This window comes from Nicotiana sylvestris, chromosome 8, assembly GCF_000393655.2.
Source record: "Nicotiana sylvestris chromosome 8, ASM39365v2, whole genome shotgun sequence".
Taxonomy (NCBI): Eukaryota; Viridiplantae; Streptophyta; class Magnoliopsida; order Solanales; family Solanaceae; genus Nicotiana; species Nicotiana sylvestris.
In genome coordinates, this window is record NC_091064.1 from 5,895,767 (window position 1) to 5,967,855 (window position 72,089).

Sequence of the window (72,089 nt, forward strand, 5' to 3'; positions counted from 1 at the left end):
CTGTGTGTGAACTTCCAGTATATTATACTGGAACTTTTTGCGTGTTGGAGTTCCAACATAATATACTGAAAGTTCACACACAGGTGCACCGATCTCCAGTATATTATGCTGGAACTTTCCGTGTTGCAGCAAAATAGTGGCTATTTTTCAATGACTTTGCAAATGCTGGCTATTTTTAAATAACCAGTCCGAAATATGACTCACCCGTACTATTTTAACATTTATATTAGTAGCAAGGCCCAAAAACTTTGGTTTAGTGGTAAGAACGTAACACATGATGTGTAAATTAGACGTATATCACAGGGTAGTGAAGGATAAAGAGGCACAATATCCGCTGAGTTTTGAACCATATGCCCCTCGCAAATTTGCCAGTTTTCAAGAGAATATATGTTAGCATTAAGGAAGAATTGTCAAACCCCAAATTTATGTGTCTACAAGTAATTCTTTTACTCAATATAAACAGTATTTTCTAACAAGCAAAAGTTTTTTTCATTTTTTATTATGAATTATGATATTTTTTATAGTAAAAGCAGTTAGAACTAAAATAACAGAATATGGGGACGAAATAATTAGGCCTTGTTAGTGTAGTTATTGCCCTTAAGGAATTTAAGCCTTCCAATTTCGTTGCTGCAGAGATTATGATAGAATTCCTCCAGGATTCTACAAAACCTCTGAAATTCGAATACCGACAATTAACTCGAATTTCCACTTGAACAAAAGCAAGCTTAAAACTTCAAACGTCCGTGTGCCAAAAAGTTAAACTGTAAACAAATTGTTATAGTTTGTAAAATTAATACATAACTTTTTTATTGTAAGAATTGGTTCTTTTGGCAAAAAAGGTCAAAAAAAGGCCTAATTTTATTTGACAAACAATTTGGTGGAACTCCATTTATGATACAATAGAGATAGAGATCGTTTCACAATTTCAAACATATTAATACTTTAGCGCTTAGAGCTTTAAATAATAATGTAAGAAATGGAACCACTAGTCCATGCACACCTTAGTTGGTTTTCTACCCGATATTTGATAATTGATACTTACTTTTGAATTGAGACTGCTCCGAATTCGTGTCGTATAAGACTCATTAACGGAGGAATCGCCTCCTATAAAAAATAATTCATTCCTAAAGCTCGAACACAAGACCTCCAATTAAAAAAAAAAATAAATAATACCAATACCCTTTCCCGTCGATTTTATAAGATGTTATTTGATTGGATGTTATGTATTAATTTGATTTATGTATTATATTAATGGGAGGAGAAGAAAGTATTAAAGTAATGAGTGAAAATTTAATTTTGTAGAGAAAACATTATATCAAAAGTTTAAATTTAATTGATTTAATGAATTGGATGATGTCACTGACTATAAATAATGTTACAATTGAATTCCATCCAATTATATATAGAACATCCTAAAATGAAAAGAGTGTTACATATTTTAAAATGAATACAGTAGTTTTCAGGTACATATTGCTTTCCGCGATTCAAATAAAAATTAACGTGGAACAGAAAGTAATTGAGATAATGAATATTTTCTTCGTAGAAGAATTAATTAAATAGTTGTTGCCCTAATCACTTAATTCAAAATAGTTAAACGGATCTAAAAAATAAACAGTAAATTCGGCCGGTTATCTATATTTATATTTATATTTATATTATATTAAAAGCACGAAGGCCCTTAGTGAAATGCCGTTCGTCTTTTTTACCCTTTTAAAATAAAGTTTACAATAGACAAAATAGTCATTTAATTATTTCCCTAATATCAGTTTATAGAAACAATATGCAGGAGGTTTATATGGTCGGGCAATGCTGAATCAACTAAGAAGGCATTGATCACTTGGGATAAATTATGTGCTCCAAAGGCAGCAGGAGGGCTAAACTTCATCAATGTGGAATTGTGGAATAAAGCAGCCATATGCAAGCTTCTTTGGGACATCTGTACAAAGAAAGAAAAACTGTGGGTTCAATGGATACATGCCTACTATATAAAAGGGAACACTATATGGAACACTGAGCCAAAGAGTGCATCATGGGTTATCCAAAAGATCTTCAAGGCCAAAAGACAGTTTGAAGAGCCTGGTTATTCAGAAGAAGAAGTGAATCGAATGGAAAAGTTCTCTATAAAGCACATATACAAAGCATTGCAAGGGAACTTTCAAAAGGTATCACGAAGGAAGATAGTCTGCAACAACAATTGGCTTCCAAAATGGATATTCATCTTAAGGTTGACACTACAAGATAGGTTAACCACCAAAGAAAGGCTAGCAAGATGGGGACTAATAGAAGACACAATATGTTCACTGTGTTAGAGAAAGAATGAAACAATACAACACTTGTTTTTTGAATGTGAATATGGCAGAAGCTTCTACACTGGCAAAGAATCTCGAGAAGGAAGAAAGACTGGTAGGAAGAAATGCAGTGGGCAGAGAAGGTGGCCAAAGTAGCAATATACAGAATATTGTTAGCTACAACAGTCTATCATATATGGCAAGCAAAAAATAGTACCATTTTCCAGAAGAAGAAGAGTAATGCAAATGTTATAGTTAGATTGATTATCCAAGAGATACACATTAGAGCTCAACAAGTTGCTAAACTGGATAGCTATTTGAGTAATATGAATTAGTATCCAGATTGAGCTTAAGTGTTGAGGCAATAGGAAAACATGAAGTAAGTTAGAAAATCTCCTTGCTGGGGCTTCATGTCCAGCAGGAGCTCTGTTAGACGGGTTGAATTTTGTAAAGGTGTAAATATTTTACTTGGTAAATAAAGTCTTTAATTATCAAAAAAAATTATTTCCCTAATATTTTGCATTTTGAAGTCAACTAAAACTTTACTTATTAAAGTTTTCCTTATTTGAACGACTACACAAAAAAATCTAACATTTAGGATATCAAAATCAAGTACATTTACCATATACAATATTATAATATTACAATACTAATAATATAAATGTTTACGTGTTATATTTCCTGAGAGGATGTGCATACAATTAATGGAAGGAAACGGCCAAACTTATAATTGAACAATAGCCCAACCATAATTTGAAAACTAACAAAGGCAGCAAAATTTAGGAGGAGATAACGAGATATATAAATACGATCTTATCATTTTCACTTATTTATATTAAACATATGCTAATTAATTCAAAAATTAAGAAGACAATTAAATAACTTCGATAAGTGGGGACAAAGCGAGAATTCATAATAAAGCATCTAAGAATTTATGTAGGACATGATTTTTTCTTTTAAGTTAGCTAAATAGGATTAACATTCATCATTTTTAGGACCTTGCATTTTTTTTCTATAATTTTTTTAATAACTCATACACATTGGTGAATATGAATATGTAATATTTAAAAGTTATATATTCATGATTATAGAGTACACATTGGTGAATATGAATATGTAATATTTAAAAGTTATATATGATTATAGAGTACACGCGCAAAACGCGTACCCTAAGACCAGTTTAAGTAAAAATTCCTATGTTGTAAGCCGTAAGGTGTCCAATATATGTCCAAATAGATCCCAACTTGTTTTAAACTTTTAATTCTTTTCACTGGTAAATTTTTTCTTTCAAATCAATTATACGCATGAGGATTTCTTTATTCCACTAAATTGCTTGACTTTAAATTAGCATATAGAAATTAGAGCATATGGCAAACCTTACTTCCATAATTGGCGTCAATGCAAATTTTGTCATCAAGTTTGGATACCTTTCGGGAATTTTTAAATTTAATTTGTCTTCTGTATCATATTTTAAAATATTTAGTTAGAGATAATCAAATATAACTCATAGGGGGGCGAAAGTGTAAAATTTTCATAATATAGGATGTGTATGTGTTTAATTTGAAAACGCAATGGATGTATGAGAAGTTAAGTCAAATATAGGGGTATTTAGAGTAATTTAGACAAAAAACGCAATTGAAGACCGTGATTAATAAGTCGTATTAGACAAATGCGATTTAGAAGCTGCATTTGATTATTGCGATTTATCTATTATTGCGATCTATAAGTCGCACATTGAAGTCTCAACTACCACACTACTACTATACCAAACGCACTCCACGAGTGGATTAGTTGAGTGACTAGACTGATACTCTAGGAGACTAATACTATCAAAAAGAAAGTAGAACTATAAATCAGTCGTAAAAATTGCATGGAGCGCCCTATTTGGTCGCCCTTTTTAACTTGTACCCGTTTTGTTTTTCCGTTTGCATCCATACCCATTTTTTGTTAAAAGCATTTTAAAAAGACGATTTTGCTCTTCTTTAATAAAAGACCACTTTCAGCAAAATAGACTGAAGTTTCGGATAAAACTCATGACAAAACTGTAGATTGCAGGACAAAACTTCAACATGTTTTGATATGAAATTTAGCAAATGAACTAAATAACTTCAGCGTGCATTAGCAAAAAATAAAAGTTTAATTTGAAGTTTTAGCAATTGAACTAAAAACTTCAACTTGTTTAGACTGAAGTTTCAAATAAAACTCATGACAAAATTGTAGACTGCAAGACAAAACTTCAGCATGTTTTGGTATGAAGTTTTAGCAAATGAACTAAATAACTTCAACATGCATTAGCAAAAAACTTAAGCATGCTTAGTCTGAAGTTTTAGCAAATGAACTAAAATACTTCAACTTGTTTAGACTGAAGTTTTAGATAAAACTCATGACAAAATTGTAGACTGCAGGACAAAACTTCAGCATGTTTGGTATGAAGTTTAGCAAATGAATTAAATAACTTCAGCATGCGTTAGCAAGAACTCATTAGAAAATTACATACTGCAGGACAAAAACTTAAGCATGTTTAATCTGAAGTTTTAGATAAAATTCATGACAAAATTGTAGACTGCAGGACAAAACTTCAGCATGTTTGGTATGAAGTTTAGCAAATGAATTAAATAACTTCAGCATGCATTAGCAAGAACTCATTAGAAAATTACATACAGCAGGACAAAAACTTAAGTATATTTAATCTGAAGTTTTAGCAAATGAACTAAAAAATTTCAGCATATTCAGACTGAAGTTTCGAATAAAACTCATGACAAAACTGTAGACTTTAGCATGTGTTGGTATGAAGTTTTAACAAATGAACTAAATAACTTAGCATGCATTAGCATGAAGTTTTAGCTTCAATGTGAAACAACTTCATGCTATATTAACATGAAGTTTTAGCTTCAGTGAAACAACTTCATGCTACATTAGCATGAAGTTTTAGCTTCAGTGAAACAACTTCATGCTACATTAGCATGAAGTTTTAACTTCAACGTGAAACAACTTCATGCTACATTAGCATGAAGTTTTAGCTTGTATTTGATTGAAACTTCATACTTCAACGTGAAAACTTCATGCTATATCCGTCAAACAACTCCATGCAAGTGTGATTCTAAAGATGGATCTGGTTCAAGTTTCTGATTTTTTGATAAAGATGCTGAGAGGAGAGAATGAGATCTTTTTTTCACGAATGAGGTAGCAGATCACGCGATTAATGTGTAATGCAGATTTTATATCTTTTGTCAGTGGTATAATTGTCATATTATTATGGATTTTTTATCAACGGGCTTATATTGGGATTATACTGGGTTGTTATTGTTGTTGTTGTTTATCAACGGGCTACTAAATCAATAATTTTTAAAAATAGGATACAAGTTAAAGGGTGGCACAAATATAGGGTACGACTGCAAATCCCCCAATCAGCCCTTACACTTTCAAGGTTGGACCTTTCGTTAATATTACTCAAATAGCCGATCGAATTAATCGCTTATTTTTTTTAGCCGATATATATAAATACACTAGGTATACACAATTATATAGTTATCCATGGATATACGTATATTGTTCATTCGCATGCTATTTTTAGATTAATTGATTGGGTGAGCAACAATTTGGGTTAATGTCACGACCCCATTCTAGGGCCGCGACGGGCAACTGGATCTAATCACCGATTACCACTAACCTACTATCTCATACTCATACATAAGCTACTAAAATCATAAATAAATCTTTAAAGGGGAAACATACAATATGCTGGGAGATTTTGTACAACTTGATGGCCGATAAGAACTACCATGACTGCTATAAAAACTATACCTAAACCACATGATTTATGTCTACCAACCTTCTAAGAATAACTGCTTAACTGAATATAAGAACGGGACAAGGCCCCGCCATACCCATATATAAAACTAAACATACCACTGTACTCGCAACTCCAGAACAAAAGAGTGCCTTCAAATTTGCTACCTGTTGTTCTACTGATGTCTGTCTTTTCTAGAACAACCTATACCTGCGGGCATGAAAGCGCAGCATCCCCCAAGAGAAAGGGACGTCAGTACGACTGACGTATTGAGTATGTAAGGTAGAAATACAATCATAAGGAAACTAAGTAATATCATGAGCAGTAATAATGTTACTCAAATACAAGCACTTATCTGAATTATCTATATGTTAGCTTAGAAAGATAGTACAAGAAAAAAGAAGGTAACTGAAGTACATCAGAAGGGCTGAGAATGCATATGAAACATATGGCATACTCTGGAACTGCCATCCTTACTGAATTGGAGAGTAACATAAAGAAACTCGAAATATAACTGAAGTGCATTGCTTACTTTTGAATATGTTATCATACTGGTAATACCAGATCTATATATGTGGTGTCTCTCATATCTATATATATACTATCATAATCTATATAAGTGTTTGAACGCTATCTCACTTAATGGCGTATGCACGCCCAAACATGTATGTACGTCTGAACGGTCTCGATGAGTCTGAACGCTATGTGTCTGAACATTCATGCGTTTGAACGTTATGTATCTGAATGCGATGCGTCTGAACACTACCGTCTGAATGGTTACTATCTATATTTATATGCATCTAAAAGTTTAAATATCTATCTCATGTACAACTATGGAGTGCAAAACTAATATACGAAACATGCTACATTCACCATCTACATGTGTCTAAATACTTACACATCCATACTATCCATGCACACATATATACATAATTGTCGCTTAACAGAATTATCGTGGACTTGCGAGCTGATATGGTACATAAATAGACCTTTTCGAACCTCAAACTCACTCTTGGCCAGAGAAAATTGCGGACCTCAAAGGCTCCATTACACTCCACAATGGGTTGCACGCCTCAAGCAATGGCCAACACCCACTCAATTGCGAACCGCATAGCTCAAGTACGGGGAGTTTCCAGTGAACTAGGTATAAGGTTACAACAAAGCATAGGCCATCCAAACACAACCAACACATGAAATTGAGTTTCTCAAATCGATTATAATCGAGTTTCAAAGCTCTCAACTCAGCAAGAAACAAGGAAAACTCATAATCAAATTCAGAGTCTCATAGGGATCAATTTTACCGTATTTGGAAAGTTCATGCCTCCAAAGAAGAAAGGTGAAACTTACATACAAGAAAGTCTTGAAATTGAGTTTTTAAATGGATTGTGGCTGAATTTCAAGGTTCACTTCTTACGAAAAACAAGGAAATATTCATACTTGAACAATATTTTCTCAAGAATCATATGAAGCAAATGAATTGTAACTTGACAAAACTCATGCCTATGAAGAGAGACGTTAAACATCACATACCTTAACCTTTCTTTACTTTAAATCCTTATCAAAAGGAATTCTTGAAATATACAACAAGGTTTACTTCAATTAAGGTTGGCATCAACAAGAAAAACTCCTTAAAACTCAAGTAGGAGATACAACATGAATACCCCCACACCTCTCAAGTCTTGCGTGAATTATTCTATCCAAAGTTACTGAAATTTTTGGACAATCTACAAGGAGAGAATGAGAGAATATTTGGGAACTTATTTTATCTCAAGAGGTGTTGGACATGTTCTGAAAAATTGGAGAATAAACGGAATGTAAAAAGCCACCGCCTCACTAAGCTAGTAGGTGACTAAGCTGCTTTTTGGCAGCTTGAATGGCCCTGCTTTGAACCCTTGATTCTCTCTACTCCGATGTCGTATCAATAAACGGTTAGATGTTCTGGAAACTAGATTCAACCAACTCCAACTTTCGTGTTTTATCATCCTCAAATTCCTTATGGATTGGGAGAAAACTTGTATGAAAGTTGGCCTAGTAACCTGCCTACTTTTGTCGTAATACTCTAGTGACGTTGTGGCAGCCTACTTTGGACGCTCAAAACTTTTCACTCCGATGTCGTATTAATGTACGGTCTGTAGCAATTGAAATTACATACATAGGCCTTCGATTTCATATAATTTATCCCCAAAAGGCTCTATATGCTAGGAGAAAATCTGGTAGCAAAATGATCTAGTTACATGCCGTATCTTAACCGAAATTGTGGCAACTCAAGCCAACTTTTCTAATACGACATGTTTGACTTATATACATAATGTATAATTAAAGTACATTATATATGGCATGTAAAATAAATTTCTAAACACATCAAATCCTTTTAAATCATATTTTCCACGTCTTGCGTAGAATAAATTAAGTTGCAAAAAAAACCCTCTACATGTCGGGGTGTAATAGTTAATTGTTTCGCTCAATTATGAATCTTGCTATGGTTTGAGCACAAAACCCTCTACATATCGGGGGATTTGCAGTCGTACCCTATTTTTATGTCACCTTTTAACCTATACTCTATTTTTAAAAATTATTGATTTCGTAACCAACTAACAAAAAATCCGTAATAATATGACCATTATACCCCTTCCAAAACATATAAAATATGCATCAAGCATACCCAGATTCAAATTCCAGATCTTCTCCGTATCTCCTCCATTAGTCTGTCTCTCCTGAGATCGCCTCTCGCAAACCAGATTTGAACCAGATTCAAATTCCAAATTTAAAATTACAAAATACATTCTAAGTATTCAAATTCATTTTCAGAATTCAATATAGTTTTTGAATTACATGTTTTCTGATTGATTGATTGAAGTTGTTTGACGAACTTCACTGATATGCTCAATTTGCATTCTAAATCTGTTTGACGATGAATTCTAACATTCTAATCCGACAAATATGCCGAAACAAGCTGAAGTTATTTAGTTCATATATAAAAAATTCAGCAAAACGAGCTGGCAAATAACACAATGAAGAAAAAATTATATTAAAATATTATATGAGTGTTTTAATATTTAAAACACCTATGCGCAAAAAACTTCGGCATACGTGCCGAAGTTTTTTTGTTAATATTCCTATTACACTGGGTAAAAAAATAAAACATAAATTAAAATTTCATATTGCACAAAAAATTTCGGCATATGTGCTGAAGTTTTTTAGTTAATATTTAAAACCTTCAGCAGGAGGAGCTGAAGTTTTCCTATTACACTGGTAAAAAAAATAAAACATCAATTAAAATTTCATATTGCACAAAAAACTTCGGCATATGTGCTGAAGTTTTTTAGTTAATATTTAAAAATTTCAGTAGGAGGAGCTGAATTTTTCCTCCTACACTGGGTAAAAAATAAAACATAAATTAAAATTTCATATTGCACAAAAAACTTCAGCACAGGTGCTGAAGTTGTTTAGTTAATCTGTAAAAACTTCGGCTAATGGAGCTGAAGTTTTCCTCCCGCACTATGTATTTTATTATTATTTTTTGGAAAAACTTCATAACAAAAAATGCTTATGTTTTCAGGAATATGTAAAACATTTTTCATATAATTTTTTGTATGCTGAAGTTTTTTTAGTTCATCTGCTAAAAATGCTTAATATTTTGTCGTGCAATATGTAATTTTCGGATAAGTTTTTGTTAATTGTTCTGTTCTTTTCTAAGTTTAAAAAGAATTTTTAGTTCATGCTTGAAGTTTTCATCAAGCACTGTGTATTTTATTATGATTTTTTGAAACATACCAAAAAATGTTTAATATTCGGATTAGTTTTTGTTAATTTCTGCTGAAGTTATACAGTTTATTTCCTCTGCTATTTTTTGACTTTGAATAGAATTAATATTAAAAAACACAGAAAAAACTTAAAACAAAAACTGAATATTTCATTAAACATAAAAAAAGATAAATTAAATTACATAAATAACAAAATAAACATAAATAACAAAAAGAAAAACTAATCGTTCATATCATCATCATCATCGTCGTCGTCACTACCATATGGACGAGCATCTTCATCAGCAAGATTATCAAATCTTGCATACCTCACAAACGTATCAAGCTTGTTGTTAATTTCTTCCAGCTCCCTGTCGTACTTGTCTATGAGCTCATCCAGTTTCAACTCAAAAGCCACTATAATGTCTTGCTTGATTTCTTCCACTATTTGCCTGATGACAGCATCCATTTTTCTCCTTTTTGTATTTTATGTCTGCTAAAATATATGTGTTTGGGTGAATAAACTCACAAGGAACGTGCTTATATAGGGGAAAAAAAACTTCTGCATGGTATATGAAAAGGCAAAGAGGAATTTTGAACGTTGTCTAATGAAAATCGTGCATGAATGTGATAGGAATGTAATTATTACACTAACACATACCCCAATGCAATATAATTACTACTTTAATTGTGTAAGTTACTTTTGTATACTATGCAATTAATGTTGAAACATGTTCAAGTTTGTTGAATTCATTTGCTAAAACTTCAGCCCAATGTGCTGAAGTTATTTAGTTCATTTCTAAAATCTTCAGCACCTAACGAGCTGAAGTTTTTTTCCCTGCATTCATGAATCCCTGTCATACAGCTTTTTCAAAGAAACTTCAGCTGATATGCTGAAGTTATTAAGCTTATTTCTAAAAACTTCTGCACTTAATAAGCTGAAGTTTTCTATGCAGCATTCATTAATTATGTTATACATTTTTTTCCAAAAAATTTCAGCAGAAGATGCTTAAGTGATTTAGTTCATTTGTAAAAACTTCAGCACAAACAACCTAAAAATTCTTCTGTTCACTTTCCTAATACTTGCCACTAAACATGAATCTGCAGGATGAGTTCGATTTGCGTTGTTATAACTTTCAATGGGAGTTGGACTCCTGATTTCAAATACTTGGATCATGATACAAAACTTGTTCTACTTAATAAGCACATATCATTCAATACTTTCCTGAAGAAAATTAGTGAAGTTGCAAATATTGATTCAACCAGATATGCACTAAAAGTATGGTTTGATATCAAACTAAATACAAGCAAAGGAATGCTTGTAACTTCAGATGAAGAACTTAGTACCTGTATACATTTGCTTACAACTGATTCACCCTACAAGAATTGTCATTTCATCATCGAAAAAATACAATCTTCAGAATCTGCAGCATTCAAAGAATCTCTTGCATATGCGATAGATTTAGAACCTTTTGTTGATTATCAACATGAAGTAGGATAACCAATAATGGAAGTAGACAACGAGCAACAACCTTCTAACATTACAGCTGCTTCAGAATATATAATGCTGCAACAATTACCCCTTCATCCAATAAATTCATACCAGTTTGTCGATGACCAAGAAGAAGAAGGACAGCTAATAATGCAAATTGACAACCAACACATAATCCAACAAAGCTTTTTGTTACCTTCTGCAATGATAAGTAACAACGAAGATGAAGTAAACATGGAGCTTATACCGATAACATCAGATAGAATTGAAGAAATTGCTGAAAGTTCTTGTACTTCTCAGAAATCAAGAAAAAGAGTGAGGAGAAAGCTGAAAGAATCTCCATTATGCAAAATACTTAGGCACGATGCGTTGCCTGAGGAAGTAAGAGTTGGATCAATTTTTGAGAACAAACAAAACATGACTAAATTTTTCTGCAGCCTGGAGATAAACCAGAAAGTTGAATTCACTGTTGTTAGATCATGTTCAAAGAGATACGAGCTGAAATGCATCATGGACAAATGTGGTTGGAATGTACGTGCTGCCAGAATAAAAAATTCCACACTATTCAGGGTGATAAAGTATCATAACATCCATGAATACTCGGTTGATGTAAGAAAATCAGATCAGAAGCATGCTACATCAAATTTTATAAGTGAACAAATTATAGAACATGTTCGAGACAAAAAGATAGAGGTTATACCAGCCTTTGTAGAAAATGAAATGAAAAAGAAATTTGGAATTGACATTGGTTATCACAAGGCATAAGGGGAACACCTGAAAAGAACTACCAGATTATTCCTTCATACCTACACATGATGGTGGGCAAAAACCCAGGAACGTACACAAGCATAAAAAGAGATGCGCAGAATAGGTAAGCAAAACAATACTAACCATCAGCCTGAAGTTTCAAATGTTCCTATTTGAAAAACTTCATACCTTATGATTTGTTTTTTTTGTGTTTTACTGTACAGATTTGCTTACATGTTCTTTGCTCCTACGACATCAGTAGCTGGTTGGTCCTACTGTAGACCCATTATTGCAGTAGATGCAACGTTTTTAAAGTCAAAATATCATGGTGTTCTATTTGTTGCTGTATCAAAGGATGCAAACAATCAAATCTTTCCTCTATGCTTTGGTGTAGCAGATTCAGAAAACAATGAGGCATACATTTGGTTCTTCGGGGAAATGAGAAAAGCAATTCAAGTCCATCGTGAACTGGTTTTCTTGTCAGATAGAAACCAATCGATTGCAAATGGGATTAGAAAAGTTTTTCTTGAAGCTCACCATGGTATCTGCCTCTATCACTTTGAGAAAAATTTAGAGCAAAGACATGCAAAAGCCATGGTAATAAATCTTTTTCAAAGTGTTGCAAGGTCATACAAACCTGAAGATTTTAATCAGTTAATGTCCCAACTCAAAAGTATTGACAAGAAAACATACAATTACATAATGGAAGAGCCTCCCGAGAGATGGGGTCGATCGTGGTTCCCACGACGACACTATGATATGCTAACAACAAACATGGTAGAATCAATGAATTTCGTTTTACTAAAAGGGAGAGAAATGCCTATTTTAAGAATGTTAGATTTCATCCAAGAAAAGTTGGGAGAGTGGTTTTACGAACGGAGAAAAAAGGCAAATGAAACTTTTCACAAAGTATCAATATGGGTAGAAGAAGAGATGACTAAGAAGATGGACTTGGCTTGCAAAATATTTGTGAGTATATTTATTAACTTCAGCTTTTTATATCTGTTGCAGTGATTTACTGCTTACATTTAAAACATTTCATACTTTTTCTTTTTGAAGCAAAAATACACTAATATAGTTTGTCTTGATTTTTTATTCCTTGTTAGGCGTTCAATCTTGACTCAATGTTGTTTAAAATAAATAGTGAAGGAATTGAATTCATTGTGGACTTAAAGAAGAGAACTTGTGATTGCCTGGAATTCCAACTTGATGAATTGCCTTGTCCACATACAATTGCTGCTATTAATAAGAGATATTTCCAGAAATCCGATTACTGCTCAAATTGGTATTCAAGGGAAACATGGTTGAAAACATATAAAGGACATGTGAATACCGTGGGAGATCAAAAATCATGGGATATACCACAAAATGTACAATCTGAGATCACAAAACCTCCCGATATAGAGATTTTACAAGGAAGAAGATAAAAGAAGAGGTATATACCTGCGACTGAATCAATACCATTCAAGTCTACCAAATGCAGTCGATGTAAACAAGTTGGGCATAACAGAACAACTTGCTTGTCTTCTCCAACACCTTATCCATATTCCAAGAAACACACTGAAAAATACTCCAACCTTCAATAATCCTAGGTCTGAATTTAGACTTTCTTTATTTATGACATAATTGAAATATGATTTTTTTCATAGGAATAAAAAAAAGCTCTTGGACTATTTTATATACTGCTAAAGTACAAATCACTCATTTTTGTTGCGCAGACTCATAGGTTTGGTTGCATTTTAAAAAAGTACGCAATAACTTCTGCGACAAAAAACTTCAGCTTACAGTATGTGAAATACATATCCTTAAACAAATACATACACACATACACACACTCTCACACACACATACGCGTACAGCCCACAAAAAAACGCATGTACAAACAAAAGCTGCAACATCTCTAAGCTGAAGTTATAGAAAAAGAACTTAATAAAAACTAAGAACCATATTGCAACTAACAAATATAAAGCAAATACCAACAAATAACAAGGATAATGCAATAGAAAGCTAAGAACAAAGAGGATGACAATTACATTGATATAAAAAGAAATGAGAACAACAAACAAAGTACAAACAAAACTTCAGCTCTATGGGCTGAAGTTATACAAAATGAACCTAAAAACTTTAGCTCTATGAGCTAAAGTAAACAAAAAAGCATAGCATTAAAACATAAAAAAAGGATTACAAACACTAACAATCACCACCACCACCACCATCATCATCATCATCATCATCATCATCATCATCACAGCACTCTTCAATTTCTCTAAATATCTCATCATCCTCAGTATCGGAGATAACTATAGGGTAGTCGGGCAAAAGACCACTAAATCCAAGAAGATCAATCTTCAACTTGTTGAATTCATCACGTAGCTGACTTTGTTCAACGATTACTCTATCCATAAGAGGAGAAGAGTCTTCAGGTTGTTTTGCAGCTTGAAATAGTCGTTCCAGCTGGACTACGTTCCAGGTTAAGCATGTTCTAGAATGATTCATTGGCAAAGAGCTTTGGTCTGATTCTCTCCCAATCAGCCTTTATTTGATCCCACAAAAGCATAAGATTAGCCATCGGTTTGTTATTGTACCACTCACACTTCAAACTCTCCCACTTCTGCATAATTTCATCCATACTAGGCTTCCTACTTCCGCTTGCACCAGACATTTTTTCTTTAACAAAAGCTGAAAGACTAAGGATGAATATAAATTTAAAGAAATATGACGAAAGTCTATGAATGACTATGAAATTTTCAAGTGAAGAGATTGTTAATATAGACAAAGAGTTCACCTAATCAATTTAATATCTATAAATATAAAAGTAACTTTTCAGCTATTTTTACTGTTTTACGTTCAGAGAAATTGAATGAAACAAGATAAGTAGGTGGTAAAAACAAGTATGTTGTAAATGCAAAAAGAAATGTAACTTCAGCCCAAATAAAGCCCACAGTTTTCTATAGTAAAAAAATAACTTCAGCCTGAAAAATATCTTTTCGGATCATTTACTAGATAGTCAAACAAATTTAAATGAAAGATAAAGTAGGTGACAAAAGACAAAAAGTAGATAGTAAATGCAAAAAAGATAAGTATCAACTTAAAAAAATACCAAAACATGCTGAAATTTTTGTCATAAGCTTTTTCAAAATCTTCAGCCCAATGTGCTGAAGTTATTTAGTTCATTTCTAAAAACTTCAGCACATCATAAGCTGAAGTTTTTCATTGTGGATTCAATAGTTTTGTCGTAAAGCTTTTTCAAAAACTTCAGCCCAAGGTGCTGAAGTTATTTAGTGCATTTCTAAAAACTTAAGCACTTGATAAGCTGAAATTTTTATCCTGAAATCGAAATTTTTTGTTGTAAAGCTTTTTCAAATAACTTACGCAGAAACTGCTGAAGTTATTTAGTGTATTTAGTGATGAGCTGAAGTTTTTGTCGTACATTTCATTTGACACTTTTATTATGACTTTTAACCAAAACTTCAGCTTAAAACGCAAAAGTTATTTACTTCATGCTCAAGTTTAGCATGCTGAATTTCAATAAAAATATACTTGATATTCATGAAAAAAGACACAAACATATTTGAATCTGTGACGACCCAAAGGGTCATCACCGGTTTTCTCCCTTTTTCCGTGCTCTCGAGGCCTTAAAAGCCTCACTTTTAGTTGCCTCAATTTGCGTGCACAGTCCGGGCACGTAGCCGGAAAAGCTTATGTGTTAAATTATGTGAAATTTGATAAATTGTGGCTTTAAAATGGTTAAAGTTGACTTTGGTCAACATTTTGGGTAAACGAACTCTGACCCATGATTTGACTGTCCCGGAGGGTCCGTATAAAAATATGGGACTCGGGCGTATACCCGGAATCGAAATCCGAGGTCCCGAGCTCGAGAAATGAATTTTTAAAAGAAATTGTTTTCTGAAATTTAATATGAAAATTTGAAATAAAAATGAATTAGAAAGCATTGGTACCGGGCCCGTATTTTGGTTTCGGCGCCTGGTACAGGTCTTATATGTGGTTTAAGCGCTTCCTGTGAAATTTGGTTGAAATCGGACGTCATTTGACGAGTTTCGGACCTAAAACTCTAAGTTTGAAAGTTTATGAAGTTTGATAAAAAAAATGATGATTTTGAGGCTTAATCCATTGATTTTGATGTTATTTTGGCGATTTAATCGCATGGTTAAGTTCGTAGGATGTTGTTGAGTTAGTGTATGTGTTTGGTTAGGAGCCCCGAGGGCTCGGGAGTGCTTCAGAAGTGTTTCGGAGTGGTTTTGGCCTTAGAAAAGTTGCAGAAGTTTCAGTTCTGGTGTTCTGGTATCTAGTTCTATGCGATCGCATAGGTAGCATTGCGATCGCATAGGGTAATCCTTCAGGTGCCCCACATTTTCTCTATGTGATCGCATAGATTCATCCGCGATCTCATAGCTTAGCCAGATCCTTCAATGCGAACACAACCTTTAATCCGCGTTTGCGTTTCATTAAGTCCAAACCTGGAATGCACAGCCTTTTCTTCTATGCGTTCGCATCAGCCCTTCCGCGATCGCAATGACCAGCTTCCCCTTACCCTATGCGATCGCATTACCTTCTTCGCGATCGCATAGGGCATTTTTGCCCAGCGATTTTTAAATACCCAAAACAGAACAGTGACGAGGTTTAGTCCATATTTCACACGAGTTCTTCTTCTCCATAGCTCTTGAGCGAATTTTATAGCACTTCTTCATCAAAGTCTTTTGGGTAAGTAATTTCCCACCTATTTCCTTCACTCTTCTTCATTAATTACTGAAATTCTAAACCTAAATCATGAAATCAAAGTAGAAATTAGGGCTTTTGGTTAGAGTTAGGTTTTTGGGAATTTTGAGTGATTCAACCTCAATTTGGGGTCGGATCTTAAAATAAATTATATATTTGAACTCGTGGGGTTATAGGTAATCGGGTTTTGGTCCGAGCCTCGTGTTTGGACCATGTGGGCCCGCGGTCGAATTTTGGTATTTTTGGAAGAATGCTAGGAACTTCATATCTAAGCTATGGAATTTTGTTATCGAGTCTTTATTGATATTATTGAATTAATTATGCCTAGATATCGTTGTTTCGGAGTCGGATTATAAAGGAGAGGCGGTATTTGAGGGTTGATTGCTATTCTTTGGACTGAGGTAAGTGTTTGTTCTAACTTTGGCTTGAGGGAATAGGATTAGAGTGTTGTTTGCTATTTGCTAATTGTTGAGTACGGTGTATAGGCATGGTGACGAGTATCTATACACCGGAGTGTAGCATGACCGTGAGTCTTATTTGTGTTTATTCGGATTTTGTGATACCTCTTCCTTGTTAAATTGATAAATTCCATATAATGTGAAGAGTTTGAGGAAGAATTATGATTTGTACATTCTTGGAGCATTGGTTCGAGTATATTATAAAGCATGAAAGTATATGAAATGATTAAACCCCTTTGGAGCGTTGGCTCAGGTGGTAAAGTGAGATAAGAGGTAAAAATGAAAGAAAAAGAAAGAATTATTGAATTGCTCCCTTGCCGGGATGCTTGTTGCTTTGTTGACTATCTCCCTTGCCGGAATGCTGAGATTATTGATATTGTTCCCTTGCCGGGTTTTTAACTACTTAATTGTGCTCCCTTGCCGAGAGTTAGCTATTTATTTGTATTCCCTTGCCGGGATTTCTATCATTATTTGTCTACTCCCTTGCCCCTTGTTTATGATTGTTGCTTGGGTGAGGAAGAGTGATAAAGCACGAAGGGTGATGTCGTGCATTGTTTGCTATAGTGAGGAAAGAGTGTAAAGCACGAAGGGTGATGTCGTGCCGCACGATGTACCATTCCGTGCCGATTTTATTAATTATATGGTGAGGAAAGAGAGTAAAAACACGAAGGGTGATGCCGTACATATTTCATTTATATGATTGCTTTGGTGAGGATGAGAGCGTAAAACACGAAGGGTGATGCCGTGTATTTGTTGCTTTCTGATTCTTTGTTGATATCCGAGTTATGTTGTTTCTTTCATTACTTGTTCTTATTTGATTTACTTCGAGGTTATAGATGTCCTTACCCTATTTGCCTTGTGATTGTTGTTTGGGTGAGGAAGAGCGTAAAGCACGAAGGGTGATATCGTGTATTATTTTGGTGAGGACGAGAGTAAAAGCACGAAGGGTGATGCCGTGCAAATTGTTGACTTTTGATTCTTGTTGACATTCTGGCTTTGTTACCTCTTTCTGTTATTGAGGATTTCTATTTGAAACTGTTAGCTCCCCATAACATGCTCCCCCCTCTTAGCTGTTTAAATTCTGTATATTTCCTTTTATTGCATATATCTGTACAAGTTGTTTTTGGTAGGTCCTGTCTAGCCTCGTCACTACTTCGCCGGGGTTAGGCCAGACACTTACCAGCACATGGGGTTGGTTGTGCTGATGCTACACTCTGTGCATCTTTTTGTACAGATCCAGGAGCAGCTTTTGGACCTCAGCAGTAGGATTTGATCGGGAGCTGACTTCAGTCCAGAGACACCGAGGTAGCCTTGCTAACGTCCGCAGGCCCGGAGTCTCTCTCTCTTTATTCAGTTTGTTATCTTTTGTACCAAAACAAACAGTTTATAATTTTCTTTCAGACAATTGTATTTAGTAAATCTTAGAAGTTCGTGAGCATTGTGACACCAATCTTGGGTAGAGGATTATGTTAAACTTTCCATATTCCTATTCAGTTTTTATATAAGTTAAGACTTCCGCTTGAATTTTTTAATTATGTTGCCTTTATTACATGTCGATAATTATGGAAAAGAATGTGTGTTAAATGGAAGGTAATTTAAGTTGGTTTGCCTAGCTTCTATTAGTAGGCGCCATCACGACCCCGAGGGTGGGAAATCCGGGTCGTGACAGAATCAATCCAAGTCACATAATTCACACAAAATAATGTATATTCACAAAATGCAATTTTGTTTTCACTTACATCTTTGGAAAAAAAGAAAAAAATAGTTTTTTGTTTACAAGTTATTCTCTATTCAAAAAATTCACAGAGTGTCTTCATATTCTCCATAGTCATGTCCTAGTTGCTCTTCTTGGTTTTCTTAACCACATTCCATGAACCTTCACTATGTCTTCAACTGATTCACAGAAGCGACAATACGAACACCTTACTTTACCACCTTGTATGAACCTCTGAGTTACATTTGTGCATGTGGGAATTCGTGGGAAGCAAAGACAGTGAAGAAGAAGTCCAAAATACTTCATATGTGACGGAGAGTGGCCACATAAAAAACTCGAGCCCTAGGAAATTTGCTCTTTTTCCTAAAAGTTAAATTTATCAACTAGTAAAAAGAGCAAATTGTCTTGGATCTCGGTTTTTGATATGACCACTCTCCTTCACATATGAAGTATTTCGACTTCCCCTTCACTATCTTTGCTTCCCATGAACTCCCTGCTATACCCAATAAGCATGTCTTAGCCAACATTTTCTTGTTTTTCTTTGAATACAAATTTAAAGAAATATGATAGAAGTCTATGGATGACTATGAAATTTTCAAGTGAAGAGATTGTTAATATATCCAAAGAGTGCACCTAATCAATTTAATATCTATAAATGCTGAAGAGATTGTTAACTATTTTTTGTTCACAGAAATTGAATGTAACAAGATAAGTAGTAGGCAAAACAAGTAAGTGGTAAATGCTAGTAGTTGGTAAATGCAACAAAAAAAAAAGTAAAAAATAAGGCCACAAAAAGTAGGTGATATAGGTGATAAATGAGAAAAAGTAGCTAGAAAATGCAAAAAAGATAAATATCAAGTTAAAAAAATACCAAAACATGCTAAAGTTTTTGTCGTAAAGCTTTTTCAAAAACTTCGGCCCAATGTGCTGAAGTTTTTTAGTATATTTCTAAAAACTTCAGCACCTGATAAGCTGAAGTTTTTGTGTTGGATTCAATAGTTTTTGTCGTAAAGCTTTTTCAAAAAACTTCGGCCCAATGTTTTGAATTTTTTAGTATATTTCTAAAAACTTCAGCACCTGATAAGCTGAAGTTTTTGTGTTGGATTCAATAGTTTTTGTCGTAAAGTTTTTTCAAAAAACTTTGGCCCAATGTGCTGAAGTTTTTTAGTATATTTCTAAAACCTTCAGCACCTGATAAGCTGAAGTTTTTGTGTTGGATTCAATAGTTTTTGTCGTAAAGCTTTTTCAAAAAACTTCGGCCCAATGTGCTGAAATTTTTTAGTATATTTCTAAAAACTTTAGCACCCGATAAGCTGAAGTTTTTGTGTTGGATTCAATAGTTTTATTATAACTTTTAACCAAAACTTTAGCTTAAAAAGCAGAAGTCATTTACTTCACGCTTAAGTTTTTTCAAACAAAAATGTACTTAAAATTTATGATAAAAGACACAAACATATTTGTATGACACAAAAGTGAACTAAAAAAATAATTAATGTATATTCACAAAATCCAAATTATGTTCAACGAATCCTCTAATTAAAAAATTCACACAGAGTCTCTTCAAAATCTCCATAATCATGTCCTTCTTGTTCTTCTGGAGTTTCATCCGCTATCTTTTTTCCACTTTCCATGAGCCCAAAGATTGGCAACCAATTCTCTCCTGAATGTCAATGACTGACTTTGATCGAAATTGCAGACATCTTCTTTCTTCAACTGTATATCAATAAACTTAAGAGCAAATGTACCACAATCAACACTACAAAAAACACATGAAAAAGAAATTGAAGAATAGTTAACATAAGGGCAAAAAATAATAAACATAAGATGCATGGTAAAACATATGCGAAACACGTACTTGTTAGTCTGTCGCGGTGTCTTCATCCACATAATTTGAAATTTTTTCACAGGACTTTCCCCATAAAATTTATTGTGTGCCCCAAAATCCAAGCATTTGAGACAGTGTGGGATCAACCGGGCATAAATTCTTACATGTTCAAGCGCACGATCGTATGTTACACTGCCCATGGAATCATACACATATATAATTTTATCTTTAAAGTTCAAAATTCCAAAAAAGTAGTGCGTAGATGTCTGGCCCGTCCTTGGCTTAAGTCGAAATGGAAAAAATACTTTTCTGGCAGATGCCCATGAGATACCACAGGAAAGGTCGAGGCTTTTTACGTAGTTGGCCACCTTTTCATTCGTTGATTCTTCCTCAAACCAACTAAAGTCCGTAAGTGGCTGAATAACCGCTTCTTCTTCTTCTTCTTCTTCTTCTTCTTCTTCTTCTTCTTCTTCTTCTCCTTCTTCTTCTCCTCCTTCTTCTTCTTCTTCTTCTTCTTCTTATTCTTCTTCTTCTTCTCCTTCTCCTTCTCCTTCTCCTTCTCCTTCTCCTTCTTCTTCTTCTTCTTCTTCTTCTTCAGCTTCAGCCTGTTGTTTGGATATCCTCTTTCTCTTTGATTTGCTCTTTCTTTGATCCTCCATTCTCTTTTGCTTCCTTTTGTTAATCATCTTCATCTTTTCTTCTGAATGATGAATACCATCCAGCTTAGTCATATACTGATCGAAAAGTAAATCTATTACTGTACATCTTGATTTTGGATAATGTGGAAGGTGGTAGCAATATTTTTTGCGCAAGTAATATATGCCCACATCAATATGCTGCAAATGAACAACAACAACTGATAACATGTGAAATTACCACTATGAAGTTTAGAAAAAACACATTACAAAAATACAAACAGCATGACAAAAACTTAAGCATATTCAGTTTGAAGTGTTAGGCTGAAGTTTTAGCAAATAAGCTAAAAAACTTCAGCAGTTTACTATGAATAAAGCTGAAGTTTTTCAAATTACAGTGCAAAAACTTTACTATAAAAAATAAGCTGAAGTTTTGGGAAATACAGTTGAAAACCAATTCAAAAAACAAACTTAATAACTTACTTCATCCGCAAGATTAGAGTCAGGATTTATAAGCTCGGTAAAGAATGATTTTGCAATATCAAATCCAGCTAATCTGAATCGATTGGAATCATATTCACTGGCATCCATCTCCAACCACTCTGTAAATCTTTGCATCAATCCACTGTCTTGATTAACATAATGGAATGGACACCTTCTTGTATTCTTTCCTACTTTCCAATCTTGCCCCCTTTGCTTATTGTTTTTTATAAACTACATAAGGAGATCTCAACCAAATACTCTCCATACGAATCCTTTTCCTTTTTTTATCTGGTTTTCCTTTTGCTTGCTCTTCCTGCTGTTCCGTCACAACTAATTGTTGTTGTTCAGCAGCAGGGGAAAAAACTACAACCATCGTGGCAGATGCTTGACCAACTCCCTACTATTCACGACGTTCTTGTGTCTCTTCACGAACAACAACATAATTACCTTCTGAGTCAGTCCCTTGTGTACTACCAAGTGAAAATGAACATAAATTGAAGTTGGAGATATCACTGGTGTCACACATGGGAGAACTGGAAATCTTCCTTCTCTTAGGTTTCGGAAGAAGTTCTGATGCATCAGATGAGATCTGCAAAAGCAAGGAAAATCTAAACATAAATAAAACTGATAAAAAACACACATTAGGCAAAAAAACAACTTGTAATCGAATTGCAGAAAATAACTACCTGGTATAAGTGTTGCGACACAGATGGTGTTTGCATTCCAACAGATCCTGTATCTTCATGCAAAAAAAACTAAATAATACTGACTAAATTTTATAAAATAATGCCAACACACTTCACACCTGTCTGTGAGGCAACAAATATGAATATATGTATTTCTCCTTTTTCATATAGCTACATAGCTCACCAAATTCTTTTTGAGCTGCCTCGAGTCTTTCTGAAAAATCATTCAAAAACATAAAAAAGAAAATAAAGTATGTAAAATTTCAAACTGTAAAAAATATACTTCAATCAAATATAATAAATTCATGATCTATAGAATTCCTTGACGTTTGTCTTCCGCTGTGGTTTTCCCATGCTGCATGCCTTTGTCAATATCAACATTTACAGCTTCATTCAATTATGAACCAACGTCGAGGAGCATTGGAGTATTCTCTGGAAGGTTTTTCTCAACTCTACCTTCATTCAATTCAGCATCATCAGAGAGTTTTTGAGTTGTGTCAATTGAAGCACAATTAGTTTCAACTTTCACTGCATGTTCATAAAGAGGGTGAATAGATCAACTAGTTTTTCTATATATATAACATAGAAAAAATTTATATCCGTAGTGAAAATTTCGGATATTATAAAAAAATAGTTAAAACTTCAACTCTAAGAAGGCTGAAGTTAGACAGTTACAAACAAAAACTTCGACAGTTACAAAAAAAAACTTCAGCTCTAGAGCTGAAGTTCGACAGTTACAAAAACAAAAACTTCAGCTTTCACCAGTTACAAAACAAAACATTCAACAAAAAAATATGCTGTAGTTTTTACAAAAAAACACAAACACATGAAACAAAACTTCAGCTCCTATCTAAGGTATCATTGAAATATTATAAACTTCACACTTTGTACCTGTAGTAACAATTTCCTGTGTATCACCACCTAGAAGTTCTTTGCAAATAGCTAGTAATCCTGCATACTGATTGTCTTTCCTAATAGTACTAGACACATCACTCGCTTTCAGTTCTAAAGTACAAACAGGTGCTTGATCTCCATCGCCAAACAAATTGCCTTTTCCAATATCACTTTCCAAAGCACAACTCGTTGCATGTTTTTCAGTGCCAACAACTTAATCATCTGAACCTTTCTCAGTTGTTAACTCTTCATCATTTCCATCTTTACTTTGTCTACAAACACTGGATTGTTCCTCTCCACCTTGTTGTTGAACATGTTCATCGCCTTCAATAGTCGCTTCCTTATGTGTAGCATTATCATCTGCGACTTTACGCAATGCATCATGAGCATTATGTTCTTCAGTCTCAACAACTTGATTATCTGCACCTTGCTTGCTTCCAATATTCTCAGTTGATAATTGTGCTACATCATTTCCATCTCTGCTCAATGTATCAGCACTGGGACGTTCCTCTTCAAATTGTTCTTGAACATGTTGATCGCCTACAAAAGCCACTTCCTTACATGTAGCGTTTACATCTGCGACTTTATCTGATGCATCATCAACAACATTAATATCCGATGGATGTTCGTAACAGTCGTTCCCCCTATCATATTCTTGATGGTTACTCAAATCAAAATTGCCATCGTCCATTCCATTTGATTTGTTGACAATCTTAAACAACTGTTCAAACTTCTCATCGAAATATTCCTAGAAAAAAATTACTAACAATGATTAATCTGAATAACATCAGCAGAAATAAAAAGACTTCTCTATAAATTAGCTTACCTTCACTTTTACAAAAACCGCATCCACAAAAGCAGATCGCTCCTCCTTTTTAAACTTATCGAAAACTTATTTCACGATTGTGCTTCTTTCTTTTTCTGCATGCCTTTGAACCTCCATAGTTAATCTCTAGAATAGACACACAACAAAAATTCAGATATAGAAAAAAACTTCAGCTCAAAAACATGTTGTACTTTTACAAAATACAGAACCAAAAAACTTCAGATCAAAACTTACAGAACATATTGTGTCGAGTAATTCATTGTCATCAAAGTCACTTATAGAATGGTTAGAACGACTTTGGGTACGAGATAATTCGCCAATAAAAGGAGTTCGATTCGCTTCTTTTGATCGACTCCGACTACGTGGTGATTCACCAATAATAGGAGTTCAATTCGATTCTTTTGATCGACTCAGAGTACGTGGTGATTCACCAGTTGAAGGACCCGCGTTAAGTACCTTTGAACGAATCCGACTATATGGTAATTGACCAATTAAAGGCATTGAATTCAACTCCTCTTCTGTAGGAATTATATCCAATACCCTAAAGCTACGATATTTCTGTTTAATACAAAAAAGTATATTATGAGAAGAAGAAAACTAATACGTCAACATATTAACACAAAGACAAAAAAAAAGTAACTTACTTCATGACTACTGAACATCTCAAAAAGTTCGAGAAATTTAGGCTCTCCCACACATACATAACGTAACATCCTGGGAACCTGAGGGGTATCAAGGTACTCATCCTCTCTTATATACTTCTCCCAAATATCTGGGAAGTGCTCATAGAACCAAGCACATAACGGATATGGAAATCCACCAAGTTTATACTCAGTTGCATGGAATTTGTTTTGGTTGTCCAATGCATGTTTCAGTGAGTAAATGAGCTTCTCATAAGCCACATTACCCCAAGGATATTCAGCACAAACCTTATCATCTTCAACAATAGATGCATACTCCTCCATCACAAATTTTTTTCCCAAACAAAATAGACTCTACAACAAGAATTTCCATAAGCTTCACAGCATCATCATCGCTCTCGCATACGTGTATGTGATTCACAACATTCTTTGAAATTTCATTCCGAGTCATAAAATCTCGAATATCCTTCAAAGTCACACCCTTGGACTTACCAAAATAGCGCTTCAGAATATTGCTCTCTCGATTAATTGGTTTTTCAACATTATGTGTTGTGATCCGCAAACCACACATAATGTGAAAGTCTTCAAGGGTGAAGGAAACATCATGACCAAAAATCTTGAAACTAATCGAGTCTCAATCATTCGTGAATATTCGAGAAAGACACAGACAATGAACCAACTTCATGCTGCATTTGAAATTCTCCATAGCCATAATGTATCGAAATGTACCATTATGAAGCTTATCCCGTTGTGTAGGAGTCAAGAAAGTTGCAATTAATTTCTTCAAATCGTGGTTCCCCTTCCAGTAACCCTTAGAGTTAAACCAATCTCGAAACTCAAAATATCTTTGACCTGGTCTTGTAGGTGGAGGAGCAGGGACATAAGGACCTGGGGATATTACAGGTAGTCTAGGTGCTTTAGGTGCATTAGCTGTTTTGCGTACTTTAGCTGCATTAAGATCTTTAGGTGCTTTAGGTGCCATCTGTTCAAAAAAAGTAAAACAAACAAAAAATAACATCAGGACATTATCAAAAAGATCAGTTAAAACTTCAATCTCTAAGAAGGCTGAAGTTCGACAGTTACAAAACAAAACTTCAGAGCTGAAGTTCGCCAGTTACAAAAACTAAAACTTCAGCTCTGCCAGTTACAAAAACTAAAACTTCAGCTCTAGAGCTAAAGTTCACCAGTAACAAAACACAAAAACTTCAGCTCACCAGTTACAAAACACAAAACATTCAGCCCCATGCTGTAGTTTTTACAAAACACAAATTCAAATCCAAAAATAATGCCAAAACATGAGAAAAAATTTCAGCTCCTATCTAAGGTATCATCACTTTAATAGTATCATCTATTTAACTCTCAAAATTTTTAAAAATTTGGACATCTAATCACTGAAGAATTTATAGAATTTTCATCAATAACATAAAACCTCGTTCAAAAAACCTAAAAACACAATCGTAAAAGAAAAAGTAATGCACTTATCAAACTAAACACTAAGAAACTATTTAATCATAAATACATGATTATCAAAACCAAAACCAGAAAAAAAACCCAGAAAATCGTAAAATAAAACCCAGAAAGTTAAAGTAATGTACCTGTGATTAAATCGTAATGTGGGAACAACGACGAATAACAGTTGAAAAATCAAAACAACGACGAAAACCCTTTGATTTCAGAAAAGAACAAATCAAAAAATGCGAATAACAGGAGAGAGAGACAGAGACAGTAAAGGACTAGCGTATACTTGGAGAGAAAGTAGTCTTTTAATGAAGAAGGGTAAAATAGTCTTTTTAAAAGGCTTTTAACAAAAAAATAGGTACGGGTGCAAACGGAAAGACAAAGCGACTACAGGTTAAAAAGGGGCGTCCAAATAGGGCACCCCGTGCAATTTTTACGACATATCGAGTGAAAAAGAATCAGTTATAGCGTTGAGTCCATCACGTCTCTTAAAAACTGGTGCAAGTCAATTTCTTCACCATCTTAGTGGGCATTAATTGGTTCGGGCATGTAATGAGGAGAAGCCCAGATGCTCCAGTGAGGAGGTGTGAGCGGCTGGTTGTGGAGGGCACGAGAAGAGGTAGAGGGCGGCCTAAGAAGTATTGGGGAGAAGTGATCAGGCAGGATATGGCGAGACTTCAGATTTCCGAGGACATGACACTTGATAGAAATTTGTGGAGGTCGAGTATTACAGTTGTCGGCTAGGAGCTAGTTGAGTCTTGCGTTACTTTGTTCCATTGTGAGCCTAGTCTGGTAAGGTTTTAATCGAAAATTATTAGGGGCATTGTCGTGTCTTAATATTTTCTCTTTTCGGTGCTAGATCTATTTACTAGCCATCTTTTCTGCCTTGTATTTTTCTTATGCATTTTAGGATCCTATTTTTCCTATGATCTCTATGGTGAAACTAATATTCTCCCTTTTTTTTTTCTTCTTGTTTTTCTTATTATCTTGAGCCGAAGGTCTTTCAGAAACAGCCTCTCTACCCCTTTGGGGTAGGGGTAAGGTCTGCGTACATACTACCCTCCCCAGACCCCACTTGTGGGATTTTCCTGGGTTGTCGTTGTTGTTGTTGTTGTTATTTAGTGGGCATTAATGTAACAAACTTTGGCTAATTCTGAAAAATCGAGTTCTAATTGAATCTAACAAACTGCAATTTTGGTGTAGTTTTCCATTGCTTATCATTGTCGCGGAGATTATATTTAATACATTCAAACAAATAAGGAAACAAGTCACATGTAATCACAATATTGATTAGTAGGGGCAGAGCTAATGTGTCTTACTATAAGTTATTAATTTAGTATCAAAATGGTACCGATTCATGTCATTCTCCGTAATATACATAACAAAGCAGGAGGTATAGCCGCAATAACAATTTATATATATATATATATATATATATATATTTTTTTTTTTTTTGCGATAAAAAATAGGTCTAAGGCTAGATAAGTTGAAATCTTCTCTCTTGCGTAGCTCTACTTTATGTATACGAACTCGAGCCTGCTAGAGTTTTTCATTTCCTTTGTATTCTAAGGAATTCTAAAGCACTCTCTCATATTGCATCGGGTGCTGAAAATCATAATAGCTTTGTTATTATTTGATTATTGGTTATCTGATCACATTCGAAATATCATAAATATCCTTTGTCATCTTTCTTTAACAAGACTATAATCTTGAATGCATAAGCTTCAAATTCTGATTATGCCTCAAAATGATTAGGACATGTTTAAAGAGGAATAACGTGAGATTATCATCTTATCGAAGTCGACCATAGTAGATAGTACCTAATTAGGAAATTGATGACTAATTTATTCCTTATTTTTATGTGGTTTACCTCTAATTTATACAACTAGACTTTAGAATATCTTATCTGTCATTTATCAAATAGGAAAAGGTCTTCCAACAATTGTAAAATGATAAATCCATTTTATAATCTTTAAATCTACCACTAAGTCACATGTCAGCTTGTTTTGTCAACTTTCCATAGTCACATAGGACAAAGGAAATTCTTTGTTTACAAATTAGTACATCTATTTATGCAAGCTTCATTTTCAGACTATATTATATGTATATGAAAATCTAAAGAAAGCTTCTAAAAATAGGAAAATATATTAAATGGTGTACTAATAATCTAACCTAAGATATCAATTTAAGTGTTTGGATGAAATCCGTGAAGTAAAAAGACGAAATGTCAAAACAGAACAAATACAAGTATGTATTAGGTTATTCGTCATATTCTAAATTCATAAATGTCGTGAGGTTTAATATAAAAAGTAAAGACATTGTTATTAAACTTATATAATAATAATTTTCTTAACCACATAACCGTCTAATATTACTCTATCATTAGAAAAAGTCTTATTTATGTCCTTAAAATCAATTAGAGTTCCAATTTGAGAGTAGTATTAAATAGTATATAGACAAAAGCTAAGGGATAAACTTTAACTTTCTTTTTTTTTTGGTCAAAGAATTAACCATATAAATGAAGCAAACAGAATCTTTTTTCATGGATAAAATTTCAAGAGAAAAAGAATCCCAAACTCAAATATTCAAAATCCCAAATTCCCAATATGGCATGATTGTGGGGAATCTATAATTGAATGTAGACATTAATACAATCTTTTATATATTACAAATAAAAACACACATGGCCAAGCTGCAGAATACCCCCCTCCCCCCCCCCCCCACAACTCCCAACAACAATAACAAAAAAATATAAACTTTTTTTTCAAAATTTAAATTTTGACATATATAATAATAATAATAATAATAATAATAATAATTTCCAAAATGTATCTTACAACTAGCATCTCGAAAGAAAAAAAAGGAAACTTAGAAAAAATATAGTACATAATATCTTTTTTTAAGATGTGCAATTAGGGGAAATTTTTTCATTAATATGTAGTTTTTATGAGAACTCAAAAAACAAAAGCTTACGCAATGTAGTTTTTTATGAAATATTTACATACCGAGGACATGGTCATAGACAGGAAGGTGTAGAGATCGAGCATTAAGGTTGTAGGTTAGGAGGTAGTTGGGAATATATCTACGACGCTCCAGAGAAAGGCTAGTTTGTTAGGACTTGGTCTTAGACTGTTAGTGGTTAATGTTGAGTTCACATTACTCTTTCATTCCTTCTAGTGCAGGACTTTATCTATTGGTTATTGTTTTGCTTTTAATCTATTTTCTGTTCTGGTGATGTTGTGCTTTGTTCTATGGTTTCTATATATGGTATTGACATATTGCCTTTTTTCGTCTTCTTTTTATCTTTGAGTCGCGGATCTTTCGGAAACAGTCTCTCTACCCTTTCGAATTACACACTAACCTTCCCAGACTCTACTAGTGAGATTTTACTAGTCGTTATTGTGGTTGATGATACATACATACCTTAAATTAATTAAAGTAAAATACAATGCTCATAAGTCGCTCCTTGAAAGTGCGACTTAACAAGAAAATTCTTGTAACCGTCAGATTCCCAATATTCAGATTCCCATTTAACCAGTCCCAATTCGATCCAACTTCCCCATCCAAAGCCGCGTAATTTAAGTTCTTTTCTATATTCTTTCCCTTTTTTTAACCAAATTTCTTAAAACCGCCGGAAATATTTATTTGAGCTCCTTTTCTCCGGCGAGTGATCGGAGATGGCTTCACCGGAAACTACCAACTGGTTATACGATTACAATTTCGAAGATATAACTGTCTCTGTTGATCCCAATTTCTCAAATTCAACAACTGGGTTTTCTTGGTCTATGCAACCCTTTAATGGTTCAACAACTAACATCAGGTACTTATATTTATCAATTTTCTTTTTCCTTTTTGATTATGTAATGTATTCGCTAAAGTTTGGATCTTTTAGCTGATTAATGAGTCTTTGTTACTTTTCAATATATAGAGGATTGATATAGTTGACTTCAACTAAAAGTTGGGATCTTTTAGCTGATTGATGAGTCTTGTGGTGTTGCTTCTGAATGAAGTGGAATCGAAACAATAGAATTCATATAATCGACCCCAACTTGATTGGATTTACACATGGTTTCTATAGTTGACCTACTGACAGAATCATAAAAGCTAATAGTAGTAGAGGAATTTGGTAGTAAAATGCTTTATGACAATGTATCCGACCTACTGAAAGAGGTGTACAGACAGAGCCGGATCCAGAATTGTAAGTTTATGGGTTCCTATATCGACTTTAAATTAATATATTATAATAACCGGACTAAAAAACTGAGTTCCCAACTAAATATTCTTATACATTAAATAATTTTCTTAATACAAATATGGGATCTAGCCAAAAGCTACTGGGTTCCAGAAACCCATACTCATACCTTTAGATCCGCCCCCGTGTACGGATACCGGGATATGCACGAGGGCACCCAGGGAAATAGTTGGAGCTACAATTAAGATAAAGTTGTAAGTTGATAATAGCTAAGAGTGAAATTTAAATGTCCTTCAGCTCAGTAAGAAATAGGGTGAGAATGTTAAGAGGAGATAAAAAGAAGAAAGAAAAAACAGAGATCACTGGCAGAGACCAAGTGTGATACATCATGAGAACTTTTGTTTCCTTATTATTTAAGATCATGAATTCTAGATATTCGATTAACATCATTTTCATTCTTCCATCTGTTGGTTGTTTTTGTTTCTGGTATTTATTCTGATCTCTTTTCTTTCTATGTCTATTTTAGTGTTGATATTGATGGCTCAATTGGTGAATCCGACTGCCTGAAGGAAAGCGGTTCTAAGAAAAGGTAAAAATGTTTGCCATTTAGGGACATTTATTGGCTGTTCACCTAAGCATAGAGATGTGATGTTGCTGTAACTTATCACTATTATCTAGTCAGTTCTTCTTCTTTTTTCTTTTTTTGATAAGGGAAAAAAATAATTCTCCCCTCCCTTTATTTCATTTGTGTGTTTTCATTTTTCCGGTATCATCTCGGAGGTTCGTTGTTGAGAAAATATCAATCACATCATGCATTTAATTAGGAGAGTTTAAAGATTTTGACCATTGCTCTGTCGTCTTGTTTTAACGGCCTGTATGAGGACTTATATGCCCTAAGCAGCCTTCTGAAGGTTTCATACAGATACAGTTCTCTTTGCTCTATTTGAAAGAAGTTATTATCCCACATCAATTCCACAAATTTTGTTTAGATTCTGATTCTTGTGATGTAATAATAGTACACAAAGTCTTCCTCATGTTACTTCTAGTTTCGTAATTCTACTATTACGTTGAAACCAAATAATGAACTAATTTTTTGTAGAGGTATACACACTGAGCATTGTGTCCTCAGTAGTATTGATTTTTGAAGGAAAACCGGTTGCACTATTAAAACATACCTACAGCATGTTGTTTACTCATGTTTTGGAGAATTGTTACAGGGCAAGAGCTGAATCATGCACCTCGTCAAGTTCCAAAGCGTGCAGGGAGAAATTGAGGAGAGAGAAACTGAATGACAAGTGTGCTCATTACTCATTCTTTTTAGAGCCATTTTCCCCTTTATTTCCATTTTATATATGGCTAAATTGATACGGTATCAGGTTCATGGAATTGGGTGCACTTCTTGAGCCTGGAAGAACTCCAAAAACAGACAAGAGCGCCCTTCTGGTTGATGCTGTTCGCATGGTGACCCATTTACGTGGTGAGGCTGAAAAGCTGAAAGACTCAAATTTGAATCTACAAGAGAAGATAAAGGAGTTGAAGGCGAGTATTTGTTACATTCTTCCCATTGTAATCCTTCTGTGCTTATTGTCAACTCCAAAAAACAACCTGATGACAAGAAAAGCTAAAACATCGCCTTACTATACTGTTCCCCGACTCAAGTATGCTTTAACTTGTGTAGGCCGAGAAAAATGAACTTCGAGATGAAAAGCAAAGGCTTAAGGCTGATAAAGAGAAGCTAGAGCAACAACTAAAGACTATGAATGCACAACCTGGCTTCTTTCCTCCTGTCGTACCAGGTGCTTTTGCTGCGCCAGGTCAAGCTGCAGGAAGCAAGCTGGTGCCGATTATAAGTTACCCTGGGGTTGCCATGTGGCAGTTCATGCCTCCTGCTGCAGTAGACACGTCGCAAGACCACGTTCTCCGACCTCCAGTTGCTTAAGTTGTGGCAGCTAAAGCCTATAATAGTTACTCTGATTATGTTGTTTTAGTCAAATGCCCTTTGACTGTGTTAGTTTTTGCCTCGAGTCCTCTTGGTGTATTTTGGTGATGAACAATAGAAGTTTTCTTGCGACCTTTTGAACTTTTAACAGAGTTAATGCTGGTTTTATCAACTGTAAATTTTAGCAGGTTCAACCTGGCATTTACGTGTACATTCTTTCGCCTTCTGGTTAAATTCTCTGCTATTTTTGTTCCTTCTGTCTGGTATGATTATGACACTGTTGGCTAATTAAGTAACAATATCTCGCATTCACACGGCGTCCGGAGGAGGGCCGCACCCCAAGTGTGATGTACACAGCTTATCCTAATGCAAGCATTAATGACTGCTTCCACGGCTGGAACCCGTGACCTATAGGTTACACGACGACAACTTTACCGTTATTCCGAGGTTCCCCCTCTCTGCTATGCTCCAGCTGCTGCAAGGGCCGTACCCAAGGGGTATGATGTACACAACTTATCCTAATACAAGCATTAGTGGCTGCTTCCACGACTGGAACCCGTGACCTATAGGTTACACGGCGATAACTTTACCGTTATTCCGAGGTTCCCCTCTCTACTATCTCCGGCTATTGTGTAATATTGTGTGCGTATACTCTACTAGTATTAATTATTTAGGTTATCTCAACTTATCTAGTATGCAATATATATATATATATATATATATATATATATATATATATATATTATAAACTGTATATCCCACTTTTAGTCCAATGAACCAAACATCTTCCAATAAAAATATGTTCACTAAATAATTCTGTCATTATTTAATTCTCGTATTATATTCCAATCATTATAATTTCGAACGTTGGAAGCATTGCTCGAGGATTTCAATAATGATTTATTCTTCTTTACTTTTTTGTTTGTTTTTATTTTTGACTTATAATAATTAGTCGAGATATTTAAATAAGAAAATCAATATGTACTATGAAGTAAATTTATAAAAAAAAACAATTTTAAATTAAAAAAAAAAGATACTAACAAAAAGCTAAAACAATAGAACGTGATAATTTGATATAAAACAATGACCATATACTAAATTAATCTAATGATGTAAGAAATATGAGAGAAAAGGGGAAAAAGAAAGAAAAGAAAAAGAATAGAAAAATATAAGTCGCATTTTTTAAATACGAAGATATGAGGTTTTAGAAAAAGTCCTAAGTACGTAATAATCTTCATTTCCCCTTCCGACGAACGAAACTTCATTGGCGGGAAAAAAGCCCTAACTGTGCCAATTCGCCCTTCCATTTTTTTTGGTAATCCTTTAACTAATCTAATGATAATCTTTATTATTTTGAGTTATATATATATATATAGGCCGTGAGTATTTGCTGATTTCTACCATTTTATTTTTGTGCATTTTGAATTTTTCGGATTCTCGGACTCCATGTTTGCTTGTATAGTTTTTGCTCAATTTCATCTGAAAGTTTGCCCCTTTTGTTCCTCTCAAAATCTTCTGAATTGCATGCTGTTGCTTTTTTGTGTAGTATTTACTGTTTTTGTTGTGTAAATTAGTGGTGTCGAGTTAGCGTTGTGGTTCAGATTTTATGGGTTTCAGTTTGTACTTAGAAACACAAAAGGAATGAGGATAGTTTTAGTAGCACATAGTTGTTGAGAAATGCCTTGAATCTTCTGAAACCTAACAGAGGCAAGAGCCAGGAATTGGACTTTAAAGGGCAGCCCGGTGCACTAAGCTCCCGCTGTGCGCAGGTCCGGGCAAAGGAATTTATGGGTTCTAAATTCTAGGATAGCAATATCAGGTGTTTGGACAAAAGCTACTAGATTTGGCCGAACCCGGCTTCTAGTTCCGCTAAGTATATATGTGAGTTGTGAGTTTTTTGTACTTATCTCGGACTAATGATGCTTGCTGAAGTCCTCTTTATCTGTTTGTTTGTATTTTTAAATAAAAAGCAGTGACTTTTCCAGATAAAATGCATATTTAGCTGTATTGAGAGCATAAAGTGTTTCACAAAACTAATGTAAGTTTTTTCAAAAACCAAATCTATTGAAGACATTTTGTTAGCGATTAACTTATCAAAAACCAATCAGAAGATAAATGAATTAAATAGTTGGTTTTAGGAGAATTGGTAGCTGTCATGAATTAGGCATCAACATAAATGCTCATATTGCAAGAAGGTGGAAGCTATTTTCTGCACAAGTTCTCTCCTTTTGCCTGTATAGTGATTTCAGTCTCTTTTAGTACCTTCGGTTCCTTGCATACTCAGTCTGCATGATATACCTCAAAAACACACTTAGTATGGTATGTAAGATGATACTTCCTTCGTTCCATTTTATGTGGCACTATTTCTTTATTAGTCCATGCCAAAAAGAACGCACCTTCCTATATTTTGGTTTCAATTTGACCATAAACTTTCTATTTTTCTCTTAACGGCATCTAGTCACAGAAATCTCATGGCATGTTTAATACCACAAGTTCCAAAAGTCCTTTCGTTTTTGTCTTAAACTTCATGCCCAGTCAATCTACGTCACATAAATTGGATGGAAGATTATCTTTTCTTATTATCTCTAAGTATTATTTAGTGAAAGAATTCACCATAAATTGTACAATATCTAACTATAGAGTAAAGTACATCAGGGAAGCAGAAACTATAGTAGCCTTGAAGAGTTCCAGAATGTCAGGCTCGGGGCTGTTGCCATCTCGCGTCACGGAGCGAAAACCTTCTATACATGGTTCACCTCTCTCAAAATTTTGTTTCTTGTTTACAAGCAACATGGTCAACAAATCCTTTCCCCAGGTTCAAGTTTCTCTAATATGACAGCTATTGATAAATTTATCAGAGAAGTTGACATACTTTGTCCACAAGGGTCGAAGTTGAGGGAATGCTATATCCAGCCAAGGTTTTGCTCGACCGTTGAAGTGGATCACACCAGCACTTTGAGCATCCGCAATGCTCGTATTATCTTGGTAGCCGAGTCCTAGCATGTGCCAAAAGGAATCAATGGCATGGACATGACCATGAAATGCAATTAGACCTGGAGGTAATGTTCCTAGCTGCCACAAACTTAGGTCTGACTTCAAGTTCTGCACAACAGAAGGAAAACTAGATCACTAACTTTTTCAGTAAGCGGTTTCGAATAACTGCAAAAGATTTACTAGTTGAAACAAAATTCAAGAATTTTGCATAATGTTTGGAATGCATTTCTTTGAAGCAAAATTTGATGTCACTTGTAGTCATGGGCAGAGCCGAAAATCACACTATATATACTAGGTCAAAATTTTTATGTATATATATTAGATGTTGAATCCCCTTGTATGTTTACTCCTTTGTATTTTGAACCCCCTTACTGAAATTTCTGGCTCTGCCACTGCTTATAGTTACCTGTTCAAGCCAATATTGGTATGCTTGACTTATATTTGTTTCTCTCCATGCTTCTAGATCAAAAATATTCATGCCATAAGCCCATGCGCATTCATTCGGATCAAAGTTGTTTGATATCATAGGATGAGAAAAATTCAAATAGCTTTTGAAGCGCTTTGACATCACAAATTTGTCCTCTCCCCTACATGTCTCCACTGCCCCATTCACCTTTCCATTCATGTCAATGTCCCATAGAGATGAAAGATCAGTTTGAACAACGACGTCGTCATCCAGGAAGACTACCTTATCAAGACTGGGAAACAACTGCAAAAATATTTGTACTTCTCAATATTGAAAATTTTAAGTGCATAAGAAAAAAGATGGGTGTTATATGCAATTTAAGTCAGCTTAAAATTAAACTACCCTTACTTCTGGCAAATATATCCTTATGTGGTTCATTAGGGAATTGTATTTGGGACTGAGGGCTTGCAACTTTGCTGCAATGATATGAGGCTTTTCGGTTGTATTTGCTACGATTGCTGATGATCCTCCCCTGAATTGTGATCTTGCTTTTTGGTCTTTTTCCATTGCTTCCAGAACTGGGACCTTTCCCTTTGTTAACCAATCAAAATGGTGCAACGCTTTAACCTCGATGATTGCAGGTGTCAAAGGATGTAATGAAAACCAAGCTTGCATCGGTGAGAAGGTTTTGCTATCCGTGATTATGTGAAGGACAACTTTTTCAGGGCGGAAAGAGTTCTGGACGAGCGATGATGCAACAACAGAAGCAGCAAGAATATTGTCAGAGGCAAGGACAAAATGGAAATATGAATTATCAACCAGGGCAGGAACAAGTTCCGCTGATGGTAATTGGAGACGGGCATTGGCGTTGATAGAATACTCGTGCGCTAGCTTGAGATCAAGGCAGTGCAGCTGTTTCGGGATGCCACTAGATGCCACATGCCGATAAAGGTACTCTTGAATTTTGGCAGTTCTTGTTGTTTGTTCAAGGAGAGTTACCTGCAATAAATAGGCACTAATTTTTTATGACATAATTCAGTAAAAGTGTACTCTCTCTAATAAGTTAATCTTTTAGATGAGACAGTAATGATTCTTAATGGCATCAGCTTAAGCAGAGGTCCTGAATTCGAGTCTCATTGTCATCCATTATCAAAAAAATAAAAATAAATTCACATCCTATGTGCATAAAAAAGAATAAGGCCCACACAAGAGGAGGTGTGTTGAAGACATAAATAAGTAAATAACAATATGCTCTCTGTTACAGCTTAAACTTTTAGATGAGATGGTCACATAATTCAACACTAATCAGGCCTTTGACTCGCAGCTAGGCAGATTAGGAGTAACTGTTTTCTTCTTCTGGATTGCATACGAGATCTGTTATTTGCCTTGACTGGTTAATGTGATTACACATTGTGGTATCTTAGAATTACTTTATATCTATGTATAACGGAGAAAGCATGATAAGTACACAATACCATAGCTTTAAGCTTGACAGCAAAGGTTTCTGCATCTGGCTTTGTGTCCTTCATTTCTGCCATAAACTCTTCTAATGTTTGAGGAGTTTCGGGACCTGCTTCCATTTCAATCTGGTCTGAAGGTTCCTCCAATACTTGGTATATCACCTCTGGAACCTAACAGAAGTTAGGGGAATAGAGATTTTAGCATGTGATTTCAGAGTTATTAGGTAGGTGCAGGGGACAGTAGTATGCACAAAAGGATAAAAAATACACGGCTCAGAAGCGTACAGTTGATTCGAGCTGTCTTCCCAAAATCCTTGGTCCAATTTTTCTCCCCAAGCAACCTGCGGTAACATGAAATTTGGAGTTTCTTCAGTATGCTGAGAGATCCTCATTAATGCTTCTATATTTCTTATATCCAGTGCTGCTTAATACATCTTCTTAACATGCTTCTTGGTTTGGTGAATTGTAAGCGCGCATGTGTGTGTGAGAAAGAAAGAGAGATAGATGTACCTAGTGTTGAACATTTTTGTTCTCCATCGATAGTGTCTACAGCTGTTAAAACGAAGACAAACCGGAGAAGAAATGTACAAAGCAGGAGTGAATAAAAGACCATGAGATACGATAATCGTCTTGAACCAACTTTTACTTTGATGAAATCCTTGAACCCTTTAGCTGGTAGGACAGTAACATGCCTTAGACTTGGTGATATGAGAAGCTGCATTGTTTGTGTCATCCAATAACAAAGAAAAATAAGAACCAATATTGGTACTCTGGCTTTAACTAGAGTACTATTGGTGTTCTTGGTCAAGTTATTTCAATTTGGAAATCACTCATATGATAAGTTTTTGATGAGTTGAATTGCAAAAGACACCTTGTAGGAGAGATGCTGTAAAAGGAAGGATTTTGCAAAAGGTTGTTGAAGGGAGTTTGATGTTCAAAGTTGCTGTCACTCACCTAACCTTGCTTAGCATGAAGGTTAGACATGCAAGTTTTACAGGTTTTAACATATTTGTATCAATATTTGACAGAGAAGAAGACTGGATTGTGGTAGTTTTTAGTACTATACATACACTTATAGTGTAAAATAATTTTTATTTGAGGTCGCCTAATGATAATTACTAGTAACCGTCCATGAAAAGTGGGACTGGTAACTTGGAAAATAAGGCAGGTTCTTGCTAAAATAGATAAAATACATTGAGGGGTCGTTCAATGGATATTTTGGAAAAAGAAAAATAGTACTCCCTCTAGTCCACAATAAGTGACCAATTTGCTTTAGGCACACCCATTAAGGAAATACTAAATTCTAGACAAAAACAGTTATTGTGACTAAACTACCCTTCATTAAATGTTGCACCATAGTTATAGTAACACTTACTTCTCTTCTCAAATGTGAGGAGTAAATGACTTTTTAGGGATACGTACATAAGGATAATTTGGGAAAAATAAATTGAATTTTTTCTTGATTATATAAATGGACACTTATTTTGGACCAAAATAAAATAGTAAATTGGTCACTTATTGTGGACCGGAGGGAGTAGACAATAGCAGATAAAGTAGCAGGAAATAAAGAAGGATAAGGAGTAAGAACTCAAGTAATCATCCTTTTATCTATTGATTAAATTACACTTAAACTTGGGCTAATCTTTTACTAAAAGGGTTACAAGGATAAGGATAATAATTTCCGGATAAAATGTGAGTTTATTTTATCCCGTGTCTGGATGAATTTTACACTAAATTATAAGCAACACCGGAATTGTTTATACCACAATTGTAATACTATTTTTATACCACTCTATTTAGGACACAATCCCGGGAATATTAGTCCCGGGTTGAAACAACAAAATGTCATATTTGCCTTTCTCTAAAGCTCTTCTTCTCAAGTCTTTTAACAAAGCCAAGTTCAAAACTGAAAATAAATATTTATCCAAGTTTATCTAGTGTAAAACCAAGTCTGTTAGGGTTTGTCTTAGACTGCCAGCGGTTAATGTTGTGTTCACACTATTTTTCTATTTTTCATAGCACTGGGCCTTCTTTACTGGTTATTGTTATTGCGTTTCATCTATTTTCTTGTTCTTATGATGCTGTTATTATTTCTATAGTTTCCGTTGATGGTACTGATATATTGTCTTTTTTTCGTTTTCTTAAGTCGAGGGTATATCGGAAACAACCCCTCTACTCCATCGGGGTAGGGGTAAGATCTGCGTACACACTACCCTCCCCAGACTCTGCACCTGTGGGATTCCCAAACTCCGCACCCATGGGATTTTATTGGGTTGTTGTTGTTGTTGTTGTTGTTGTGTAAAACCAAATACATTTTTTGTACTATACCCTGTATAATCGTGTTTTAAGTTCAATAAATCAAACATTTACCAATAAATTTATAATTCCTATGTAACACCTGATAGTGTAGAATTTTGTGTACGTATATAACTTACATCTTTTCAAGAAAGAGATGGTAGAATGGAAAAAAGCTGCTGCTGATTTGTGGAATTGGTTTGGCTTGTTATAGAAGATGGGACATAGTGAAAAAAGTTTTTACAAGTGTACATGTTAGAGGAAAAGAGAAGACAGTTTGGTGTTGTTTCACTTTGCCTTCACATGAAGTTATGAGTATAGTAAGCTTGAAAAAAACATGAGGGATTTGAACAGAGTTTCTAAATGGACAATGACATACTGTCTTCCTCCTTTCTTGGTCTGTCTTAATACAAAGTTGACCGCAAAATCATGGTGTGGTTGGGCTTTGAGTTGTTGGCTGTTGGAGCAAAAAATAGTCTTGGACAATAATAAACTAATTTAATTAGTATTTAAGTTACTAGAAGGGAAAGCCCGACATATTTGATTTTGATCAAGGTTGACCTGTACAGGGAAACAAATAATGGCTTATGGGAACGCATACCACGTATGGGGAGATTAAGGTGATTAAGCACTTCAAGCGGAGGAATATGTTGTACATTGTTGCAGCATTGTTGTCTTAAAAATATAACCATCTTGAGAAAAATAAGCTAATCATAACTCTCATCTCAAATGAGAATTCAAGAAGAGATGCAGATTGACTTATCTCGTGACTAACACAACATGTAATTAACTGCTTTTTCCATCCTAAACTACATATTTCACCATCTGAGATATAATTGCGTCAAAAGTCTACAAAAGATGTCCCTAAAATATCAAAAGGACAATTGACATTATAGATCATATCTTTATGGTCCTTTTAATGGTGTTACAACTCAACACCAACCCCAAACTCGAAATGGAAAAGGCGGTTGAAAATTGAAATTAGTGCTTCTCTTTAGTCTTCACATTTACAACATGGAAACCTGTTGCAACAAAGCCAAAGCAAGAAATTACTGTGTCAGAAAGAACGTATAAAGAAATAAATATAGAAAAATGACATGTGAAACGACAAGTGTGTAAGAAGCAGCGCAGATAATGAAAAAGGTTATGTGAAAAGATAAGTACGTAAGAAGCAGATTTACTTATAAACTATTCGTTCTACAACAGCTTTCAAGCAGAAACATTTTCCATTTATCAACTAATTGTACAAATCAGGTCCTAAGCAGCTGAAAGGTTTAAATACAAAAAGAACAAATCAATTGCTTTTTCTCCCCCTCCAATTTCTACTATACGTTCCTGTACATGTCACAGAAAGCTTAGCTTTTGAAAATTTTGGCTTCATGGTTTCAGAGGTAGGAAATTTCTTCTTCTTTCAGAGGTAGGAATGATATTGATTGCCTGCCAAAACCATATAGAGTCGTGGAGAAGGAATCTGAGGGGATTTTCTTACAAAATTACCTGATTTGACTTAGGAATGAATCTATGAGAGGCTTCTACAACAGGTCTTTGCAGTTCTATGAGAGAAATGGGGCTTCCCTGTTGGAAAAATTCAAGAAAAAGAGAGATTTATTATGGAACAGTTAAAAAAGAAATGAAGGTACATAATCTTGGACTAATTTCTAGAGGAAGTTCTTTATAGATATATTCAGGTCTTTTTCCGACCTTTTTCATAGATGTTATTGGACTAATTTTTTTGGGAAAACATAGAATAGAATAGGCCAAGATCACCAACTATTGATACTCCTTATGTTCCTCATGCATCAGCTCGCTAAAATAATCTGACCTAATAATTACACAGAGATTTAGTGGAGAATTTAGCACTCTTTTGATTCAATGACTTATTTTCGTCTGATAGGATAGAAATATACTCTAAAAGTTTTGCTCATTTGCAGAGTATACAGAAAGGAATCAATAAATATGGGTGATAACGTAAGACACATATCAAAGCTATATTACTATTACCATGATGCGGTCAACCTTGATTTTTCTTCTTTCTAGTTAGCACTCTCTTTTTCCCTCCCCCATATGTTTTCGTCCTCAAGAAACTTTTGTTAAATGTATTCCCCAAAATATAACTCTAACCAAGACTTGATTTACGATATCTACATACCTTGGCCACAAATTGATTGTATTTTAATTTCCTCTGTTTGATGGAAGCTTCAAGAATGCATCACATGCATATGTTCGTTCGCTAACATTGCTTCTCAGGACTTTAACAGGTATTTAAGCCTTTTTTCTTTCAGTCCTATGTTGTCATTTTTAAACTTAGTAGTATGTTAAGCTAATGGTCTAGAAAAGCATTAGGTGACTTAATTACCTACATGCTGATGCAAAGATAATTGAGAGAAACTATAGCAACTTGAGGAGACATATATAAGGAATAATGGTTCAGAAAATAGAAACCAGTTAAACAAATCCACTGCCGCCAAATATATTCAACTATAAATGCAGAAGTTTTTGTTTTAAATTAGAAGGCAAAAGGAGTTGGTTAACAAGTCTAACACAACTTTCTTTCAGAATATCAGAAAGAATAGGAGCAGGAAACTAAACATCCATAAGATTAAGAGTGAGTAAGAAGGATGGTTAGAAGTGAAGTGAAAATTGAAATGCTATTTTCTTCAAGATAAGTGTTATAGAATGAATCTAGACACATTATAGAATGAATGTAGACTCTTTCTTAGTAGTGTACATAAATAGCAGATTTGTAGGATTCTCTTTTATTTCTTTCCTTAGTTAGGATCTGATGTATATGTATTTATATTGCTCACCTCTTGGAATGAGAACACAAGTTATTCTTTCTATTTCGTGCACATGGTATCAGAGCAGGGTATCCTGCTTTGTCGGACTTAGATTAGAAACTCCCCCGATCTACAAAACCCCAAAATCTGGTGGTCGGAGGAGAAGCACGTGCGTCTCACACGCCGACGAAACTGCCTGAGATACTTCTGTTTAAGCTGCGTGTGGAGGCGCGTTCGTGGACCAATCTTGGTCTAGCTTCCTGTTACGACTTTGCCTCGAAGTTTTGGTTGAATTGTAGTGGTCATGTGGTAGTGGACCACATTTTGGAGAAGAAGAGCCTTGAAACCTGAATCTGTATCTGTGAATATTCTTTTTGGTCAGGTTTGAAAATTTTTATTAGTTGCTGATTGTTATTTTGATTCTGGGAATTGGCAGAGGTTTTCTACAGGTGCAACAATGAATTGGATTGTTGCTCACCAATTTGTGATTTGATATTGTCTCTTGGAGGTTATCTGAAGCTTGGTTAGATTTCAAAAATTGTCTTTTTGAGTGCAACCTTGAGTTTGGCTATTCTCAGGTTTTTGATTGCGCTGGCTACTGTCTTTTTCAAGTATTGTCTAATTTCTGCTTTTGAATATATTCTATTTGGGTCTTTCAGTTGGATTTTCCATCACTTGTTTTGATACAGTGAGTTTTATTAGTTGGAAATAGGATGACTATAAACAGTAAGCAAGGAGGAAAAAGTGATACAACTTCTAGTCCAACAATCCTAGTTTTGGATGAGTTTCTTGAGTTCTTTCAATATCATAAATCAATTAAGAAATCTTCTTCAGTTACTGCTTTTGCCGGGCCAGATAAGACATGTCTTATCACCTCTTCAAATAAATGGGTGATTGACTCAGGTGCCACAAATCACATGACAGGTAATCCAAATATTTTTTCTAGCTTTCGATCACACAAAGCACCCTCTTCAGTTACTGTAGTTGATGGAACAACATGTAGCAGTGTTGGATCTAGGACTGTTAAACCGACTTCCTCTATTACCCTGTCATCTGTATTAAGTCTACCAAACTTGGCCTTTAATTTGATTTCTGTTAGTAAAATCACCAGAGACCTTAATTGTTGTGTAGCATTCTTTCCCAATCATTGTTTGTTTCTTGATCTTACGACGAAGCAAATTATTGGTAAAGGGTATTTATCTGGTGATCTCTATATCTTTGATGAATGAGAGCCACAGTCTATTGCATGCTCTAGTGTCGTGTCTCCTTTTGAAGCACATTGTCGATTGGGGCATCCCTCTTTACCTTTGTTGAAGAAGCTTTGTCCTGAGTTTCTGAATATTTCTTCATTGGATTGTGATTCATGTCGATTTGCAAAACATCATCGCATCTCGTTAGGTCCAATGGTTAACAAGCGAGCTGAGTCAGCTTTTGAATTAGTTCATTCTAATGTTTGGGGACCATGTCCTATTGTTTCTAAAACTGGAAATAAGTATTTTGTCACTTTTGTAGATGATTTTTCCCGAATGACTTGGATTTACTTTATGAAGAGTCGCTCTGAAGTGTTTACTCACTTTTTTGCCTTTTGTGCTGAAGTCAAAACTCAATTCAATGCTTCGGTGCGTATTCTAAGGAGTGATAATGCTAAAGAATACATGTCAGAGTTATTTCTGTCCTACATGAGACAACATGGTGTACTACATCAGTCTTTATGTATTGATACACCCTCTCAAAGAGTTGCTGAAAGGAAGAATAGGCATCTACTTGAGACAGCTCGGGCACTTCTGTTCCAAATGAAAGTTCCTAAACAGTTCTAGGCTGCTGCGGTCTCCACGGCTTGCTTTTTGATTAATCGCATGCCATCTACTGTGCTTGGAGGTAATATGCCTTACAATATTCTTTTTCCAAATAAGTCATTATTTCCTGTGGAACCTAAGGTGTTTGGGAGCACATGTTATGTTCGAGATGTTCGACCATCTGTTACCAAGTTGGATCCCAAGGCATTGAATTGTGTTTTTCTTGGTTATTCTCGCCTTCAGAAGGGGTATCAGTGTTATTCTATTGAACTTGACAAATATCTGGTGTCAATTGAAGTGGTGTTTTCAGAGACTATACCATTCTTCTATGCACCTCCCATCTCTACAAGTCAGGGGAGGAAGAACAATCAGATGATGTTCCTTTATCTCTTAGCTCTTCTATCGAGCATCAATTGACTATTGTGCCTTCAATACCTGCTCCAATTATGTTAGCAAGACCACCAATTGTTCAAGTTTACTCGCACAGGCAAGAGACAAATGATACGTCTCCTGCACCAATTCCTTCGTTATCTGTTCCTCTTCTTCCGCCTGATCCTGTAGAAGGCCTTGACCTTCCCATTGCTTTACGCAAAGGTACACGTACTTGCAAATCCACATATTCTATTGCTAATTTTGGTTCCTACGACCACTTATCCCCCGTGTCTAGATCTTTGATTGCATCTCTAGACTCCATTTCTATACCCAAAACGGTGAAAGCGGCTTTGAATTGTCCTGGATGGTCTGAAGCAATACTTGAGGAAATACATGGATTAGAGGAAAACCATACTTGGGATTTAGTGAATTTACCTAATGGAAAGAAAGCAGTGGGATGCAAATGGGTCTTCACGGTCAAAGTTAATCCAGATGGCTCTGTGGCAAGACTTACGGCCAGACTTGTGGCCAAAAGGTATGCTCAGACTTATGGAGTGGATTATCCGGTTGCCAAACTTACTTCTGTCCGCTTGTTCGTTTCTCTTGCAGCTTCTGAGAATTGGCCTTTGCATCAATTGGATATTAAGAATGCATTTCTTCATAATGATCTTCATGAAGAGGTGTATATGGAGCAACCACCTGGTTTTGTTGCTCATGGGGAGTATGGAAAGGTCTGTCATTTAAAGAAGTCCTTATATGGCTTGAAGCAGAGTCCCCAGGCTTGATTTCGTAAATTTAGTAAGGTAGTTCAAGAATTTGGGCTAAAAAAGAGTAAATGTGATCATTCAGTCTTCTACAGGCAATCAACAGCTGGATCTATTTTCCTTGTTGTATATGTTGATGACATTGTGATTACAGGAAGTGACTATGCAGAAATCTCTTCTCTCAAGTCTTCTTGCATACTAAGTTTCATACAAAAGACTTGGGACAACTGAAATATTTCTTGGGAGTAGAAGTAACTAGAAGCAAGAAGGGGATTTTTCTATCTCAGCGAAAGTATATTCTTGACTTACTGACAGAAACTGGTAAAGTTGGCTGCCAAGCCTTGCAGTACTCCAGTGGTTCCTAATTTGTATCTTATGAAAGATGATGGCGAGCCATTTAATGATCCAGATAGATACAGTAGGTTAGTTGGGAGATTAAACTATCTCACTGTGACTCGTCCAGATATTGCTTTTGCAGTAAGTATGGTTAGCCAATTCATGTCCGCGCCCACAATCAAACATTGGGAGGCTTTGGAGCAGATCCTATGTTACTTAAAAGGAGCTCGTGGACTTGACATATTATATAGCAAATCACGGGCATTCCCGCATTGATTGTTTTGCAGATGCAGATTGGGCTGGATCCAAGATTGACAGAAGATTTACTACTGGTTACTGTGTATTTGTTGGTGGAAACTTGATATCATGGAGAAGTAAGAAACAAAATGTTGTATCTCGGTCCATTGCAGAATCAGACTATAGAGCTATGGCACAATCAACATGTGAGATAATGTGGATACACCAGCCTTTTCTCTCTGGCATCTTTTTATGCTTATGCAATGCAGCCTTTTTTGAAAGTATTCGATAGCAAATCTTTTAGAGTTAGCAGCCTGCATCTTTTAACTAAATAGGGTTGAAGCATCCTACTCCATCAAAGCTCTGGTGTGACAATCAAGATGCGCTCCATATTGCCTCAAATCCAGTGTATCATGAAAGAACCAAGCATATTGAAGTTGACCGTCATTTTATTCGTGAGAAAATTCAAGAGAACTTGATTTCCACTGGCTACGTAAAGACAGGAGAGCAACTAACTGATTTGTTCACTAAAGCATTGAATGGTACTCGAATTGGTTACCTTTGTAACAAGTTGGGCATGTTCAACATATATGCTCCAGCTTGAGGGGGAGTGTATGAATCTAGACACTTATTATAGAATGAATGTAGACTCTTTCTTAGTAGTGTACATAAATAACAGATTTGTAGGAATCTCTTTTATTTCTTTCCTTAGTTAGCATCTGATGTACATGTATTTATATTGCTCACCTCTTGGAATGAGAAGACAAGTTATTCTTTCTATTTCGTGCACAGAACAGGAAGCTGGAGATTTGACTACCTTAGATGTTATTACTAATGTTATAACTCGAGAATTGAAATGGTAATCAAGATGAAACTTCAGCTGTTTGTATGGAATTAACCTATGTTCGACAAGAGCTTATCCTCATATCGTTCTTGAATCGGACTTATTAATATCTGGAAAGTGCTTTGGAAGTTGCATGCTACTTTACAACGAATTAGAAGGAAGCTGAATTTGTCTCAAGACAAAAGGTTATGCAAGACAAAATCAAAAGCGCCAGAGACAGAAAGCATATATAATTGCTTTAAAGGAAAATGTGTCACCAAAACATCATTTTATTCTCAATTTGTCTAGGGTTTAGAATTCAGATTGGCCCATTTTTGGTTTGTAATTTCCTGGACAAATTGGTGGTTCTCTGCATGGAGATACAGAGGGGAGAAGGCGAATAGAAAGAGGTACAAGGAAAGAGCGCCGATACAGAGAAGTGAGATCCAAATAGTGTTGTTTTGCATATAAAGTGACAGACGTCGTTTCCTTAACACATAGTAGTACACGTGTTGATAGAAGAAAGACAAAAAATTCAATAATCAATGAAATGGGTCCAAGTCTATAGTACAAGTAACACAACTTCTTGTACAACTGATTAAAGCTGTGTTCGTACATCCCTTCCCATTTATATATAGTAGTAGTAGTAGTAATGTATACTGACTAGGGGCTGGCATAGTTTGGGCAAACCCGAAATTCGAATTAGATTTTTTATTTGGATTTTCGGATTGCGGATTGGGTTTCGAAATTAATTTTAAATCTTTTTTTTGGATATTGGATTTGATACTTGGATTTTTGGGTATATTCGAAATTTTTATACCTTATATTTAGTCATATCCCTTTGACATTAGTTCATTACTGATATGCCAATACTAATAAGTCCAATATCGTACTCATTAGACATTAGTTCATATATCCAATATTAATTACTAAGTGACTATCAGAATACTTTCTATTTGACATGATTTTACTATGGTTAATTCTTATGAGTTTATTAATGTTTCTATTGCATTTCCTTTTCATTACTAGCATGAATACTTTTTATTTGGATGATCATGATGAGAATGAGGAACTATTAAGATAATATAACATGAATGCTTGATTTGAATGTTCATTTTTGTAAGAAGAAGTTCAACTTATAGGCTCAAAATCGAAAATTTGGAATATCCAAGTCGATTAATCCGAAATCAAACTTAAAACATCCAATCCAAGCCAAGCTTATTTGGATTGGATTGGATTTGGATAATAATCTCTTTATTCCAAAAATAAAAAATCCAAGCTGAAATTTTCATATCTAATCTGAATTGCCCGAATGTCCACCCCCGTTGATCGGGTATATTTTTTTTTCCACAATATTCAATTAACCTATTATAGGGTTATAACAGTTAACCTATTATATAGAGTTGAGACAAGATCACCTTTAACCTGCGATCGAAACTATTTACATTTAGTACTTGAAAAGATGTGTGTATATATATAAAATTTCGGTTCCCTATAGAGTTGTTCCTCTAGGGTAGGCATGCCCATGCGGGCCTTGGAATTTTATGAACTGGGGTGAGTCCACCAATTTGATGGACCATTAAAATGTTCAGCCCCGCCCTGAGTGGGCTGCAGGCTAGGCCGAGTCGGGCCATCATTTTAAAAATATTTTACATAATATTTTTTTAAATTTAAATTCTAACCTAGAATGGAAAAACATAAATATTTACATGACATATTACATAGTGTTGCTAACCATAATCAAGTCTCAAGTCCACAATTAAACTAGTACTTATTAAGTAATATTAATAATCGCATGCTTCCGATGGTTAGTGATGCCCATTATCTAGGGAACTTTTCCTAGGTATACTATAGTAAGGACTTCATTATCAATTTTCTTTAGGTTTATTAGTTTTCAACAAATACCCTATATTTTTTTAACAATTTATATGCAATTAGTGTATTGCCTTTCAAGCCCGTAGAATTTTCCTTTAATACTACCGTGATATGAGCGATATGTTATAATCGAAAAATCGGAAATTCATCTACCTCAAAATCGCTTGATCCCCTTTCTTCTCTTTCTTACCATTAACAATAGCTTTGTAAAATCTAAATAGCATCGATTAAATCGATATTTTGCTACAATTGAAGAATAAAATTCGATTTGAGGGAAAAAATCATGGTCACTGTGATACAATTTTGAAGTTCGATATCGAGTAGGATTCTAATTCAAAGCCCGATAGAGATTCAAATGGCGACTATGACAATCATGCTTCAACACTGAGGCTGATGAGGTATTATTGGCCGATATGTCGATTTCAATGTCGACAGAGTTGTAATCAACATAGAGGCAAGCTATGATGAGTTCATTTCAGTCATTGCTCGACAATTAGCTATAAATACCTCTGTTAAAATAATGCAGATCAAATATAGAGTCAATGACAAGTGCTCTCCCATGAAATTCACAATAATATGGGGCTACGAGTGTATATAGAGGAACTATAAGGAGTTCGGAATGTATCCATTATGTATAATACTGAAGGAATTCGCACTGGATTGGAATACGATAGACGAGAATAATATTGCAGGGTCTTACGAAAATACACAATATAACCTGCTACAATTACCATACAACGTTAATACATTCAACGTTGTTCCCGAGAAAGTAAAGTTGCTTGAGGTTGATGCATGTGATGACATTGGTGGTTGTGAGTATTTAATAATATCAGACACATTACCTAAAAGTATTGAGGTCGGTCATACTTACCAAGACAAAGATACGATCGTTAATGCGATGAAGCATTATGCAGTATAAATTCTAATTCAGGGTAAAATGGTCATGTAAAAACATGTAATTACTTTTGACAAATATACAAATATAATACCATCTTGACTTTGTATTAACATGCAAAGAAATGTGTTTAATGTTCTATTGTGTTTCTTATAATTTTAATGAATGAATCCTATAGCATTGGTTTTGTTGTTTAAGCATTATATGTATGGCTACTGTATGTAATTTGTGTATGGTAAGTGTATCAATTTCGCATGATGGTTGAGTAAATATATTTTTGCCAATTAAGCAGTGCATTAAAGGAATTTTACTTTTGTATTACAATTTTATGATTTTTGTATGTTATTTGAATTGCATCAATTTTATTGTTTGATTTCTTAGCTACTGCCTGGAGTGCCTCAACGAACATTGTGCATGGAAATTTAAATCTACAAGCCTGCATAAATCGACCATGTTCAAGGTAAGGGAATTCAATAATGTACACACATGCTCGTTGGTGGATAATACTTATACATGTCGGCAAGCAATTGCCAAGGTTGTTGGGAGTACTATCATGACCAAATATGCAGATCCTAAAACTATATACACACCGAAGGACATACAACTCGACATGCTGAAGGAACATGGTGTGAACTTAACATATATGCAGGCTTGGAGAGCACAACAAAATGCTTTCCAAATGTTGAGAGGTGATCCAGGTGAGTCCTACAACCGGCTACCTAGATATTTATATATGTTGAAGAAGACTTACCCCGGATCAGTTGTGAGGTTGGAAAAACAAATGAGGGGTGCTTTGTGTATGCATTTGTAGCACAATAGTATTGTAGGCCTATTATAGTTGTGGATGGAAGCTTTCTCAAATCTACATATAGTGGGACTATACTAACTGCAAGCACAATAATCGTTCAACTCCCTTTTCATCAATACATTAATCATCTGATGTGTGCACATATATTAGGCGGCAAATCGAGGTAGTATCCAAAACATGATTCCCTAAACAATTTAAACTATTTACTTGTCAAATCTTTCTTGATGTGTTCTAGTACTTTAATATTTGTGTATGATTGCCAATGAGTTGTGAACCCTCCTTGACAAAGAACTTTGGTCTCTGAATTAACCAGCCAAATAGTAGGATAAATCTTAAAAATTGACATGCAGTGACGCACATGTCAAAAATATAAAATCAAGACACAAGTATATACAAAAAGATGTATTGTTAAACGATAGTATTAAAAGTAAAATTGCATAAATATATGAACTTGATAAAATAAATTCATTTGTAATACATTATGTCACACCCCTTTTCTACCCCAGAAAGATATACATGTATGAATTTGGATTGTTGTGGGTTAAAGAATTTTTCCAATTAAAGTGAAAACTTTAAAATAGGGATTATTTTATTGTTCAGAGTCGCCACTTGGAATTGATTTTTGGGTGTTCCAAGTCACCTTTTATTTGAATTCCTTATTCAAAAAAATTTGACTTTTTTATTATTGGTCTGCGAAAATAAAGTCCAGGTAAGGAATTCTGTTGACCGGGGAGAAAGTGCAAGGCATTCCCCGAGTCCCGTGGCTCTAGCACGGTCGCTTTATTGACTTAAAACTTGGCTTAAATTAATTTTGGACAAACTGTGATTTATATGATTTTCATGTTTTACGTATTCATTTTATCTCTTGATTATTAGAAAAATTAAACAATATTTTGAATAATAAGATTCATAACTACACTATGCAAGCGAATGTGTGATCGACGAAATTTATTATTTAGTCATAATAGCGCTACGCAAGCGAATCCGCATTCATGGCAAACGATTATTAGCATGTTATTTACTTTTGAAAAATTACTATAGTTATGCTTTGAGGAAAAATTAACTTTTTGGAAATTTATTAAATGTCACTACCGCGCTACGCAAGCAAATCCGCGATTTTTAGCAAAGGATTAACTAAATTAAAAAAATTGACTAAAACTAAAAGATATGGCATGAGATTGTTGAATTAATTTATTAAATGTTAAACATCACGCTACGCAAGCGATTCCATAAGTTTAGCAAAGAGTTCATTAAATTAAAAATTAACTAAGACTAACGAATATGGTATGACATTATTGAATTAATTTATTGAATGTTAAACATCACGATACACAAGCGATTCCGTGAAATTAAAGCGCACCTACTAATTGTCTAGTAGAAAACTAAACTTTCATCGCAAAATCTTTTCTTTTCTGTTAGTTTGTAAACTCACTGCCCGATCCTATTTGTATCCATTTGCATACTAATAATAGAGCATAATACTACAAGCCATTAAAAGAAAAGAAAAGAAATACAAATAAAGTAAAACAAAATTAATGCATCATATTCCTTTTAATTCCAAATAAATGACCCCATAACTCAATAAAATCATCCACTCTTAGACATGTAAAATCTATTCACCTTGACCAAATAACAATGGTTTCTAATAAATCTATTGCTTTATATACGGCTAAGCAAACAATTTAATACGAAAATGCAGCAACGAGACTAGACTAAACACTGAACGGATTCAACCTAAAAGACGAAACATTAGTTTAAATGAAACCAAGGATTAATTAATCTAAACTAATTATAGACTATACTTTCTGATTTTTAAAGAAAAACAAGAGTAACATATACTAATCTAATGTACTTACACGTAACGACACTTAGGACGATTAAACAAAGTTTAAGCCAAACAACCTAAGGATAGACGACTAATTAATATAGCTAATACAGAAATACATATACGATCAAGCGAATCAGTAACGACAAAGAAGAACGAGCGGCAAAATTAAATGAAACCTAAACCTAATGACAAATAAAAACAGAAAAAGAAAAGAAGATGGAAGTAGAGCTATACCACACGAGAGGAACGAACGCCGATTCGAGTAGTCATGAGATGCCAAGGATGACGCCGTGACTGCCCGACCTTGAACGGGCGTTTCTTTCTAGCACACGCCAAAAACAAATGAGTTCTAGCGTTGTGCTAAAGAGAAACGAGCGTTTTTGGTCGGGAATAGTCTAAAAATGAAGGGCCACTTGTCTTGGGTGGTCGAGGCAGTGGCGAGTAGTGGTGTGGCGGGCAGCGGGGTGTTCGGGTCGGCAGTGATGGAGATTTTGGGGACATGAGTCGGAGATATGGCGTGAGGAGGAGAAGAGGAGGAAATTGTGCTATTTCGGCGGAGATTGGAGGTGGCGAACGGCGGAGGGTGGCGGCTAGGGTTACGCTTAGGTTTAGATTTGGTGAGATTGAGATGTTTTTGGGAATTTTGAGTGGTATAGGTAGAAAGAGGAGGAAGAGGGAGGAGATGGTGAAAATTTTGTGGTCTTTGGACGACATCCGCCGCCGACGGCGATTTCCGGACTGCGGAGCCACCGTGGGGAGCGGCAGAGAGACAGAGAGATGAGAGAGTGATGAGACTCATGAGAGGGTGAGGAGAGAGGAAGGAGAAAAGAGAATATCGAATAAATGGGGGCATTTTTCGGCCTTTTTAGGCTTTAAATATAGTAAAGATTAAATTAGGGCCGTTGGATCAAATGGCTATGGATGGATGAGATTTAATCTCTGATTCTTTAGCTAAAATGACATAATTTCGTCCCGAAACTACGCCGTTTTGCTTGCCTCCTTGGCCAGCCTTATCCGGACCGGGTCAATGTAAATGGGCCACTGATTAGATCCAAATTTTTAGCCCATTTCAGTTTAAAATGAAACTAGCCCAAGCTCATGTTCCATTCTTAATTAAATCTATATATAAATATAATTGTGGGAATAGACAAGGTTATTTGGCACCTCTATTTGGCCAAGGATCCTATTTATCCTTTTTCTCTTTTTTTTTTGCCTTTTCCTAATTATAAAATGTCAAAAAGTATATCTAATTCCTTTTTTTTTCCACTTCCCATATATTAAAGTCTTTACAAGAAGTAATTACTTATTAGTTATTGTGCATTATAGTGAAGAATTGTTATTTCTTCAACTATTTTAAATCATATTAGAAAATTTACGTTACACGTTATCACGTCTAAAAACGTTTCATAGTCTGCTCTTCTTCTTCGTAAATGCAGCCTTCCTAAATTCCATATATTCCCTTCTTTTGGGTTCCTCTTCTGCGTGCAATTGTATTTTCCTTTTGTTTAATATTTCTTCTATCCTTGAAACTATTCTTTTTTAACCGGTGAAGATACCTAATGGAGCAGAACAAATTAAATAAGAAAGCTTTGAGAAAGAGAATGAGGACTTCTATGTTCTGGACAAAGATGTTTGATCAGAATAATTTAGTTGGTAAATCAGATGTATGTTTAGTTGCTAATTAACAGCTCTTCTCCCTCTTGTCCTACAACGACTTCTCAGCTTCTTTTTCTCTAAAAAGTGTGTTTCTGCTTTTATGTATATCCCTTTCGTCATTGATCAACAAATAAAATTACCGGGATGAACTTTTAAACTTCTTTGAATTTTACATTAATATTATCATATAGTATAACTTTTTCTCTTCCTTGGTATCCAGATCCCAAACCAAAGGAGATTTTTTTTGCCTTATTTTGTTTATTGAATTTTGTATCAAATAGTTGTCATCTATCATTTTTTAATTTCTTAGGATGTAGCAGTAGTTTATTTTCAATATCGTGGATGGAGTACTTTGGATTCTTTATTTTTGTCATATGCCTCCACTGTTCCTAGCTTTATTAAAAATTTATCCCCTTTTTTCCCCAATAATTTTTAATAGTGTAACACACAATTTTGTTGATATTTTGAACGTGAATGAGTAACACATGACAACGCCTGATATGTAATTAATGAGAATATTTTCAAGTGATTACTTGTAAAAATTATCAATATTGTGTGATTTATCACGAAATACATGTTATCTTCATATATATAAATTTTTATAAAAATATTTCAGGAGTACTGATTAGATACTAGAGAAAAAAAGTAAAATTTTGAGGATTTTGCAAACGTTTTGGACAAAAAATGGGGGTTGTTTCACTAGGGAAGAAGGAGAGAGAAAGAATTGGATTATATATCTCCTTCTACAAGAATTCCCCTCTCAATTTGAAGGGATTGATTGGGTGCATGTTGCTAGAAGTTATTTAGAGTAACAAGCGCATTTTTAAGCTTTTGCAGAAAATAAAGGGTATTTCATGGAATAATAAAGCAGAAATTATAGGATATTATATGAACATGATCGTTTGATTCCAAGAATAAGAAGGTGAAAAACTATAAATTTTGGTACGCTAGAGGAACTAAAATTAACCAAAGATAAAATTAAAAAAAAATAACATTCTACTATATATAATAATACCTTTATGTGTCAGTTCTTTATAGTGATGCTAATAATTGTTAGACCAAAACCGCCTCTCCATCCATATACTCCATAAATGATGACTTTTTCTTTGAGATAACACTATAGAATATTATTAAAGAGAGGAGAATTGAAAGAAAAGCGAAAAGAAAAAAAGGTAAAGAAGAGAACAACAACCTAAGTTTCATGCTTACAAGTAGATCACAGGAGGAACTTTCGAAAAATCTATATGCAAATATAATTGTGGGATGCACAGGTCAAACAAATGTCAGACAAAGATATTTATTATGTCTAAAAGCAATAATAGTTCAAATTTTGTTGAAACTTCTTTTCAATTTTTTAGAAACCGGAAAGCTCATTAATGCGGAAAGGGTCAAAATTGTCCTTAAACTATTGAAAATAGAGCAATTTTGCCCTCCGTTTGTTTTTGGTATCAATAATACCCTTACCGTTAATAAACGGGCTCACTTATACCCTCACAACTAACGGTTACTCCACATAGGCACAAAGCGTATTAAGAAAATATTTTTTGGCTGAATTGGATAGATATTATTTTTTTTTTATTTTGGATGATAAACATAACTGTTCAACCACTCCAAAAGTCACAATGGCTATTGTTCATCCACCGAGAGCCACCAGTACACCCCCATCTTCTTCTCCTTGCAGGTTATTCCAGCCCATGCTATAGAACCAGAGGAAGAGAAAATGAGATAAAAGTGAAAGTTTAGCCGCCAACGTTTACTCCCATTGGAGCTGCTTTCCGTGGTAAATTAATCGTTATTTTACTATGGGTATTTCAATGAACAACTTGATTTTTGTGGTGAAAAACTTGATTTTTATATCAGTAAAAGGGACAACAAACCTAGCCGAAAAGGATGACCGCGCTAGAAAGGCCTCGTCTGCCACATCTAAAGGTTCTACGGTGAGAGTTTATTTTGAGGGCGATATTGCCAGCCAGATCTGAAGCTTTTCTAAGGAAGAAATTTATGATTTTGAAAATGGGTTTGGAGGGTGGCTCATTGGTATTATTTTAGTGGTGACGGGGAAGGTCGGCACCTCTTTTGGTGGGATATTGATGACGAAAGGTCCCTTTTGTTTAGTGGTTGAGCTATCTTATAGTGGTTGATTTTATTTCTTTGTTTTTCTTCTATATCTGCATGTTGAATTTGGTGAACACTTCTGTTAAATGGTCATCTTGTTGTTTGATACTCTTTGTTTTAGTTTTGCAGATGAAGAATTGATTAGATAAGCATTTCACAATTTAATTTGAACTTTACATCTTGAATTTCTAACTTAAAGTTACCTTTTGGATTATTAGAATTGTAACAATTTCAATGAATATCCAGGTGGTGAAAAGGTAGATTTGGCTCTTTGTCGTTGTAGATGGTTTTCTTCCCGGTACAAATTTTCAGGTTGTTGGCCATTGTTATCGTTAGGTTGGAGAATCCCACATGGAGATCCAATTCAGCCAAAAAGTATTTTCGTAATACGCTTTATGCCTATGTGGAGTAACTGTCACACCTCCTTTTTACCCGCGCCCGCCGGGGCGCAAAGGGAGTTTTTCCAATTAATGGACAATCGAAACATGATTTATTTATTTAATTCAGAGTCGCCACTTAGGAGATTATGGTGTCCCAAGTCACCGATTGAATCCCGAATCGAGGAAAAGAATGACTCTATTTAGCAGTCTGCAAATCAGAAATCCGGATAAGGAATTCTGTTAACCCGGGAGAAGGTGTTAGGCATTCCCGAGTTCCGTGGTTTTAGCACGGTCGCTCAACTGTTATATTCGGCTTTTTATCTGATTTTATACAATTATGAACCTACGTACAAATTTTAACTCCTTACCGCTTTTATTATTATTATTATTATTATTATTATTATTATTATTATTATTATTATTATTATTATTATTATTATTATTATTATTATTTTAACAAAGAATTGCAATATTGTGAAAACATATCTCGGACCTCGTCATAATCAATATGCCTGAGGCTATCGACACGCTTAGACTCCGCTGAGACTTGGATTTGGGTTACATAAATGCACACCCATTTTTTAAGGAAGTAATTTATTAAATGCACGCCCTAAGCGACTAGCGTATCATTGTTTTGGGTAAGGCAGTGAAATTTTGCTAAACGGCCCGTTCCGAAGTCTAAATAAAAGAAAACACGTATAGAGGGCCCCACAAACTATGTATTTTTTTTGGCGAGGCTCGTCTAGTTACTTATTTTTTTCAAAAAATAAACTCATCCTAAACTGGCTACATTCTTCTATTTTTGTCCGTCTCTAAAATGAAAGAAGAAGACTTCCTAACTTCTTTACATGCTCACAGGTTATTATAATTGGGTTTCAAACACAATACTTTGATTTTGAAAGTGAATGCGTACATGGGCCATTTTTGTTTAGATGTTGGGCTTAGCTAATTTTCTTGTACATGTATGAAGCTTTAAAAGGCGGATATGAAAGTACTATCTAATTACACATGTTCTTGCAAGTTTGTCAAATATTAGAACAAAACTAACCATTCTCTTATTGGTTTAAAATAACAGTTTTAGATGAGTGGAGCTACCAGAATTAACTACGAGAAGATATTATCAAACTGGATTCAAATACTAGCCTATATACTGCTTAATGGAATTAGCTTATTGGTAGAGTTAATTAAATGATTAAAGCTACATTGCACCAGGAAGAATGACTAACATTAATCCATTAGGATACACAGTCCTAAAGTCTGCCTTAAATACAAACAGACACCAACTATATGGGAACTAAAGCAGTAGTAAACATTTGCACTTCAAGTTCTCTCTCAATCAGGCTTCATTCAATTTGACATCAATACATCACTCAAGATGGAGATGAATACTTGGATTGGATAACAGAACAAAAAAAAAAAGAATAGTCAGCGACAGTAAGACCAGCAGTACAACAACAACAACAAATCATATGCAAAATCGGCAATAGCACCACTTCCAAACCAGGAACACACTCAAACCAGAGTACAAAATGATTTTTAAAATCCACACGACAGTCAATACCCCAAATAGACTCAACTAAACTTTGAGTTAAACCAAACGTGAACCAACAACACTCAGGAGAAGTTCCAACAGGTTGAAATTAGGAGGGGAAATCAGAATCGACTCATGCACTCGAAATTGAATCCGAAAAGAATTAATGGAACAGTAAGGCTGACAGAAAACGCTCTTTTAACTCTCAATTTTTTTTTTTGTATTCAAACTTTGGACTCTTTTTACTCTCTAAAATTCCTCTTCAATTGAGTAAAAAAAACTTTAACTCTGTCCTCAACCCTCTATGAATTCTTAGTGTCTCTTAGATGTTCTCCGCTTGAACCCCTTCTCCCAAGTCTCTGTTTAATGTCTAAATGTGTTCTCTATTTAAAGACCAAGCCTAACTCCCTTCCTCCCCCCCCCCCTTTTTTTTTTATTCCATCCCTACTTTTTTACAGCTCATGGAGCATTAACTTTCTTTAAAAAATACTACACCATCCCCTTGAAACAATAAAACAAATAAGGGAAAATCCACTTTCCTTAAGCCCCGTAATCCCATTATGTTTTGTTACCCACTTTCATTAAACAAATGCATTAGTGAGTCCCCATACCACTATGTCTTATTTTCCCACTACAATATTTTAATAATACTTTAGTGCTTAGTAGACAGAACACCCAAACTAACCATTTTCAAACTTTTAAAAATCCCAAATTACCCTCTAAAACTCTGAAACTACAGCTATAACCAATTCTCCTAAGTTCTGGACTGAATTTCAACTAAAATGCAACCTTCTAACTCAATACTATCCAATTAACACTTGTAAAACTGAATTCAAACCAATGCCATATCCACATCAGGCCCTAGTCTTCAACAAGAAACATTATGATTCAAATCATTAATCCTATCAAACAATTCTGACCTTACATTGGATCACACATCATTATAATATAGATGAAGGATTCAGGGAACAGACTAACTAAAACAAAACAAAGGAACAATTTCAATACACTGAACGAAACCAAACTGAATTTAAACCAAAACATCACATTAACACCACACGAACTTGACAAAACAGTGAAGCTAAAGTTGAACCAACAATCACATTAATACTGCACATCAAACTTCAATGACAGTTCGTACTCACATCCCAAACCAAATCGAACAGTCATTGAAACCAAGATGAATGGCTGAAGTGAGATAGTACACAGGGAACTAGGCTGAAATGAAAGGTTAACTACACAGGAACGCCTTAAGCTTCAATAAATTCAAAAATGAAAGAGGTGTGGCATTGAATTCGCATATGTAAAACTAATACATAATGTAGAGAAACCTTGGCAAAATGATCATTTTGAACAAAATAAAAGAAAAGAACAAAGGAAAGCAATAATCGAAACAACACTGAATACACAAACTTAGACAGACAAAATAATAAAACAAAAACTCACCGGATGAACGGGAACTCAAAACCTGGTGCCCTTAACTTGCATTCAGACTCCCATTTTGGCTTTTGAGATCGAAATGAACCTTAGAGAACATTCGACTAAGGTCAATTACGACCTTAATTTCTTCTAATTTTCCTTAACCCCAGAATTAGGGTTTCTTAGTCGATTTTTCTGATCGAAAGTCCGACCCCTTTGGTACTGATTCGAGGAAAACTGTTAGGATAGTGGGAATGGGGTGGCTTAGGTGGTCAAATGGTGTTAGTTTGGGACCGGTTGGAATGGCGCCGCCACCAGGGAATCTCGTGGCGGCGCTAGGGTTCTTGGCTTCGATTCGATATTCGAGAGGTTCCAGGTCGATTCGAAGGAAACCAATGAGGTTCTAGTGGTGAGAGAGGTCCATGGGTTAAAAGGTGAGAGTTTGGTGGTCGTCAGATGAACTAGGGTTTCTGGCTGCATCTTCGATCGAAGATTCGAAGACGTTGGCTGGTATTTGGAGGATAAGGTTCACGGATTTAGGATGGGGAGGTTGAAGTAAGTTCAAGGTGTGAAAATGGAGAGGTTTGGCCACCGTCAGCCGCCGTGGGCAACTTCCGGCGGGCGGAGGGCGGTGGCTCAAGGTCTGGTCTCTGAAAACTCGGGGAAGAAGAGAGGAGAGGGGGGGTCTGGCCTGGGGGTGTGGGGTGAAGCTTTAGGCTTATATGCTGGGGTAGAGAATTGATCCTGGCCGTTAGATCAAATGATATCCACGGCTTGGATCGCTTACTTAAGTGAAATGACATCGTTTCATTTTCTTTAAGACTGGATCGGTCTTTGACGGGAACAGGTCGGGTAAAGGGGAATGTTTTTGGACCGTTGATCAATTCAAAATCAACGGCCCTTATCAAAGCTTTCCCAAAACGACATCGTTTGGGGTGTCTTTGAGACGGACTGGACCTGGGGTCGTTTGGGCCTGTTTGAATGGGCAACAGTGGTAGGTCTAGGCCCAATCCGATTTTTCTTCTCTATTTATTTGTTTCTTTTTCTTCTTAACTAATTTTCCACATTAAAAACCAAAATCCTACATTGATTTATAAATCAAATTAACTTATAAAAATGCAAATTTAATTCCTAATTACAATTATCACACATAATTGACTAACAATTGGAAAACAAAAAAAAATCGTACAATCGGACATCAAATGCTAAAAATGCACAGTATTTTTTTTTGATTTTATCATTTTTGTAAAGAACACTTAATTACTCCTAATTGTACAATTAAATACTAAAAGTAAAATACGACATATATTTATATATTTTTTTTTTGTATTTTCACCGAGTTAAACAAACAAACATGCACACACAAACACAAACAATAAGGAAAAAAATAACACGAAATCCACGAAAATTGCAAACAACACAAAACTATTTTATTTTGATTTTTTTGGGAGTAATTATTATATAGGGCAAAAATCACGTGCTCACAGCTGCCCCTCTTTGTCCGGAAGCACGAAGGGTTTTCGCGCAAAGATAAAGTGAGCGGATACGAGCGATTTTTTACACGTTGGAATACTCCGCGTGAAACATTTTTTTGAAAGATTTGACCGAACCTTTGTTTCAGAGGTTTCCTACATATCCTGGGCTAAATAGGAATCATGTCAATGTAGTTCGGGAAGTTTTGGTAGCTGGGACTACCATGGGACTGCTTTTTGCTGTTACTGTTGTCACATGTCGCTACTACTGCTTATCGATCTCCTTGTTACATTGTTCTCAAAAGAAAACTAGAGGCTAGACTAAACTAGGAATTACAAAATCTTATCTATCTTCCACGCGCTCTGGTTGTTTTGCTTTCTTGTCGGCTTGTGTTTCCTCTGGTGCATTTCTTTTGAAAACTGCTGGGGATGACACTGGCTTTTTTCTCTTTTGAACACAAGTTTTATTATTCCGCTCTGTCCGCTAGGGACACTGACTCCTACATTAAAGCTTGCTATGCTGGGTATTTTTGTTGTAACACTCCTCATTACTGACTTCTGTTTGATCTTGAAACGTATTCCTCTGTTCTGCAGGCGGGCTCCTGACTCCAATCTTGACTTTTGAAAGATGATACAACCTCCATTCTCCAGGCGAGATCCTGACTTCTTCAACTTAAAGATATAACAACCTCCATTCTACAGGCGGACTCCTGACTTCTTCAACTTAAAATAAACAATCTCCGTTCTACAGGCGGGCTCCTGACTTCAACAACTTTCTCAAAATAATTCAGCATCCGTTCTCCAGGCGGGCTTCTGACTTCTCCAACCTTTTAAATGTAACACCTCCATTCTCCAGGCGGTCTCCTGATTTCAACCACATCTTAAAAATGTCAGCCTCCATTCTCCAGGCGGGCTCTTGACTTGAGCAACTTTAAAAAAATAAATCAGCCTCCATTTTTCAGGCGGGCTCTTGACTTCAACAACTTTCTTTAAAGTAACGCCTCCGTTCTCCATTCGGGCTCCTGACTTCAGCAACTTTGAAAAATAAATTAGCCTCCATTCTCCAGGCGGGCTCCTGACTTCAACAACTTTGAAATAAATCAACCTCTGTTCTACAGGCGGGCTCCTGACTTCAACAACTTTAAATTTAACAACCTCCGTTCTACAGGCGGGCTACTGACTTGTTCAATAACTTAAGAATAATTCAGCCTCCATTCTCCAGGCGGGCTCCTGACTTCTTCAACTGCTTCCTTCCAAACTGGTGTTTTGTTCCTCTGCAAACTGCTGGGAATAACACCGATATTTTATTCCACAAATATGTCAATTTTCTTCTTCAAAGACTATTTCCTTTAAAGCTTAGTGCTTCCACTTACCTGAAACCTGCCGGGAATAACACTGCTGGGGGAATTATCTTCCTCCTTTTAACCATGGTGGGGATGATATTGATTCGAAAGTCATTGCTTTTACAACTTTGGGTTATCTTGCTTCTTCCAAGATTGCTCTCCTTTTAAAACTTGTATCTCCCTTCTTGTATACTGCTGGGGATTTTATTTCCTTCAAAACTTGTGTTGTCTTCTCTCTTTCCCAAATGGCTATCTGATTTCAAGAAAATTTTCATAATGAGAGAAAATTTTTGTCCCAGTTTAATAATCTTCTTTGTGACCCTGTCTTCCTGTGGTCAAATAATATTTCCTTTCCCTGCTTTAAATCAAAGAAAAATTTGTTAGTTTAAAATGTGGTGAGTGGTCGTGCCACTTCTACTGGGGATGGTTTTTCCCTTTTTCTTTTCCCTGCTTTGCTACAAAACTTGTTGGGGATGATATTCCTGCTGGGGATGGTTTTTTTCTTTTCTCTTCCTTCCCGCTCTTGTGTTGTCCGATCATCGTGGAACTTGGTCGAGAATCTGTCGGAGTTGTTCCTGTATCTCGCAAATCTGATGGGGATCCTCATAACCTTTTAACTGTTGCTTTTTCCATTTTTTCTCCAACGTTCCCTGGAAATTTGGTCCTCTTGGGATCTATACCCATTCATCATTTGGCCTTGCGACCAACTTCTTTTTGCTTTATCGCCTTATCTTTGGCCTGTCCCATTCGTATTTTGCTTTGCGCCATTTTGGAAACTGGTAGTAAACTCTGAAAATCCTTTTCAAAAACAAACTGCTGGGAATGTAAAGTCTTTAAACCAAGAACTGAAAAAGTGATGATTTTAAAAATAGAAAGAGAAGAAGTCTTTCTGAACAAATGTTGGGGAAAAGGAAAGAAAAGAACTTATCTGAATGATATAATCGATCCCAACGATTATGTCGCGCATTCCGGATTAATCAACCCAGTCTATTTGCATCAATCAACCCTTCGGATGACCTCATGTTGCTGGGGGATAAACAGGCATTCAACACTTTGCCAAATGCGGATCCTTTCCGCCAATCTTGTCTTATTGCCTCATAGTGCCCTTCGAGGGGTTTTCACTAATAAGACTCTCTTGTTTCTCTCCACTCCCGTCGTCTTATGGTGTCTGTGAAGGTTTTCACCGATAAGACTCTCTCATTTTTATTTTTTATTATTTTTTTTTCAGCTGGGGATTGGAGTGTTGTCGATATGACTTTCTTTGATGGGGATTCTTTCGGCTATTAATTCATTTCCAATTTATGATCTTCCTTTCTGTTGGGGATCAGAGTGTTATTCCCGACTCATGACTGGGCACTTCTCGGATACTGATCGGGATGTCTTTTTGGACATCAATATGGGTTTTCGTGTCTGGCTAAAAGGAAAAGGGGTATAAAAAAAACTCAAAATAATTTTGATGGGTTAAACATTACAACTCTTGGAATCAAACCTCTTTTGAAACTTTAAAACATAACTTCTGCTCCAGTTTTCTTGCTTGGGGGATTTTTATTTTTTTGTTACACTATGACCGAGCCGTAAGGCGCCTACGTATCCTTCTTTGAGGAATCAGGTCAAACGTAGTTCCCACTTCCTTTGTTTTTCTTGTGATTTTTCTTTTGTCTTTATTATCATTATTTTTCTCTTTTCTTTTTCTTTCATTTTAATTATTGATTCCAAAAGAGGGATGTGAAAGAATAAATAAGGCTCAAAAGGGTAAGCAAAGGTTACAGTGTTTGGATAGAAGAAAGAATTGCCTCCGTCATTTCATTCTCCGATAAATGCCAACCACAAACAAACGACAATTACAATCAAAAGAGATCATACATAATATCTCTTAACTGCGTCAGAATTGATAGCCATGTCGACGCATTTCCCTTCAATATCTGTTAAACATAAAGCGCCATTGGACAACACTCTAGTTATAATGAATGGTCCTTGCCAATTCGGGGCGAACTTGCCCTTTGCTTCTGCCTGGTGTAGGAGGATTCATTTCAACACTTGTTGCCCCACTTCAAATTTTCTGGGGCGCACCCTCTTATTGTAGGCTCTTTCCATTCTCCTTTGATATAACTGGCCATGATACACAGCTTCCAATCTCTTTTCATCAATTAGGTTCAACTGCTCCAACCGGGCCTTGACCCACTCGTCATCATCAATCTCAGCCTCAGCGACAATCCGAAGGGATGGAATTTCAATTTCTGTCGGTATTACTGCTTCAGTTCCATATACCAACAAATAAGGGGTTGCACCTACTGAAGTCCGGACGGTAGTGCGATAACCCAATAATGCAAATGGTAATTTTTCATGCCATTGTCTGGATCCTTCTACCATCTTCCTCAGTATCTTCTTGATGTTCTTGTTGGCTGCTTCAACTGCTCCATTCGCTTTGGGACGATATGGTGTGGAATTACGGTGTGTAATCTTAAACTGTTGACATACTTCTTTCATCAAATTGCTATTAAGATTAGCACCATTATCCGTGATGACCACTTTTGGGATCCCAAATCTACAGATGATATGGGAATGAACAAAATCCACCACTGCTTTCTTGGTTATTGATTTGAAAGTTTTAGCTTCACCCACTTAGTAAAATAGTCGATAGCCACCAGAATGAACCTATGACCATTGGTAGTTGCCAGCTCAATAGGTCCAATGACATCCATGCAACAATGGCCACGGCGCTGACATTGTATGCAATTCTGTCGGCGGAGAATGAATCAAATCTCCGTGTATCTGACATTGATGGCATTTCCGCACAAAACTGATACAATCACGCTCCATAGTGAGCCAATAATACCCTGCTCGAAGAATTTTCTTCGTCAATACATATCCGCTCATATGTGGCCCACAAACTCTAGCATGTACCTCTGTCACAATTGTTGTGGCTTGACTGGCATCTATACATCTCAGCAATCCCAAATCTGGGGTTCTTTTGTACAACACTCCTCCGCTGAGGAAGAATCCACTTGACAATCGCCGAATAGCTCTTTTTTGATCTCCGATGGCCTGCTCCGGGTATATCCCCATTCTGAGGTACTTCTTGACGTCATAAAACCATGGCTCGCCATCCACTTCTTCTTCTATCATGTTGCAATAGGCATGCTGATCACGAACCTGGATGTGCAACGGGTCAACATAAATTTTGTCCGGGTGGTGCAACATTGATGCTAAAGTGGCCAATGCATCGACAACCTCATTGTGAACTCTCGGGATGTGTCTGAACTCCACTGATCGAAATCGCTTGCTCAGATCGTGCAAACATTGTCGATATGGTATGAGTTTCAAATCCCGTGTTTCCCATTCACCCTGAATCTGATGCACCAGGAGGTCCGAGTCTCCCAAAACCAAAACGTCCTGGACATCCATGTCTGCAGCCAGTCGCAGACCCAAAATGCATAACTCATACTCAGCCATGTTATTGGTACAATAGAAACGCAACTGGGCTGTAACAGGATAATAATGTCCTGTTTCAGAAATAAGTACCGCTCTTATTCCAACACCCTTCACATTTGTGGCTCCATCAAAGAAAAGCTTCCAACCTGGTTCCTCAGGTAATTCCAACTCATCTATATGCATTACTTCCTCGTCAGGAAAATACATCCTCAACGGCTCATATTCTTCATCAACAGGATTCTCAGCCAAGTGATCGGCCAGTGCTTGGGCTTTCATGGCCTTCCTCGTCACATAGACGATGTCAAACTCTGTGAATAATATTTGCCATTTTGCCAACCTCCCTGTGGGCATAGGCTTCTGGAAAATATACTTTAGTGGATCCAAGCGGGAAATGAGATAAGTGGTATATGAGGACAAATAATGCTTCAATTTCTGGGCCACCCAAGTTAGGGCACAACATGTCTTCTCGAGTTGAGTGTACTTAACCTCATATACTGTAAACTTCTTGCTGAGATAATAGATGGCTTGCTCCTTTCTTCCTGTAATGTCGTGTTGCCCCAACACGCAGCCAAACAAATTCTCCAAGACCGTTAGATAAAGAATTAACGGTCTCCCTGGCTCAGGTGGAACCAATACAGGTGGATTTGATAAATACCCTTTGATCTGGTCAAATGCCTCCTGGCATTCCGCCGTCCATTCTACCGTGGCATCATTCTTTAATAGCCGAAAGATGGGTTCACAGGTTGTTGTGAGTTGTGCAATAAATCTGCTGATGTAATTCAACCTTCCTAACAGACTCATTACTTCTGTTTTGTTCTTCGGCGGTGGCAAATCTTGGATAGATTTGATCTTTGACGGGTCCATTTCAATACCTCGCCGACTGACGATGAATCCCAACAGCTTTCCAGATGGAACACCAAAGGCACATTTGGCCAGGTTGAGCTTAATATCATACCTTTGAAGTCTTTGGAAAAACTTCCTTAAGTCTGCTACGTGGTCTTCCTGATGCTTGGACTTTATGATCACATCGTCTACGTACACCTCAATCTCCTTGTGGATCATGTCATGAAACACAGTGGTCATTGCTCTCATGTACATCGCCCCAGCATTCTTCAAACCAAATGGCATTACCCGGTAGCAATAAGTTCCCCACAGCGTAATGAAGGCTGTCTTTTTCGCATCTTCCTCATCCATCAGGATCTGATGATACCCCGCATAGCAATTAACAAAAGATCTGATCTCACGTCCGGCGCAATTGCCGATCAAGATATGGATGTTGGGTAAAGGAAAGTTGTCCTTTGGGCTTGCCCTGTTCAAATTGCGGTAATCGACACACACCCTGATCTTCCCATCTTTCTTTGGCACTGGCACCACATTAGCCTACCAATCAGGATATCGAGTGATACGAATAACCTTTGCTTGCAGTTGCTTGGTTACTTCCTCTTTAATCTTCACACTCATATCTGTTTTGAACTTCCTCAATTTCTGCTTGACGGGAGGGCATGCCGGGTCAGTGGGCAATTTATGAACCACCAAATCTGTGCTTAACCCTGGCATGTCATCATATGACCATGCAAAAACATCTTTGAACTCAATAAGTGTTTTGATCAATTCCTCCCTGATATTTGGTGCAATGTGGATGCTTATTTTAGTTTCTCTGATATCACCGGCATCCCCTAGATTGATGGCTTCTGTGTCATTTAAGTTGGGCTTGGATTTTTCTTCAAACTGGCTTAACTCCCTGTTTATCTCCTCGAATGTTTCATCTTCATCATATTCCGATTCATTATCATAATCGATCTCTTGTATAGTTAGTTCGGAATCAGATTGATCTTTTAGACTAGGTTGAAGATCCGTTGTGCATGCCATGTTGTTAGAACCAGTATGAAAAGAACTGTTCAGAAAAAGAAATGAAGGAAACAAAATTAAAAATAACATATAATAAGAAATAAATAAGAAACTTTTTGTTTTATTGAATTATGGGATAACAAGGTTTCACACTTTATTGAACACAATAAAAAGGAATCTGGATTACAACCCTGGAATAATCCAGAAAACAAAAAGGAAAATCAGAGCCAACTACCAGGACTCCCTCCGAGTAGGAAGAGAAGTAGCTATCCAATTGTTGACCTTGGCCTTAGGACCCACAAACTGTATGTCTGCCTTACTGGAACCCTCTCCAGCTTCTATCATGTTGACATCTGCGAACATTCTTTCAAATCCCTCATTCAAATCTCCATCTGGCCTTATCAAGGGTCCAAGAACTTCCGGGACTGGCAACTTTCTGCACCCTGCTTTGACGAATGATCTAGACAGGCGTGGGATTGGCTTAGGAAGGACCCAGACTCTTTCTTTCAATTTGCGGGCTCGTTTTACATCCGCTGCAGTAGGTTTGAATCCCAACCCAAAAGTGTCCAAGTTCTTAGGCAAGGAAACTGGCTGGATCATTTCCTGTAGATCAATCCCAGACCTTTCCCTGGTACAAACCCGCTGTTCAACATCTTTGAGGCTATCATGAAGGTTGCAGCTGTGATTCTGGGAAGTGGAAAGCCCCCACCCTCAGGAATTTGTCTACTGAGACTGCGTCAAAAACCTGATAAACCCATGGGCCCTTGTCATCGTCGGTTTCTATGAAGGGCACAATAGCATCACTAACGGCATGTGTGCCGTCATCCCCATGTACCACAATCTCTTGTCTATTCCATTCAAATTTGACCATTTGATGCAGTGTAGAAGGCACTGCTTTAGCTGCGTGGATCCAAGGTCGTCCCAACAAAAGATTGTAAGACACCGCCACATCTATCACTTGAAATTCCATGGTGAACTCGACTGGACTAATGGTTAATTCCAGTACGATATCACCCACTGTATTAGTACCGCCCCCATCAAAACCTCGGACGCAGACGCTGTTCTTGTGGATCCTATCATCAGCAACCTTTAGTTTGTTCAGAGTGGCCAAAGGACAGATATTGGCACTTGACCCATTATCAATTAGTGCTCGAGGGACCACCGATTCTTCGCATTTTACCGTCAGGTAGAGTGCTCTGTTGTGTTCAGTACCCTCTACCGGTAACTCATCATCAGAGAATGTTACTCGGTTTACTTCGAAGATTTTGTGCGCTATTCTCTCCAAATGGTTCACTGAGAGCTTGTCCGGGACATAGGCTTCATTCAAAATCTTCATTAAAAGCCTGACAATGATCGTTTGAATGGATTATCAAATATAGCAACGAAATCTGGGTCGGGGTCTTCCTCAACTTCTCTATAATTGAGTAGTCCTATGCCTTCATCTTCTTTAAAAACTCCTCTGCTTCTTCCTCCATTACTGGTTTTTTTATTATTACAGGATTGACCCTTCTCAATTCTGCGGGAACAAAACACCTTCCCGAACGAGTCAGTCCCTGAGTTTCGCATACTTCTTCCACTACCTCCTTCCCCTTATGCATCACTGTCACTTGGCTGTAGCTCCACGGCATAGTTTTCTCATTTGTTATCGGCAACTGCATGACCGGCCTGATAACAACTGGTTCTACGTGGACCCCCTTTACCACCAACACTGGTGTGCTTGATACTCCCTGCAGCACCGCCTTGGCTATCTCTGGCTTCTTCGCAGCAAGAGACGAACCTTTCCCCATTACCATAAATGGCTTGTCATCTACCTTTCCCAACTGTGCCACTGCCTTTCCATTGGTTGAATGTTCATTGGGATTGGCACGAATCATCATTACCATTTGTGAGGGTGTTTTAAGTTTCCCTCCTTCTTGCACTAATTCGATCATGTGGCCTCAGGTGCACCGGTAACGGGTTTTCATTGATGTTGGGTGCCTATGGTGCCTGATCCTCGATCCTATTTGTGTCAATAAGATCTTGTATTGCAGTCTTCAACTTCCAACACTTCTCAGTATCATGCCCGGGAGCTCCTGAACAATATTCACAGCTTACTGAATGGTCCAGATTTCTGGGAAGGAGATTTGGCAATTTGGGTTCAACAGGACTTAATAAGCCTATCTACCTCAACTTGTGAAACAGAGTAGTATAGGTTTCTCCCAACGGAGTGAATGTTCTCGGCTTTTGTATCCTTTCGTTTCTGAAAGCCTGATTTCCGCGGAAGCTTGGTTCTGAAGGATTCCTGTAGGCCCTTGGTGGTGGATATGTGTTTTGTGGAGGGGGATATGTGTTTTGTGGAGGTGGATATGTATGTTGGGGAGGTGGATATGTATGTTGGGGAGCCGGCGCACGCCATTGCGGACGAACCGGAGGTTGGGTGTAAGTTTGTGCGTGATGGACGGAAAAGTGGGGCTCTTGTGGTGGATAATATGGTTGTGGAGGGTTGTATGGATTGTGTGGATAGTTTGGTTAATGGGGTCTGGTTTGATAGCGAGGGGCTGGACCTCTTGATCTGGACCAAGTACCTGCTTCGACTGTTGCGACCTCCTCTCTCTTCTTTTTCCCAAGCGCACCTCCCGTGCCGCTTTGGATAGCCTGAATTGTGGCCTTAATCGCCGAATAACTCATTATTTTGTTGGACCTGAGTCCGTCTTCAACCATGCCGCCCATTTTTACTTCTTCATTAAAAGATTTACCAATCGACGTCACCAGGTGACCAAAGTAGGTTGGTTCCAACGTTTGTAAGAAGTAGTCCACCATTTCGCCTTCCCTCATGGGTGGGTCGACTCTTGCTGCTTGTTCTCTCCAACGGAATCCGAATTCCCTGAAACTCTCTCCAGGCTTTTTCTCAAGTTTTAACAGTGTGAGACGGTCGAGGACGATCTCAAGGTTACACTAGAAATGACCTGCAAATGCTTGTGCTAGATCATCCCACGTATACCACCTGCTGGGATCCTGCCTCGTGTACCATTCTAATGTGGACCCGCTTAAACTTTGACCAAAATAAGCAATCAGCAACTCATCCTTTCCACCTGCCCCTCTCATCTTACTGCAGAAGCCTCGTAGATGTGCCATGGGATCACCATGTCCCTCATATAAGTCAAACTTTGGCATCTTAAAACCTGCCGGCAATTGAACATCGGGGAAGGGACACAGATCTTTATAGGCCACACTAACTTGGCTGCCTAATCCATGCATATTCCTGAAGGATTGCTCCAGGCTTTTCACTTTACGGAGCACTTCATCCTGCTCCGGGTCTTAGCTGGCCTTTCGGCTTCTGTAGGGAACTGAAGGTGAGGAGTGTAAGTGTATGGCTCGGGTGCTTTGAAGGTGAGTTCAGGAGGATAGTATTGATTGTCTTGAACCTGAAACACTGGTTCATCAGGTGATTTTTGCAACGTGGCGGGTGGAGGTGCCACCAAAATAGGAACAGTTGGTGGAGGAGGGTTTTGTTTGGGTAGTGAGGCTTGTGGATTATAGGAAGTTTCCCCCTGATAGTATTGGGTAATGGGGAAGCTCGCTGATGGACCAGTGGAAGGGTGTTCCGGAGTCCGAGCTGGTGAAAGGGTAGGAGTAGGGGGAAGCATTGGTGGTGTTTGTCCCTTAGCCCAGGCTAGGTGCATCCCAGCAATCTCTTGTCTCAACCTGTACATTTCCTCCTTTATCATTTGCATCTCCGTCTTTTCCTCCTCAACACTTTTGTCCGAACCAGACATACTTTTCGGAATGGGCCCTTTTGATCTTGTGTGGTAATGGTAATCTGCCAGAACGTTCTAACGAGCTAACTGTTTTGAAATATCTTTCTCTGGTATAAATAAACAAACTTGTTAGCATTAAACCTTAACACATATTGCAATTTCACATTGGGGAATGCAATGTTCCTAGGCAGTTTTAACCATTTCTAACATGTTTTTGCTTCGATTGCATACGTCATTCCGACTTATGTCCTTTATTTATTCACTTTGCCCCTTCTTTTTATCTCTTAGTGGTGGTCGAATCTTATGTAGATTGCATACGTATCATGTCCCCGCATGAATCAGACTGGGCGTAGTTCTGCCGTAAGTAAAATAAAGACCCAATTTTACATTCTATTACCCAAATATGCTATTACAAGCTATTATTTGAAAAAAAACGAAGTACAGACTCCACACTAGTAACAATGTTTGAAGAGAACATAAGGGTAGACAATAGACTCTGAAAAACAAACAAATGCAGGCTTGAACTAGGGATACATTAAAGCCTTGAATTTTGGTGCCCGCGAGGCATCGTTCGGCCTTTCCGCGGGCTTTGGTGCTAGATCCCTTTGCAAGCTTTTTAATTCCTCCATGATCCGGTGGACATAACCCATGACTAAGGCAAAAAGGATATCACGGGGCATTTCTTCACATGTTAGGTACTTCGTGGTGATGTAGCGCCCAATCTCATTGATCCTACCCCTAATTCTATCCCTTTCTATGCACAGCTGTTCTATTCGTTGATTCTTTAGTCCCAATACTCGAGTATTGTCAATGAGCTGATCTTGGAACCTCTCCATTTGTTCTTCCATTCGGGCTATTGAATCATAGCAGCGCTCCCTGTCTGTTCTAGCATCTCGGGCTTGTTTAAGGACCCGATCACTGAGAGTGGAATTTATTTTTCTT

The 72,089-nt window shown here is 36.2% G+C and overlaps 2 protein-coding genes and 1 long non-coding RNA gene across 5 annotated transcripts; 2 read left to right on the forward strand and 1 right to left on the reverse strand.

The window, feature by feature from the left end:
* Positions 1-29,953: 29,953 nt before the first annotated feature.
* LOC104239823 (transcription factor ILR3-like) lies at positions 29,954-32,759 on the forward strand. The gene is made up of 5 exons (XM_009794544.2): positions 29,954-30,237; positions 31,136-31,198; positions 31,827-31,904; positions 31,986-32,148; positions 32,288-32,759. Exons 1-5 carry the CDS (start codon positions 30,095-30,097, stop codon positions 32,546-32,548), a joined length of 708 nt encoding a protein of 235 aa, XP_009792846.1. The 5' UTR covers positions 29,954-30,094; the 3' UTR covers positions 32,549-32,759.
* A 1,022-nt stretch (positions 32,760-33,781) lies between these two features.
* Positions 33,782-39,949, forward strand: LOC138874694 (uncharacterized). 3 transcript variants are annotated; one of them, XR_011401651.1, is made up of 4 exons: positions 33,782-33,863; positions 35,204-35,607; positions 36,590-36,899; positions 38,276-39,949. It is a non-coding gene; the product is annotated as an uncharacterized lncRNA (long non-coding RNA). The 3 variants fall into 3 exon arrangements; XR_011401653.1 differs by lacking the exon at positions 33,782-33,863 and having other exon boundaries at positions 35,295-35,607; positions 38,276-38,383; positions 39,555-39,949; XR_011401652.1 differs by lacking the exon at positions 33,782-33,863 and having other exon boundaries at positions 35,295-35,607; positions 38,287-39,949.
* On the reverse strand, positions 35,103-38,269 carry LOC104239825 (probable galacturonosyltransferase 12). The gene is made up of 6 exons (XM_009794545.2): positions 37,919-38,269; positions 37,694-37,749; positions 37,424-37,579; positions 36,357-36,947; positions 35,949-36,251; positions 35,103-35,650 (listed from the first exon to the last, which is right to left on the reverse strand). The coding sequence occupies exons 1-6, from the start codon at positions 38,139-38,141 to the stop codon at positions 35,366-35,368; spliced, it is 1,614 nt and encodes a 537-aa protein (XP_009792847.1). The 5' UTR covers positions 38,142-38,269; the 3' UTR covers positions 35,103-35,365.
* Positions 39,950-72,089: the final 32,140 nt, after the last annotated feature.

Bases quoted from the DNA above. Each gene is read 5' to 3' on its own strand.
- LOC104239825 (XM_009794545.2), bottom strand. From the start codon at position 38,141: ATGACACAAACAATGCAGCTTCTCATATCACCAAGTCTAAGGCATGTT. The intron at 37,750-37,918 runs GTACATCTATCT...ATGTTACCGCAG, and splicing joins ACAAAAATGTTCAACACTAG to GTTGCTTGGGGAGAAAAATT. The intron at 37,580-37,693 runs GTACGCTTCTGA...AACTTCTGTTAG, and splicing joins GAAGACAGCTCGAATCAACT to GTTCCAGAGGTGATATACCA.
- LOC104239823 (XM_009794544.2), top strand. From the start codon at position 30,095: ATGGCTTCACCGGAAACTACCAACTGGTTATACGATTACAATTTCGAA. The intron at 30,238-31,135 runs GTACTTATATTT...TGTCTATTTTAG, and splicing joins GGTTCAACAACTAACATCAG to TGTTGATATTGATGGCTCAA. The intron at 31,905-31,985 runs GTGTGCTCATTA...ATACGGTATCAG, and splicing joins AGAGAGAAACTGAATGACAA to GTTCATGGAATTGGGTGCAC.